The sequence below is a fragment of the Chenopodium album genome, chromosome 25, assembly GCF_948465745.1.
Source record: "Chenopodium album chromosome 25, dcCheAlbu1.1, whole genome shotgun sequence".
NCBI lineage: Eukaryota > Viridiplantae > Streptophyta > Magnoliopsida > Caryophyllales > Amaranthaceae > Chenopodium > Chenopodium album.
Genome location: NC_137858.1, coordinates 11657352 through 11729440, shown reverse-complemented (window position 1 = coordinate 11729440; position 72089 = coordinate 11657352). Strand labels below are relative to the sequence as shown.

The following is a 72089-nucleotide window of genomic DNA, read 5'->3' as shown; positions in this document are numbered from 1 at the left end:
AAAAGTTATTCCAAAAAAAAAATCACCCAAAAAGTTATTCCAAACATCCAATTAACAAAACAATAAAATAAAAAATACTAGTTACCATACGAGAGAGCCGAGGACATAATGCACAATAATATTTGCGGTTGGATGTTTCTATGGTAGTCATCTTCAAACTTATTACCACTATAATCAATTTCAATTGGCTGATTTTTGATTTTTTTATTGGTTAAACTTCCTTTGGTTATTTTAAAAAGAAATTCATTTTTAATTCCCAAAATAATTATTTTATTTATAATTAATTTTCCGCAAAGTAGTATAATTAATTTCGGGAAATGAATTCTTTAAAAAAAAAAAAGAAAAATCATTTTTTATGTAAGTTTTACCAACAATAAATAGTAAGCCAATTAAAATTGTATTGTACATGTATAATGGTAATCATTTTAAGGATGACTAAAATAGAATTTGCAAAACTACAGTTTGAGAAAGTGGGATACGGAGGAGAAAGAATAAAACTACATAAATGTTATGAACCAACAACTCAACAAGGATGCATAGATAAGATCCTAAAATTAAATGTTATGGCTTAAAAACTGATGTTAGTAAGGCCTTGTAGCTTGCCATTAAACTCTTAAAGATAATATATACTTCCTCCGTTTTCTTTTACTTGCAAGTTGCAACACTTTTCTAAAAAAGAAATGTCACAATACTTGTAACACACTATAAAAGGAAAGTTACTTTAAGGAAAAACTATACTATATCCCTTATTTAAAGCACATAGCCCACTAAATTACACTCCTAACAACCACTCATCCTATTTTAAAGTTTATTATATCATGTAAACCCCACCTTTCTTAATTACCGCGCTAAAGGGTGTGTTGCATTTAAAAGAAAACGGAGGAAGTATATATATCTTAGAAACTCTCCTTAATGGCCTTTTGTTGCAATATACATAGATAATCAATTTTTTTTTTCTTTAAAAAAATTTAGGGCTCTACAAGCCTTCACCAAAATTGCAATGTGTGCTTTTACTACAAATGCAAGATAAATAAGCTAAAACTAGAGAGATGAAGAACAAGCTTTGGCTTTTTATTATTATTATTGAAAGAATTATTTTTATGAATAACAAACATTAAAAATTTCAAGAACAAAGCTTTTGTATTGATGTTGCACTTTCTTAATTTCAAACGGCTATATTTTTAGAACAATCAGTAGGAATGATTAATGAAGGGATTGAATTTGTCTAGTTTAATCAAGGCAATAATGAGGGGACTCAATTATTTACAAAGGACTTAATTCTTCTTGGGTTAAAGGTGAGTTAAGTCACCTAAAATTTAACCCCAATCCCCTTTTTCTCTGTAAAATAAATAAAGTCCCCTTTTCCCACATTTTGCAAAAATTGAGTCCCCTATTTTATACTTAACTCAAAAATTGATATTCCAATTATATAAGGTAAATCAAACAATAACTTACAAAGTATTTATTAACATTTCATTTATGTAATATAAAAAAAAAATTAAAAAGTTGAGAAAATGGTCAAGTATGTCAAGTATTTATAGACAAACGAATGAATAAATTGTTACTTGTTGCGAGGTTAACAATTTGACATTTTTTTTTCCGTGTCAAAAAAAAATGTCAAATTGTGTTCATGTTTTCCTAGCAATTATCCTGTTACTTGCCTAATTTGTTTGTATGTAAGCTAAATTTTTATGATCAATTTTTTTAAAAAAAAATCTTCCTCCTTAGCTTCATCCCTTGCTATACGATCTAATGCCTCATCCTCATGCAAATCCATATATTTTATATCCTTTCTAACTCCTTTCAATGAAGTCATTTTTGGTCTCCCTCTTCCTCGTTTAACCCACCATGGTCTCACTCTTCAACTCTTTGCACTAGTGCAACCTCGGGTCTCCGTCTTTCATGCCGAAACCCACGCATGTAGTTTTCCCTTAGTTTGTCTGCAATGTTTTGCACACCTACTTTCTTGCGAATAACCTCATTTCTGATGCTATCTCTTAGAGTGTTCCTGCACATCCACCTTAACATGCGCATTTCCGTATACATTCTTGGAAGTGGAAAAATTAAAGAAGCTTAAAAAAACAGAAGTATTATTTTTGAGCTGAAATTAAAATTTATACATTTTTGCTAGTGAGAAACCGAACACGTATAGGTTTCATAAAATAAAAAAAAAAAATTAAAAAAAAAAAAAAGGAAATCGAATATGTATTGATTTTTCGTGCCAACAATAACATACTCCCTCCGTCTCCTTTTGATAATCCCTTATGGACAAATTTTAGTCCCAAAATGTTCACCCTACTTGCTTTTTCCAACAACCATTAATATTAATTTTTTACCAAAATTCCCTCCAATTTACAACAATATTTGTGCAAATTTAACTAGCCCATGTAAATTTTGTTTTCTCATGTACTTTTATTACTTTTTCTCTCTACTTTTTTGCATACCCAATGTCAATTTATTTCTTCAATATACTTTTACTATTCTTATTTGTATTTATTAATTCCCGTGAAAAATGTCCATAAGGGACTATCAAAAAGGGACGGAGGGAGTATCTTCTAGATCAAGAACCAAACATATAATTCACTCTGGGCAATAGAATTTTCAAATCTAACTCTAAAAACAGAATTTTGATATCTAGAATATTTCCTGGAAGATCTAGCCAAGGCAAACATTTTACACTTACGCTTGCTCTTTAGAAACTTGAACGAAGAGCAGTGGAAATGCCTTTTGAACTGCTACCAATCTACCATTGAAGAACAAACATTTTTCAAATCGCGTTTTATTTTATTTTAATTCCTATCAAGATTTTAGATTTCAAACAAATAAAAAAATAAAATTCACTATGATTCTATACTCGGATTATATCAAATTTCCATGAAATTCCTAAAGCTAAGTAAAATTAAAATTACATTATGTAGAAAAGTAGCGAAATTTCCTGGTAATGTATAGTTTGTATGGACTTTAGTGTCAAAATTAATATGCTACGGAGTATTAGCTAAAATAAATGTTGCAAAATCATGTCAAAAAAAAAAATGATCTAGAAACTTTAATTTATAAAAAATAATTTCAAATTTTGATCAAACATTTACACAAATGTAGTAGGAAAGTTGCTTGAAAATTCAAGTTAACTTACCTGAAAATTTATCTACCTCTTACAATTTCTAATTTTCGATACCCTTATATAAATGTATGAAATCTTCAACTTGAAGCCATCACCAATTCACCATAATAACCAAAGCTTGATACTTCAATCACCAATTTTCACCCAAAACCCGAGTTTAATTTAAGTTAAGCATGGCACGAGCATACAACGCCAAGGATTCAAATGGTTCAGCACCAAAGAGGGGTGGTGTACTCTGGGGGATCATCTGTTGCTTCTGCGGCGAACAAGACTAACACAACACCATCCATGTCTATGCATACTATGTGCAATGTGATGCTCCTAATTATTCTTGAATGTTTGGTTTATCTTTAGAGATACATTATTTGTGGTTCATATAACTAATGTATAAAATGTCTAATAAATATGATGGGTCCAATTTTATGCTATTGTCCTTGTTTCAACAGAGCATATGGGATAATATTGGATCCAATCATATTCTTCTATAGTTTTTTATTTTATTTGTTCATGTGTTTTAATTCATAGTACATTTTGTTTTTATTGTTGTCTTTTTGATTTGATTGTTTAAATAAATGACAGTTGTTTATAATGATTGGCACATATGAATGAAAGTTATTTGTTTTAATCTGTTTTTAAGCTTGATTAATTATTTTATGTTTGTCCATTTATTTTCTTACAACCACTATATTTAAAGGTTTAAATTATGCTAAAATCACTTTTAATTCCTTATTGTGCATTTATCATTTATTTTATACTCTTTTTATGATCAGATTATCTGGGCTTGAAGCTGCAAGTCTGCTGAAGATTCCTCATACTAATTTGAGTAGTGTATTTTTTTTATGTTTGGATCGCGATCATTCTATAATAGTGAACAATAGATTATACATTTACATTTGTAGCTATTGCATACTTAATTAGTAATATTAATTACTCCATAATTTTTTTTTTCTTCACAAGATTTCCTTTTCAACCTTTTCTTTTTTTGTTTTTTGTTTTTTGTTTTTCAACTTTTTCTTTTTTGAAAGACTCCTTTTCAACTTTTAAATACAGTTATATACTAAATATGGAAATAAATTCCAAAAACTGGGTTGATAACCTATCAAACTGGGTGTAATATTAATTTCCACATTATCATGTATAAAACTTTACATCATAGGAATATAGGATGTTCATATTACTTTTGCTTTTTTTTCTTTTTCTTTTTTTTTTCTTTTTTTTTTTTTGTTTTCTTAAGGAATATTACTTTTGCCTTTTTCTCTCTTTTGTTATTTATACAAAATTTCCTCATACATACTAAAATTTTCAGGCACAGAGGTCCAACTGAGGAATTTCTGTGCAAAAGTGTTAACTAATCATTAAAATTCTGTTTTGGCTTTTACTCTTTATTGCTTAAAATAGTAATAATCACACCATCAAAGATGACAAAATCTTTCATTGCATAAGCTTTTTTAATAATTCTAACATGAAACTTCCCACAGTATTATTAACAATCCTATCAAAAAGCTAGCAATATCATCTGAGAAAACCAGTAATAAGCTGCTTATAGCAGAAACATCAACGGTTCGATTCCCATCAAGCATACATGGACCTTTAATGAACATATGTGCACTCGAACATTGTCTAACAGCGAAAATTTAAGCATAAAATCCGAAACTTCATGATTCAGGTTTCCCAAACATAACCTTGCTGCAGGGTGTTAAGAAGTGTTTCCCTTGTTTAAGGGCATTTAAAGTTCCTTACGCCCTTTTCATTTTCTCCTTGGCCTGGACTGACTGAATAGGGTGAAAAGGTAGTTTACTGGCAGGCCAAAGACAAACGCAATTTTGAGCAATAGGCCCCAACCTATGTCTCGTCTCAATGTCTATGGTAATACTTGTCCTACCACAAGTATCAGCCTATGCCTCGTCTCAATGTTTATGGTAATACTTGTCCTACCACAAGTATCAGCCTATGCCTCGTCTCAATGTCTATGGTAATACTTGTCCTACCACAAGTATATCTATTTCTTAATAACCCATATACTACCTCTCAAATGGTAATGGAGGAGGAAAAATATGAAAAAATCACATGGTTGAGGATGAAATTGCATTAGCTTACAATATATATAAGTACTCATAATAAATTCATTACCGTAACAATTACTGCCTACAATTATCTATGACGATTACTCCTTATAACCCCAATTCTTTGCCCCATAGATATATTTCACTTTATTAAGTTCTGGTTGAATGGAATTGATGAGAAAGAAAAGTGGTGGGACCTAAAGTTTTTTTGTGAGAGTAAGTGGTGGTTCTTAGTCACATGAATAGTATGGAGCAATCTTTAACGGGGCGGTTTAAAAAGAAAATTGGGGCAAACAAAAAGGGACAAATGGAGTATCAAACATCAGTAGAAAATCAGGGTCTATGCCTCACGGCTAAGAGTACAGATTGCTGGCAAAAGAGAAACCTTTTACATGTCTTGAACTTCAGCGACTCAGCAGATTTCTTGGCATCCAGTCCGTCTTTCTTTTCTTTTAGGGTCTTCTCTTCCAAGGTGCTGTATCCCAGCCTCTCGCCACTTCTTTCTTTTCCTATTGTCATCCCTTAATCAGAAATCTTTTCTTTTAGGGTCTTCTCTTCCAAGGTGCTGTATCCCAGCCTCTCGCCACTTCTATCTTTTCCTACTGTCATCCCTTAATCAGAAAACAGCTTCATCTCTTACACGCAGAACCATCTAGTTTACATACCTTCCTGAGAGAAATTACTATGCAGGAAGATACATGTTTCTTTGGAATCAAACTTGAACAACAGAAAACCATCACTTGTAAAATAGCAGTAAAAACATAAACAGGTTGCCATTTGATTACAGAAAAAGGTGTCAACAATCTCTTCTTACAACAGCTTTCAGCTAGATGTCAAAAAAAACCTATCGTCTGAATGTTTGAATACATGGATATGGTGTGATACAAATTACAAAAAAAAAAAAAAAAAAAAAAAAAAAAAAAAAAAAAAAAAAATGACAGTTAGATCACCTACATTAATCTCACACTAAAGCCACCAGATCCGTCTCATTTCATCCAATGGCCAAAGTATTTGCCAGTCTTCTACAAGCTACCAGTCAAAAATATACAACCCTTGAAGCAAGGCCATGCCAGATCTTAAAATCAGCTAACTTGCAGTCTTATCACACAATAGCGAAGACAGCTCGCTGAAAGTGTGCAAGCACAGGAAATGGCCAATTTTGCATTTAAGCCCCTAAATTACAACAGGAATCCAAAAAAAAGAAAAAGAAAAATTATCCTCATGCCTTGGACACCTTTCATAGTTTAACACTTTAACTCAATCCCTCTTGCACAGTAGATTCTTCATCATTAAGTGTTCTAGCAGCTGATAAAAGCATATCCATTCCTCCAGATCCACCCGCTGGATCTTCAAATTTCAGTTTTGATTTCGTAGAGGAATCGTCAGTAACCCTTTTCCCTTCATCTTTCATTTGTTTCCGTTCTAGATCCTCATACAACTTTTTGACTTTGCGTACTGCCTTTATCCCTACATCACATTTTCGGCAAAACCACTTGCCCCTGGGTATTGATGTACGCGGAGGATCCATACAATAGATATGGTATCCATGATCACATCCATCACACATCACAATATTATCATCATCCTTGTCAACAAGACAAACCCTACATAGACAAGAAGGGCAATACCAACGAGGACCATACGTTTTTAACTCTTTGTTTGTCAAGCACCTTGTATGATAGTACTTGTATTCACAACCACTATGTTCACACACACGGAACTCTTCACCATTATTTAGTATGCTTCCACATATTTTACAAGGCAAACGTTTGTTTCCTTTGAACACTTGAGGTCCGGTTCCTATGATATCATCTGAACTTTCTTTAACATTGTCCAGTGCTTCTTCAGGCAATGGAATGGCATCAAGTCCACTGATACCAGAATTAGCAATCAATCTCTCACAAACAACACAATCTTCATGAGGAGATGCCATACCATTAGCAGTGCAATTAGCACAATACCAATTTTTGTGTGGAATTTCCTTCACAGCAGGCTTGATACAGGAAACATGGAACATTGCTTCGCATGAATCACACACAAGGCAATCTCTTCCATCTGACCTCTCTCCACACTGTCTACATGTACAAAACACAGAAGCATCTAACTCTTCCTGCTTGATTTGCACATCATAATCCCGGCCATTTAACTGTTCACATAAAGTAGTGTAAGGTATATGCAAAAGACTAATGGATTGACCAACAAAATCACAATTTTTTAAGCAATGTCTTATAAAGCCTCTCAAAATTATTTTTCATTGACAATGGCTAAACAATCTACCAAATCACAAAAACTTGAAGCTATTATCATACAAATTACAAAACAGTCAGAAAGGTTCAATTGCACCAGGATAAATGAAAGTATAGAAGAGTCAATTTATCACCAAGGTTAGAAGACATTCGAACCCCAAATCATTTTGGGACTAATGCTTTGTTGTTGTTAAAAGACATTCGAAATGTAAAATACTACCACTAAAACATATGAATAATTTGTCTTATGATGTTATTTTAACCTTTGTTAAGTGAAGGGATTTTCCCTTCACATATTTATTTAGATAAATGAAATTGCATTTTCTCAACTTCAAAGATTCCTAGTCAGTATATCACATAAGTTATTCTATACATTGAATCATTAACAAACATGTTTACAAGTTTATTAGACAGCAGATATGCAGTTTAGAAGGAGTCGAGGAGGTTACAATACTGAGGGAGGTGGCGGTAAATGATTGTGTTTTTGGCCAGTTAAAGGAAAAATTAAGATAACCAGTGAGTTGGTAGTGTATGGTAGTTACTGCCATAAGCATAACTCAACATTATTTTATAGTTCCCCATGAAATTTCCTGTTTAGTGTTATGCCCACTAGAAAGCAATTATTTCAAACAAAGATTAGATAAATCCTAAACTTAAGTCTTTCAACTAAACAAGTGCCTTCGTAGGACCACGTCATTTTGACATGCTCATCTCAAAACAAAACAGGTATTAATACTCAGGAAAAGCCAAAATGGTTATAAGCTGAATCCACTCAAAAGATTTAGCAGTCAACGTTTAAGCTCTAACAGATACACCAACAAATGCAGAAGTTGAATAAATTATTTACCTCTTGTCCTTTGTAACTTGAGGTATCAAGTACAGCACCTCCTCCCTGTCAAAAAAAAGAAGTATTTGAATGAAGGATGCATGTTTGATGCAATAAGTATGAAACAGTGGACTGTGAAGGGTAGCAAAGATTTATGCCAGATATAGAAATAATTCAAAAGTTAAGACAAGCTCTTACCAGGTCACGACAGCAGGCTCTTGACAGCTCTGACATATTATTTGAAAGGGAAACCATCTCATTGCCAATTGTCCGAAGCTTTTTCCATACCTATGGACAAGTGAGAGTGAGACATGGAATAGTGACACTTTTGCATATAATCAAAACAAATTTAACAATTAAGCCAGATAGCAAAGACACACTAAATAAACTCATATTTCACAAATTATTGAAAGTAGTGGTTTTGAAGATACACAAGAACCACTAAATAGAATAGCAAAACAACATATTAAAGGTCAAAGAGTCTTAAATCATGGTCAGACCTCAAGCAACAATCTAAACAATTCCAGTTCTTCCTTTTCTTATCTGGTATTCAGACAGTATTCTCCAGCCTCCATTACTTATGTACAGAATGTTGATCCTATTCTGTTCTCTAAATTTAATTTTAAAATTAAAAATGACTGAGAAGGAATCAAGTGGCTTTTCAACAATTGGTACTGAACATTTAATGGGATTTGATAGAATAGAAAGTGATTGGAAAAGAGGGTTTAAATTGTTCCACTTTCCACTCCTCCCATAAATGAAAGAATTGGCTTCTTCTTCCTCCAAGAACAATAAAACACCACCAAAAATAAAGTCTATAGTTTCCCAATGCCCCCCCCCCCCCCCCCCCTCCTATAGTCACACCCTACCACCACATCCCATCTTCCCTCTCCTTATCATCACTCACTAGTCATTACTTGTCAATCCCCACATGCCCTAAAGGTCATTAAAAGTCACCCTCAGTCCCTCACTCAACAGAATCCCCCAAGCAGAAGAAAGGAGGAGTCAAAGTCCATTACCTATAATTCATAACATAATATATTAACATAACCTAGAAATCTAGAATGTAGATAATATAAACAAAAAACTTTGTTGGTTAAATACAATTCCAGATAATGTAACTGCTGTTTTAACAAGCTCGATCACAAAAAACATATTGACAGTTAGCTAAAGAAGCCAAGGTAGAGCTCAAAAGTCAAATCACACCAAGCCTAACCAATCCAAAAGTGGTCTCTACTGTAAAGGACACATGAGAAATATGAACTAAGTACAAAACATTAAGAAATATAAAGTTCTCTAACAAAAATTCTTTCCAAGTGAAGCACTAAAGATTATATATAGGGTTTGTCAACGCAACCAAAAACCTTCCTCTTGCTAAATTCGTGAATAAAACAAAACAGGACATTCTATCAGCATCAAATTTCCTCCACACGGAAATAATGGTCCTGTTACTACTATTTTAAAAAAATAAAAAATAGAAAAAAGATAAATTTAAATTAATAAAAAAAATAAAAAATAAAAAATAAAAAAAACAGATTTTCCATCATGTTCCCATATTGTTCAACTCATTGCAAATCCTCAATTTGTGAAAAGTTTGGAACAAGAATGACAATTATAACTCCCATGTTATGCCCCTTCCAGAGAAACTGAGAAAGCAATGAGTTCATCACTGTTTAAAGTAAGGTTTGATGTCTACACTGCAACCAAAGCAAAAACCTATGTCAAAGAATCTAGAAGAAAACTTGCAGAATAAAATACCTGCTGAATATCCGATGAGAACAGCATAGGTGTTTGTTCATATGCACCTTCTCTTATCCTTGAATTAATAAGACCAAAGTCCAAAACTTTTTCAATTTTCAGCCCATGAAGATTTTCAGTAAGCATCTTGCACAGTGAAGCAAACTTCCCTGACATCACAAGTCTGAGGAAAGCACGTTCACACTGCCTAGTCACAGTTAATTGATTGCTATCACTAGGAACTCCATTAGAAATCACAGATGAAAACCCTTTAGCTTCAGTTGAAGCTCCATTAGTTTGCCCAGCTCTCGGTAAATGGGCATGGCTATCATGATGGTCAACTGTTTCCTGCATAAAGAAGAAAAGGAGAACTTGGGGTGATAAAAGGTAACATGTAACAAATAAACTATATAAGCAATGCCAACTACCCAGAGTGGTAAACCATGACCTACTATTTACCCTATGATTATCATCAGACACCTGCCTAGAGAACGTTGAAGGGCTTAAATGTATACATGCATGAGTGAAAAGCCAAAAAGTGAATAAAAAGATAAAGCTAGTAATGAAAAGAAACGATCTGAGGAAAGAAAATGGAGTGTGGCTACATACCTTGGCAATGTTTGCATGACTACTTCCAGGATTACTAAGAAGTGCCTCCCTGATGCAGTTTGGTATTCCACCACCTCCACCCTCAGTGGGACAGAGTGATTGACAGATGTTTTCCAAAGCATTTCTCCAATGTTGATAAGAGCAACCATCTGAACCATTCAGAAGAGATTGACAGTTTATCTTTGGGTCACAGACTTGAGCACAAGATTTTTTTTGTAAATCTATGTCCACTAATTCTTTTACCATCTGCACAAAACAAGATACAGAAGATACATAGTAGTAAGAGGCATATGGGCTAAGTTATACCGGCAATAGATTCATCTATGTCCACTAATTTTTTTACCATCTGAACAGACCAGGTAAAGAAAATACATAGTAGTAAGAGGCATATGGACTAAGTTATAAAAAGCAATAGATTTATTAATGTCAATAAGTGACCAAATGAAAAGGTTGACCTCAATACATGGGATGATGGGAAATGTAAAATTGCTGAAAATAACCACTACTAGAAGTACAAGTCGAGCCTTGAATGGACCCATCAGTAGAAAAAACACAGCACAGAAGCTCCAAGGAGTATCAATGACCAGACTCCTAAGAACATTTGCCCCGATATTAAAATGTCACTTCTAAATACATTGCTTCCCCACACAAAAATATAAGTACACTTTGACAAGACTTCTTGTAGATTTCTTCTCATTAGCTTCTCATGCTATGTTATCATATAACCTCATGCTCTCATGCCTCAACAATTACCAGTAATAAAAACAAGAAAACAAGGGGAAAATGTTTGCATAATTTAAATTACTACTCTCTCTATCCCGATCTGTACACCCTATTTGACTTTTCATGGTCTCAAGACATCTTAAAATGTATATATCTCCATTTCTCTACGCGTAAAAATAATGAAAACTTGATATGAATAAAATATACTTAAATGAATCCAACAAGATCCCACAAGACTGTATTATAACTTATAGATTAACAGGAATTATGGTCAAGGTTTTTAAAGTTTGACCAAAATATTGACAATGGGGCAAACAAATAGAGACGAATAGAGTACTTGTTTAGAGGGAAAAAAAAGGAAAGGAAAAGTGGGAATCAAGAATAAACTTCCTACATTCCAATCTTTGGAAAAGGGAGTAGGTACAAATTAGAGATACAAAGCGGGTACTATGTTGCCATTTCTCCATTTCCTTCCAAGGGGTAAAAATACTCATTAATAACTAGATTAACTTATCCTTTCCATTCTGCGGAGGGCCCTTATCCTTACATCTTCACTTGTCACCTATGCTTCTGTTATCAATTCTCTCAAGAAAAACATTTATTCTAAATGCATGTTTCGTACTATCTTACACGTACTCCCCTATCAATGTCTTTTGTGCTTCCACGCCAAACCATTATCAATCTTCTCATGGGTCAAGTCATTACATAACAGCTTTTTACATTCACTTCATGATTCATTGATATTTGTTTCTTTAGATTCATCCATACTATTATTTTAACTGTATGTGTTATGTTTTTTCCTTACTCTAATGCTCGCTTACCTCATCCCTCTACTCTACTTCTACAACAGGTAAAAAATAACATAGTTTTAGCTTATTTCAGCTTTTGTTTTCCATTTTTCTTTCAATAATTATCTCAAAAAGTATTATTACCACTCCCATGATCTAGACTTCTTGCATCACTGACTCTCTTCGACCTGGCTTCTTTAATATTAGAAGATTTAAAACCACTTTGTTTTTTGTTACTTATCATTAACTTTCTTCTCACCTCCATTTCAATCTTATATCCACTAAACTAATATTTTCTCATTCTACATTTTGTCACTTTTTCCAATGCGGGTTTAACAAGAAAGGAAAAGCAATTATCAATGCCTCAAAACACCATTTAACTCAGTCAACTCTTATCCTAAATATTTTAAAGATTGTGATCAAACAATTAATATGTCTATTCTTATGCAGAAACTCAACAGTAAAACAAACCAAGATTTACGAGTGAGTACATCAATTTATTAGAGATCCTTAATGAAGGATTCAAAATTTCGGATCCGAGTGGCAGAATCTGCTACTCCATCTATCCCTTATTTTTTGCACCATTTGACCCAAAAATTGGGTTCATGGTGCAAATAAAAAGTGGGGGCACAGAGGGAGTATATATCAAGAAAAATAATTGCTAAAGTCAAAATGCAATTAAAAGTGCATAAAAATCTTCACAAATAAATGCAAATTCTGCCATATTTAAATTCTATCCCAAATGCCAGCACATTCCATCTTCCCAGCTAAAGAAGCCACCAGAGGTCAACTTCAGGCCTCCACACTGCCACACTGACAGTAACTACGGGTCCTTCAAAAAATAACGCTTCAAATAAAGAAATTATTTTAGTCCTTATAGAACATGTATGAAAGTTAGGAGTTTCTAATCTGCTGGTTTGGCTGTTTAGTAACCAAACCACTGACAAAGACAATAAAGATAGAAGCTAAACCCAATCAACCATATCCTCCAGTTTTTAAACTTTTCTACACTTAAGGTGTGCCTCACTGCCTCGCCTAAGAAAGGTGTGTCCCCTTGCCTTACACCTCATTTTTTAAAAACTAGGACTGATATACAAAATTAGTACTCCGAACGATAGAATGCTTCTATCCTAACATTACATTTAAAAATCTTATGCAAGAGACACGGATTTAACTGAGCAGATTTCAGGAGTTGAGCTGCTCAATTGCAGCAGATAAGCTGGTGTCCTTGGCACTACTCTAATTCTTGTCCATGGACCAGGGTCCTCAAAAGTTTTGCACAACAAAGTTTTCTCAGCCTGACACTTTTTGCTGTAAGCAATGCAAGAACAGGACCCTGATGGATTCCCATTTTTGCTCAAGTACATACCAACCTTTTAAATTTTCCTGCTCTACAAACAGTGAGCATTGGATAACAACAATTTTTATGGATGGCTTCAAGTACTAAAGAAGTTTTTCTATTTAAACAACGTAATTTCAAGTGGCATTGGCACAAGTCAACAACTAGAATTGTAAACACAATATCACACATAACCTCCAAACCTATCCTCAAAGAAATTTTTTTGACAAGAAAAGAGCATAAAACTGATGACGGATCCAAATAAAGCTTTACTCGAATACCTAGTACAAGTACAAATGAGTGTTTTCATTCTACTCAATTACAAGACCAACTTCCATCCGAGCTTTATGATCCAAAAATCATTACAAATCCAACATACATGCCAACCCAGCTTGATTTGCACGAAATCCCAATTAAAGCAAACTCCGCCTTAGAGAAGTCAAATCAAGACATTTAACAATTCTAATGAAACCTAAATAATTTAGCATTCACTGGACACAACTTCAAAGTCACTGAAATCATCCTAATTAGCTTTAAAATAACACATTACTCAATTCGGCAAAGTTAACCACATCATTCATACTATGCAAATCAATCAAATCTCATCGAAACACGAAAACAGCTTAATGCCAATACAAGAACATAAATCAATGGGTCAGAAAAAAAGAACCTTATCATCCAATTGAGCAGAAGTAGCACAAGGCATCTTCTCCAAATCAACAACCTTGCAATTCGAATTCGATGCCCCACATTTTCGACGCTTATACGTCCGAAGCGAACTCCCATCTCTACTACCACCACTACTACTTGAACAACCATGCAAAAAACCATTCACCTTATTACCACCATTACTATTACCATAAACACTACCATTCCCATTACCATTACCATTACCATTCGCTTCAATCACCATATCTTCAAAACCGCCACAAATTTAGGGTTTACAACAACCCCCAAATTCAATTCAATCCCACCAACTTCAAAAACACTCCACAACCAAATCAAAATCAAAAAACACCCGAAAACTCACCAAGATCTTGCGACATAACCCCTTGAACAATCTTGAAACCCACTTAATTAAAACATTGAAAATTCAATCGATTCAGTGAGTAATTCCAGAAAGAAGCAATTCGAAAGTTGCAGAAGTGAAGTAGGAGAGAGAAAGTAGTGGAGGATAGAGGAGAGAGAAAGTAGAAATCGGCGACGGAACCCTAGAAAGAGGCGGTTGAGAAGGTGGTGGTGGCGCTGAATTGAGGAGAGAGAAAGTAGAGAGAGAAAGGGTGGTTTGGCTTATCTTTTGGTATTTGAATTTTAAAATGTGTTGTGAAAATTATAGAGCGCTTCAAATTCTTTGGTGGTATTGTTGCTATTTTTGGAGGGATTTGGAGTGTTTAATTTTGTGTGATTTTGTTAATTGGTTATAATTAATTGATTGATTATTTGATTGTAGAAAGGTGGCTAGTGAGTAGTGACGAAAGTGAAGAGGAGGGAGACTAGATTATGGTTCAGGTACTTTTCCATTTTGTTAGGGAGATCTATAAAATCATAAGGAGTAAGTAGATTATTGCATCATTTATAATAGGGTTATTCGTGAATTCTGTATTTAACTTACCATATTATGTACTTCACATTGTTGTACTTGTAGCTTAGTGGCTTCATTTTTTACAGCTTTTGGTTATGAGAGATAGGGATAAGGTGGTGGGATAAGAACATAAAGTTATTAAATGTGAAGCTAATAATTACTCCTTATCTGCTATATTTGTTAGTTTGTTTTTTTAAATACTGATCGAGTGGTAGAAGTAAAAAATTACGGAGTATCTTTTACATATATGGGACAACCACCAATATGTCCATAAGCTATAAAAAGTGACACATTTAAATTGAATCACATATCATGCTACACACTTGATTTACAACATTATATGCCCATGTTATATCTATGTACCCTAACGTAACAGACTAAGTCGTCACCAACTTAACTTGTTGTAAGCCTTGTGACCTTTTTTTACATGGATAATCTTTGATACTCAATGTGACCAATTGACCATAATAAAATGTATATCACTTGAACTATCATGTCATTTAATCACCCACGCATATGATTTACAAATAGGAATACCGCCCCACGCTAATGTGACCTACACATGACAGATAACAATTAGCATAAGAACATAACTTACTATATAATAATATCAAACCCTAACGAAGTAAGGCTTATCTTGCATGCGTCTTACACGTGCTTTATCCAAAGATATTGAACTAGGCCACACTCTAGCGATTTCCAACCACTTAATCATGTAACCATGTGAGTAGGGAACACCCCTTAATATATATATCAATCATGCATCATAACTCAGGTAATTGTGCATGCGCACCATTGTACACCTCTCCATCTTAAACATCTTGGAAACTCAAAATGTCGTCAAGCACCAAGATCTTGGAACCAATTGAGTCAAATTAGTGTCCTCTCCAAGTCTAAACCATCATGAGTTGCTAGAGGTTGCAATCGAATCGTTCGAATTGGGTCCATTTAAGTTGTTTCATTTTTAGGGTTACACTCGTTTGACTAGTTTTAGGTTCGGATCAATTCAAGTCAATTTTTTTTTACTTAATTTCCAATATGCATATTTTAATAATAAAAACAATTATTATCAAGTTCATTTGGTTCAAGTCCGGTCAAATCAAATTGGGTCAAAGTCCCTTCAATCCACCTCCTCTCATCATAACCTAAATCACATCTTCCCTAGATGTTTCGCTTGTATGGTGGATTGTTAAGCCATCAAATTGGTATGGACTTTTGTATTACTTAGATACATTTTATAGAAATGACAAACCAATAAAGATATTGAACGTCATTATAAAAAAAAAAAAAAAAAACTTGGACCAACATTGGCCCCTTCGAATATACTTCATATGGCCATGACAACCAAGGTTTCATAGTTGCAATCACCATAGTCCATCGATACTCAAAGTATCATGTCATCCGGTCATCCCCAAGTTCCACACACAAACATAACTAACGCTTTGTTTGGATAGCAAAGAAGGAAGGAAAGGAAGGGGAGGGAAAAAGGAGGAAGGAAAGGGAAAAGAAAGGGAAGGGGAGGTGAGCTCCATTTTCCCTCCAAATTTGAAGGGGATTATGCTTATTAAAGAGAGATTGAAAATGGATCCTTCCCCTTCCTTCCCCCGATTCTTTATACAAATAAGAGAGTTTGTCCTCCTCCCTTTTCTCTTCTCTTCTTTTTCTTTCATTTCTTTATATCTAAACACGGTGTTAAAGACCTAACCGTAATACCATCAAACCTAACACTTCGACACTCGCCAACTCACGAGGTCACGACAAGTAGATTCAAGGGTCCGCTCACATAGTCACATGGGGTTTTTCTCCAAAATACCCTTATTCAATCATACTGAGTCCTCCACAGTCCACACGGACAAATAGGATCATAGTAGCTGTAGGACACTTTGTAGAGAGACGGGCACACAGACTGTACCATGGACGACGAGAGAATGAGCAGGGCACCAATATCAAGGAAGCAGCTCTCATTGCGATGTCTGTCGTGCAGAGAAGAGTACTGCTCAACAGACGCAGGCACCTGCAAAGAGTGCTACGAAGAAGCCAGCGAAACAGAGGAAGAACTCAAGAGTGAGATTGAAGATCTCAAGGCTAAAGTTGCTTTCCTTCGTTTAGGCTCTTCTCCTTTCGACTCCCACAAACGATCTTCCTCCATTGGCTTCTCTGACGTTGTTTTGGTCGCCTCTGATGAGTTTCACTCCAACCCAGTTTCTCTCCTTGCTCATAAAGCTGTTTTGGTTAGTACCCATTTGCTTGTTTTGGGGAATTTTGTTGCTTTTTGTGATTTGCTCAATTGCCCACCAACTGTTTGATGTTTTGCCTCAATGAGTTTGGTATTAGAATTACTTTTGTTCATTTTGGTATTTGTTTGTGTTTGATTGTTAATATTGGATTGAAGCTGTTAGTATAGGCAATACTAGCTTTTTAAGTGTTCAATTATGACTTTGTAAAGATCTTGTTTTAATGGGGTTTGGGGTCTTGGGGAGGTTGAGATTTTGGCAATTAAGGGTTTATAAGTTCTTACACTGTCACTGTTATTGTTGCTGTGTTGTTATTTTTAGGGTTTCTAATGTTGTTAATCGCAATTACACTTGAACTTTTAAGTCAGTTTTGTGGAAGTTGTGGTGGTAGTATACTAGTATATAAAGTATCACTTTGCTTAATTTGAGAAAAAGTCATTGATAAGTTAAAGTTCATGGCTGATAAGCTCAAATAAGTTCAGTTTAGGGCCAATAAGGGCTGCGTAAGTTCAATTTATATCGACAATAAGCGAAGTTTAAGGCCAATAAGTTTAGTTAAGTTCATGACTAATAAGCTTATACAAGTGAAAATGTGTAATTCAATTGAAGAGAACTCGCCCTAAGTTATTATGAGTTTAAGGGATTACACACTACATTACCTGACACCTGTTCAGATGTTTTTTGTTTGATTTTCCTCCCTTCGATTTCTGCATTGCTGGTAAACCTTGTTTATCAACTGAAAATTTATCACCCTCTGAGCCCTGGGGTTACCATTGATACTGTTTGTCAATCTGCTGAAGTTACTGTAACATGAAGTCGGGATTAATGATGTCAATGGCTGGCCAAAACAATAATTGTTGCTTTAGCAGTGTTTTGAGTTTTGTGACTACATATCATTTTGTCAATCAAGGAATGAAAGTTGATATCAATTATTTCCAATCGATCTGACCTCTCTTTTTGTTCTCAAAACAGGCAAGTCGATCCCCAGTGTTCAAAGCCATGCTTGAGATTGAAATGGAAGAGAGCCGTAGTGGCACCATCAGCATCAGTGATGTGTCCTATGATGCCCTGCGAGCTTTTGTCAACTATTTGTACACTGCAGAAGCGTGTCTTGATGAGCAATTAGCATGTGATCTCTTAGTTCTAGCTGAGAAATATGAAGTAAAACATTTGAAGATGTACTGCGAGAAGTTCTTAGTGTCCAAACTGAATGGGGACAATTCAGTTGCAAGCTACAGTTTTGCACATCAGCATAATGCTAATCACTTGCTTCAGTCTGCTTTGTCCATGATCATTGAGGACATGGACAACTTGACCAAATCAGAGGAATACGCTCATCTTGTTGAGAAGGATCCAAGGCTTGTGGTAGAAATATATGAGGCTTACCTATCGAAACAAACTAATACTGCTGCTAGGAGCGATTGATCATGTTTTAGTTGATAACTGACTTGTTGGCGATGTGGATATGGATTAATTGTGTATGTAATTTGTGTAGGAAAGTTTGGATTATGATTAAGCAGTGCACATAAGGCTATGAAGCAGTAGGAACTGCATCCTGCTTTCCATTTGTTGACAGATTCAATTTGTGAGTAACATTGGCAATTTTTTAGCTCAAGTATGAATCTTCTGATAGTAGCTAACATTTTGTTGTCTTTTTAAACCAAATTAAATCACAATTTTCATTCACTTTTTAATAATTTACATTTCCGCCATACACATGAAATTTTTGTTTTTATTTCATCATTATCGGTAATATGAGGATTTTCAAGTTTATTTTGCTAAAATTAGAAAATGACTGGTTATTTTGGAACCTCCTAAAATAGAAATGCAACCCATCTGGTGGTGCATGCTCGGGAGTAAATTTGACAGCTCTGCTGTCTATTTGGTTAGTATTAACTGTAAAAAAAAAAAAAAGAGCATAAAAGTAAGCATCAAGGATTACAGAAAGGCTGATAGTCTAAATGGTGAACATTATAGATCAATAACATAACTACACAACAAACTTTTCTTGGTTGAATGTTTACAAGGTACACTGAATTTATTTTGCCTTGATTAGGGCTACAGTACAGTAAGTTCAATCTTTCTATGCTCCAATTTTTGGAGGTGTATCACAAAATTCGAAGTACTAGTATGATACTATGCCTATTCGAATAAAAACTATGATACATGTATACTACAGTGGGATTAAGCTATGCTATATTGACCCCTAGCTCGTTAACAATTTGTGATAAATGGAGGAGAGAAAAACTTGCAAGATGTTTCAACAATTTTTTGCCAAAAGGGGTTATCGTTTCTTGCTGCATCTCAAGATCTTCCAACTAGCATGAGGACCCTCGCCTGTGTCATGAAGAAAGCATACCCAGCTCATTGCAGCTGCAAGCTCTTGAAGCTCATCCAAGACAGAGATTGAGTCTCGTACATAAATTTTGCCATCTGGTCTTAGTATACGATCCATTTCAAGCATGATGGTGGATATATTGCATCTGCACAAAAGGGAATAGAAAAGGAACAAGAATTATTATTCTGTGTGTTTTTCCTAACTTCACCAACATTTGCCAGAAAGGGGTAAAAATATAAGCCAAAATTCCTTCTTGTAAGTAACACATGCTCTGCTAAAATTCTAACCTTTTCCTCTCAATGGAAAAGAGACCGGATGCATGCAGCAAGTCATATGTCCTTGGGTAAGTATCAAATGCCTCGCACCTGAAACGCACAGCACAAGCAAAAAAAAACACCAATCTGATAAAATCAAGTTGCAGTGACAATCAGAAGATGGAGGGAGTGAAACATTATAGACAACATGAGCATATAACCATGGAATTTCAAGAAGCTCTAAGTGAAGGACTTGGAATATTTAGATTATAATGATACTCTTGGTTAAATCAAAATTCAGGCAACATACCAGTCATGCATAACTCCAAGTAGACCACGATCATAGATTACTGGCAAAGTATTGAACCCACTGACTGGGACCGCATTCATAACCCAGCAATTAAGATCAAATTCGTGTAATGCTGCTGCAAACCTATCAAAAACACATTACACAAGTTGCAAAATCTGCAAACTACAACATTGATCAATTATATGTGCAAGTTAACAAAATTAAATTTGGTGATTTTTAAGCTCTGTTTTAATACTCTGTAGATCACAAAGTGCCATGAAGCTTTAAAAAACAAAAGAAAAGAAAAGAAATACAGAAAGGAAAATATACCCTCCAAATCCAGCCCTCATATCCATTACATTCCGTATCTTCAACTCCCTCCAGCGAAAGGCACTAATATAACTTTGTATAATTTCCTTCCAATATTTTGACTCTGCTTTCATGAGTTCCTTTCTGGCAGCAAAGGCATCCATCTGAATTGTCTGCAGTCTATCTGGGGGGTGATGTAGGCGCTCAGGCCATGTGGACACATTAGCTCCAGATCCATTATTAGGGATCTTTGTAATGCAGGCCTTCAGGCCTACATACCTGTCAATTATTGAGTTGAATTTATTGAGGTAGTTGCAGTCTCAAAGTAGAATAAGATAACATCGACAGTGAACAGTGGAAAAGCAGAAGAAAGGATTAATTAATCAGAATCTTGCCCCATGCAACCTGGACAGCTCTCCTGGTTTGTATAATATGGCACAGGAGAAGTCACAGGTTGCTTCTCCTCCACTTTCATCATATATGCAAAAATGTGAGGGTCGATACAAAGCAAAGTTACCAAACATTGTCTGGATCATCTTTTGGATCACAAAGTGGAGGTTGCACTCCAGCTTCACGATCCAGGTAACAGCTGTTGTTCAAAGGCTTCCTCCATATAGCAATATAACCTTCCTTTTTTATCAGTTCCCAACAAATGCGGGATGTAAGATTCTCCATTTCTGTAGATATAATAAGTAAAAAACAAAGGCATTCTTACCTTGAAAAGTACAGACTTCAAGAAATCTCAACTAACAACTCAAATAATGACCCAACTGAAATTTTGTTTTAAAATGAAGGGTTTCAATCACACTCAGCCTTAACAGCAGAGAGGGGAGGGGGCACAACTTCGAGATAAGATAAACACTGACTTATAAGGCATAAAATGTAGGTGCAAATACATGTACTGGTACCTTTCCACTGTTCTTGCAATTTAGCTTCATGCTTATAGACTGGCTGTGCTGCCCAAGCAAAATATCCTCCAGCTCTCAGCATTCTATTAACTTCAAGAAGTAAGATTCCATCTGCCAAGTAATTAATAATAAGCAGATTAAAACTTAAATAATAAAAATAAATAAATAAATAAAAAAGGCACAACTACAGGCATCCAAATTATCCCTTAAAAAAAAAAAAGCATCAAAAGGCATCCAATTATCAGTTCATTACACTACGAAACAAATACAACTGTAAACCTATTTAGCATCAAGGACAGCTTGTCATGGTCACAAATCTCACAATTATTCATTCCAAATTTAGAAACTAAATCAGAGAGCATAAAATGAGAGTGGCACACAGCTTATATAAGTAAAAAAAAAAAAAAAAAAAAAAAAAACTCATATGCCGCAAGAGAGAGTGTCATGTCAATGAAGGTTTGAATAAAAACCAAGTTTAGATGACAAAAAATACCATCATGTGTCCAATTTATTCTGCACCTTGAACAGTGAATCAAATCAAAAGCTTGACTTGGATACAACAGACGGTGTGTTGCAAAAACTGATATCATAGCTGGCACACCACGCTCAAGTGCAAATTGAATCTGGTTCTCATGAACATCTTTTGGAGCTATAGAAAGAGTGCTAACATTACGCTGCAGCAAAAATGCACCAAAACTAGCCACCCCGCAACCAATATCCAAGACAACTCTGGTATTATGGCCAAATTTTATGTCAGGAATCATCTGCAAATCCAGCACCCACCAGACAGGGTCAACAGCAGATAGTTCCATATGAGTAAGAAAAAAAGCTTTACTACATATTGACAAAACGTCCAACCTGTGAAATTTGATCCAAGTACTGATCAGCACCATGAATAAATTGTGTGCCACCACCAGGAAACACAAATTTCTCTCCCTTAATTGATATCCAATTCTGGCCTCCTTTATCTTCAACCAGCCGTGTGTGAGGTATATTATCAAACCATACCTACTTTAGAATAATGTTAGATGGAAGATATCCCTCGGGCCAAGAAAAAGAAACAAAAATTTAAAAGAACTTCCTCTGTTATTTTAATCGCAAATTCGCAGTGTATTCCTTTATGAAAAGTTTCAATTATTTTGCAACATTGCTTTACTCAGCTAATGGTTCTCTCTATCTACTTATCACATGGGTCCCTCTATCACTCTCCTCACCTTCACGTTGAAGTTAAAAGGGAATGCATTAAGTATTAAGTACATAATTGTATCCCTTGGTGATGCTTTGTATGCTTTGGTCCCTACCTATTTCAGAATCTATTGTTGTAAAAAGGAGTATTTAGTGTGTTTACAAGGGGACATAAGAAAGTTGTGTTGATGTAACTGGGCATATAGTGAAATGGAAAAGAGTATATTAGAGAATAAGGGATTCCCTTGAATGGTTCTGCTCAATGATAAATTCTCTCGAAAGAACATCTTCCAATAATTTTGTATTCCAAATTTTTAATGACTACACCTTCTATTATACTCTCCTTCCTAATCTTACTGAAGTGGGTCAAGCATAATGTTACTAAAGCTGCAATGCAGCCAACAACGTAAAACTTAAAGCACAGATTATTTGACAGCAACAACTACACGGCATTGTAACCAATGGTGCCATCAAAGGCTCTGGAATCTAATACTTCGTATATGCATTCTGTTGGTCTGACAGAGTATAAGGAAATTGACATAGCATTGTATGAAAGCAGGAAAAACACACAGACTGAACCACTCCGTACAACAGAAATGTTTGGTACAACGGCAGAGCTAGTTATTGAAATTATTCAAGATTGTAATGTTAAACTAAAGGACATGTTTAGTTAAATTGATAATACTAATCAGATTGTCAATTTTGGATGTTAAATTCTTATCAGATTAAATACTACGTAGTATACTTTAGTTAGCTCATCATTATACATTCATTTCAGCACCTCGCCAAACAGCTCTAAAATATATCCTCAATTCGACAAAACACAACGTCATCAATGCAACAATCAAATAAGAGTTTAGACTAGCAACAAACTAACTCAAATTGATCATTCTTTTCTTTTGGAGCATCAGGAGCCACTAAGGATAATGATGTAACCTAGACAACTAATAACACACGGACCACAGGATACAATCCGAGTACCTCCCGCATAGACTTTAACCAACTAAGCTAATTTACATTCGCAACCAAATTGATCACTCAAACACCCAAGCATTATAATCAAAATTCAAGAACACGAAAGCAAATCATGAATTCAATATACCTCATCACGGCTTTGAGGCCACGGAATCGGAGACCGGTACTTGGGAGGAGCAGGAACCAAACAATCCAAACCTTTCTCAATCTCAGGACAATGCCGCTCAAATCTCTCCCCTCTTTCCGTCGAATTCAAATTTCGAATCGCATCAACATTATCCAAACAAGGGATAAACTCCCTCATACTCTCATTACACAACTTATACTTCTCCAAAACCCTAACCCTAATTTCCTTCTTCGCATTTTCTCTCTCCTCGTACTTCCGAGTGATATTAGCGAGCATTTCGTCGGCAGATAAAGGGTCGAGAACGATATCACCGACATTGAAGGTATCAACCATGGCGCCATTTTCGTCGACAATGCCTGTTCTCTCGAGCACCGGCAATGGCGGTGAAGGAGTGAGAGTTTTGAGGGGAAAAGGGGAGGAAGAGAAGGAGGAGAAGAGGAAGAAGAGGGAGATTGAGAGGAGAGAGAAAAGAGTGATTTTGATGAAGGTTGGAGATTTGAGAAGGTCCTTCAATGGCGGTGGGTTGGAGATGTTCGTCATCATAATTCATAAGTGGACAGTGGTTTCGTTATCAATCAGGTGGTGAAGGTGAAGGTGAAGTAGATTTAGCAGGTGGGTCCGGGTCAATGATATTTTTATCATGGAGGCAGATGCACCATGCTTGGTGCTTGGTGCATCCGGATTTCCTTAAAAAAAGGCGGAATGAACATATTGTTGTTCAGTAAAGAACATATAGCTGTTTTGTAAAGAACATATCATTATTTAATAAAGAACATCACATGTGGTTGTTTTGTAATGAACATGTATTTGTTTTGTAAAGAACATATAACTATTTTGTAAAAAAAAAATCCACTTTTATGTTCTTTGTATATATTTAAAGAACATCCGTAATATTAATAAAGAACATGATATATAATGTAATGAATATTATTTGTATTCAAAAAAAAAACACATAAAGAACATAATACCAGTAGTATTTTTTAAAGAACATCTAGCTTTTCAATCTTTAAATGAATTATTTGTTCCATAATTGAAGAGTTTTAGTAATTATTTCCCAATCTCAATAGAAATTTATATATTTCTTCATGTTTAATTTCACTTGTTTGAATATTTTAGAGAGAGGAATAAAAATCTTAGAGAGAGAATTAGAAAATTTTTAGAGAAAAAGAAATTCTTCTAATAGAAGACAATGGATGTGCATTTAGATCGAGTTTCGTGGTGCTTTTGATCATTGTTTGTTAATGGAGTGATTTTTCATGAAGGTGAATATGTGGATTTGTTAATCAAAGATTGAAGGTATTTTGAATGAAGTCTTGAATTTATTTTTCTTTAATTGTGTTACTTTAGATTTGTGTTAGAATATTTTGTGATCATAAAATTCATTGTTTATTTTTCTTTTTTAAATTTGATGAATCTGGATAAATGTTGAATTTGAGAATAATGTGACAAAGGTTGAAGATGATCTAATGTTCTTTATAAGATAGTGTTATGTTCATTTCTTTAATCTTTACAATTCTATAACATGTTCTTTTCACTTTAACTAAATGTTCTTTTCATTTTAGCTAAAATGTTCTTTACATTTCTATATAATGTTCTTTCCGCTTTTTTTTGGGAACGGATGTACCATGCGCATGGTACATCCGCCTCCATGAACCACTAATTGCCGGGTCAATACCAAATTGTAGGGTCCAAATTAATCATATGGGTGCTAATCGAGACCTCATGGTTGCTCGACTGGACGACTTGTGCTCGTTAATTTATGAGTTGAGCTGAGTGGATCACGAGTTGCTCATTTAGGTCTCTTGAATTTCAAATGCTTGTTGATTATATTTTATTCTCTTTATATAAATTCTTCCTAATTAAGTTTTTTATTTTAAATTTATTAAGTGTTAAAGTAAATTTTTGTTTTTGAAGATAGAAGAATAGAAAAATAAAAAAAGTAATTAATTTCTTGTATACTTATCGAGTTTCAAGCTGATTCGAATGAGCACGAGCAAACTCGAGTTGAGTTTTGATCGAATATTGACCGAGTCGAGTTCGAGCTGCTCGCGAGTTGTTCTGCTCAATTAGCACCCCTAATTAATCAAATGCTCCCTCCATATTTTGTCACTTGCTCAATTTTCCAGGTGTGGAGTTTAAGAATAAATACTCTGTTGTACTCCCGTATAATGTATTCCTTAATACTAGTAAAATACTTCGTATGAAGGAAGAGGAGTTGGTGGAAAAATAAGGCGTTTAGTTATGGGTTTGGAATGAATGAGGTTAAGGTGATATCGGGTTGAAAATTAATGCTTAATACCATGTGTTTGGTTCAATTCTGAAATGAAATCTAATCCCTTAACACCATGTACGAAGTATTTGATACCTAAGGGGGAATGAGCCAAAAACCCAGCTCCGTCAAGGTTTCTAAACCCCATACCTCATGTGTTTGAGATATGAGTTTAAAATTCATACTTTTGATTACCAAACATATAGAGTATGTTCACTTTAGCTTAAGTTCAGTTCAGCTTCAATCTGTTCAGTACAGTTCAGTTCAGCTCCCAATTTCTTTCTCCAATAAGATATTTATTTTAGCTCTATTCAGTTCAGTTTAGCTCCAAACAGTTCAGTTCAGTAAATATGAATAGACCCATAGTATGTGTCAAAAACTAGTCTATTTATACATTTATACTATATACTAAAGTAATATATATAGGAGACACTTAGCATGGTTTTGTTAATAATTTTCCCTCCAAAATTTTATATTCAATTAAAAAAACTAGTGTGTGGCCCGGGGACGCCCCGGATTGCTAGTTTGTATTTGTTGGTTTCAAGTTTAAGTGTTGCTATAAACATTGTTTAGTTGCCAAACTCAATCATTACATAATGTTAACAAATAATATAATTAAAACACCAATTAACTTATCTAAGTTAACTATAATTTTGTTGGATAAAAAACACAATTAATAAATGGCTAAGATGGTAAGACTTATATCTTAAGACTTGTTGGTCATGCTGCACATATTACTGACATGTCGAACTTATAAAAGCTGACACCTGAAACATATTATGTTTAAGGAACGCTTTTTAATTATATAACTAGTGTGTGGCTCGGGCGATGCTCCGAGTTGCTAGTTTGTAATTAACATTCGATTAATTTTTGCTTAATATATTGAAAATCATTTTCAAATTTTAATATTTTGGAAAAAGATTTGTCTTAGGAGAACCATATTTAATATTTGTAACAAAATTAATAGAAGTTGTTAAATTATCCTATGATATGTAACGAATAGTACAATTAAGGACTAATCATCTTATCCAAGTTAATTATAATTTTGTTGGATAAATTTATACAAATATGGATAGCTAAGGCGGTAAGACTTGCATAGTAACACTTGTTAGTCTCAAGTTCAAGTCTTGCTATAGACATTTTTTAGATTTCAAATCTAATTCTTGTTGTGGAGGTGACGTTGCATATATTGATGACTTGGCACGTTTATAGAGCTTAAAAGGGTGACACGTGATACAGATTCTGTTTTAGGAACGCTTTTTAATATATAATAATAATAATAATAAAGTATAGAAGTATAGATATAGATATAGATTATAGATATAAATGATAGACATAAATAAATTCATTTTTTTAAAAAAAAAGTGTTGCATAAATCATTTAATTTCAATTGACTAGTATTATATCATACTTTATAAATCCATGCACTGCACGGGTAAAACTAGTCTATACTTATTATTAAAAACTCAAACCAAAAAACACACAATCCAAAGCCATCAACAAAACACACAATCCAAAGCCATCAACAAAACACCAATCTTCTTAATTGAACATGGTTACTCCACTCGTGTAATTAATTGGTTCCGCCATGGTTGAATCAATTTTATAAAGTATAAGATAGCTCTAGCACTTCAATTTTACAAAAATGAAAAAAAATAGTACAGTTTTTTTTTTTTGAATAAAGAGTCAAGTTGTCCAGGCCATTCAATACTCGCCTTAAATCATTATTTAGTACAGACAACGCCTACCTGATGTTTTTTTTTTTTATTTATTTGAATGAATGTGTGTGTGTGTGTTTTTTTTTAATAATTAAACTATGTGATTTATAATTATGTACTACCTCCGTTACATATTAGTTGCAACTTTAGGCAATATTTGTGAGAGATAAAATATTCCAAAGTTGCAACTAATATGTAATGGAGGTAGTATATTTCTTTTTCATATTTGTATCATGTTTGATAATTGGCTTAAATGGCCGAGTAGTTAATTTTGTTATAAGTGGTTTGAGGTTCGAATCTCCTTATCTTCAAAATTACATGAAGTGATGATGTGGCATGATGAGATGCTGGGAAAGGACGTTATATAAATGGAGGGTTGTGAAACAATAAAGTCATGTCTCACAAGGGTAATATAGGCTTTTCAGGCGTCATTTTAAAGTTGTCTCATTGAGTTATCAAATAATATCACTAGAGTGGTATAAAATACACTTTCAATGGTACAAAATATAGTCCCAGTGGCCCCAAAAATTTTTATCCGTTTTTGCACATGATACATGTTTTAAAAAGTTTTAGTGGGGCCTACACCATCTTTTTCACTCTTCCTATCTCTCTCCTCCTTTCTCTCTCTTCCTTATACTTCTATGTTATTTTAATAGTTATGAGACACTTTTCATCTGTCTCACAACCCTGGATTTATACTTCCTCCTTGGGTAAGTGATGTAAGTGACATGACATAGTCTGGAGGAGTCTATGTGGCGCATTGATATTTTTATAAACACCTTTTAATATACTTCCTCCGTTCATTTTTTATTGCTCCATAAGGGGTTTCATGATTGCCAATGCGTTACTTTGGCTATTAATTTAATATCTTTAATTATACTTTTGTAAAAATTATAAAAAAAATTTATTTGAAAAGTAGATTATTAGACGAATCTAACTAGATCCCACATGACTATGTTTTTCCTAATGGATAAATCAAAGAAGATTAAGTGAAGTATTAGTATAGATGCTCGCCTTGTTTCTCTTTCTGCAAATATTACAATATTATGGTCGCCTTATTTCTCTTACTGCAAATATTACAATAACTACATACATGCGGAATAAAGCTTAAAATTGCAATATTTGTCATTGATTTAAATTTTTTTTGCTTATCATAAATGAAAATGTTTACAAACCATAAACTAGATGGAGTAATTAACTATTTATGCATGATTTCATGTATTATATTTACCAAAGAGGTGTATGTGCCAGATACTAGAATCAATATACTAGAGCATACAATCCCCCAAATAAAAAAACGCTCAACTAATTTTTTGTTAATCTTTGCATTACTCGAAATTCTTAAATAGCATAAGCATGGAATTGTAAGAGAACCTGTAGCACCTAGTAATGCTCCAGCAAGAGCCATAAGATATCCAAAGTATGGAAGAGACAAGGCTACAATAACTTGTGTAGCAACCAGGATTGCTCTAATCACAATCTTGAAGAACACATTCTTTATGTATTTGCTTGGAAGCCAACTTTCAGTAGTAATAATCACAGGTTTCAATAATAGTGCGTATTTTACAAGAGGAGTGATCACAGTGATATAAATAGCAATTTTCGAGCCTATTTTGTGTGTTGGAAGGTTCAATGTTATTTGTGACTCAACTCTTGATCCAAACATTAAGTATCCTAGGATTGCCATTGAAACATATATGAAGGTGGAGAAGGCAAAGGATAGCAACAATGCCTTAAAGAAATGATGCTTCTTTTCCATGGAGGTATATAAAGTAGGGAAAACAGGATGTGATGTATAACATAGCATGTATAAGCTAATACTTGTTGGTATTCCCTTCCAATTGAAAAGTGTTGTATTTTGAGTTTGGTGGAATCCAACACCATCAAATGCCCCTACCCATAATATTGATCCAAGTACCAAGAGACTAGCTACACAACCAGTAGCAGAGATATACGCAAATATACTTAAATTGTCCAACAACACCGTGGGGAGAAGAATTACAGCGACGATTATTATCAAACTTGATTTTCCATCGATCGATATCCCAAGTGCATGAATTGCCACCTTAGGGAACAAATTATGTAGATTGTCTCCTTCTAGGATTAGGAAACCTGTGGTGGCCATATAGAGGTCTGCATATAGGATTATTGATACCAGTATTTTACCAATTTTACCAAAAGCATGCTCCCCTATATCTGAATACTGTTTGATACTTTGATCGACCTCCATGCACCTTTTTATCAGAAGGCTCGTGTAGGTCACGAAAATGAATATGATTAAAAGCAGAATTAAGCTCAACCAACCTCCCGAGGCTAATGCATATGAAACTAACAAAACGCCATTTCCTGAACATGTAAATGCAAAGCCAGAAAAAGAAATAAATAAAATATTTGTGAGAAAGAAAGAAATTTGATAAACTAATATATCATCATTTATTATATACATCATGAAATTGCTTTACATTTAATTACTACCTCCGTTAACTATTATTTGCAACAAAGGAATACTTTATATCTCACAAATAATACCCCTTTTGTTGCAAATAATAGTTAATGGAGGTAATAAATAAAATTTAGGAAATTTTGTATAAAACCACCCGTCAAAATCTTGTTTTTGTCAAAAACCACCCGAAAAAAAAATGTTGCCTAAGGCCACCCAAAATCAAATTTTTGTTGTTGAAGACCACCTGATCTCATTTTCCGGCCTTGACTTGCATCTCCGGCGTTGACCCAAGTCACGTGACCAAACACGTGACTTTTTGATGATCGTTGGGGAGGAGATCGAGAGAAAGGGAAGCCAAATTTTTTTTGGAAAACTCAAATAGCAACAATGGTGTCTGATGATAACAGAGAGAAGAGTGAGGAGAGAGAATAAAGAGAGGAGAGAGAGGGAAGCCAAAAAATTGGAAGAGGAAAAAGAATGGGGAGGGGGGGGTCATTAAAAGTCACGTGTTTGGTCACGTGACTTGGGTCAACGCCGGAGATTCAAGTCAAGGCCGGAAAATGAGATCAGGTGGTCTTCAACAACAAAAATTTGATTTTGGGTGGCCTTAGGCAATATATTTTTTTTCCGGGTGGTTTTTGACAAAAACAAGATTTTGACGGGTGGTTTTAGACAAAATTTTCTAAAATTTATATCTTAAGAAAATACATACATCGATCAAAGTTAACAAGTTAGATCAAAATCACATGCGAATTTATTGTTATTCTCTCTAGGTTTTCAAATAAAAAAAAAATGTTATTCGCTCTATAGACTATAGAATTTGTGATCATATTTCTTTTAATAATTTTTTTTTTCTTAAAGAAAAAAAAAGGAAAAAAAAAAGGAGAAATAACATCGATCAAGAGATTCAGGAGGTCTAAGAATATTAAATATCACATCATCACGTGTATGCATTACATAAGTTACATTGTATTGCTTCGTATGATATATAATAGACACAAAGAGGATTAAAACGGACACAATATTATAAGATGGTAAAGAACTAACCGAGGATGGTGTTGGCACCATTGAAGAAGGTCTTGAAGAAAGAGGTGTTACCCTCTACAAGGGACAGCTCGTTGTTCGCCTCAAAAATTTCAAGTGCTGGCGTAGGTGGAGAAGTATTCCCTCTGTGTTCACCCTCCATTGCCATAACCTAAGGAGGTTTAAAGTGAGGGCAAAGGAAATGAGATTTATTAAACTAAAATGGTCGAATATTATAGCGTAAGTTTAGAGTAGATTTTTGTATCTCCTCAAAAAAAAAAAAGAGTAGATTTTTGTATGTATGATAATAAAAAGTGTCAGATAATATAAACTCCTTGATTAGAGTGATTTCCATTGATCAATATTTATAGGGTTACAATGAGAAACCTAATCATATTAGGTAACTATAAGATATGTACAGATATAAAGATAATCTTATACAAAATATATCCTAAACCTAAGATGAGAATATTCTATGGATATTCTCTATCACACCCCCGCAGTCAGAGCGGGAGAAAATCGGATGCTCAGACTGGATCTGAATCACGCATCGAGCGGTAAGGATAGTATGGTAACCCATGATCAAAAGAGAAGTAGTAGACATGTGCCGGTGATGACGATGAGAAGCAACAGCCACGACCTACATAGAGTAGAGATAAGCACTGCTAGGCCGGAGGAGAAGGAGAAGAGCCGCACACAGACTTGGGCTAAGTTGCAGATCCAGAGAAGAAGAAGCTAAGGGATCAAACCATCATCGGGGAGAAGACACTACACTACTACGTGAAATCACAGTTGAATAAAAACAAATAAAATAGCGCAAGAAAAGATTAAATTCCACTGCTTGAAATTAATCTCAAAAGAGAAACCCAGGTAGCAAGAATCAATACTCCACAAAGATTCTAAGTGCTGCAACAATAAGAGGAGCCAACTTGATAGCAAAAGAAATGTGCAAAAGTAGTTGACCTTATTCTCATATACGACCACCAAAACAAAATCCATGTGATTATGTGTAGAAAAACCAATGGGACAATGTAAGAATCATTGTTGGTCATAAGGAGGTGGAAATAGAGTGCGGCACATGGAGAAGGTTGGCGAATGTGGTTACTGCCAGTAGTGGGAGGCGGTAGTGTATGCGATTGCCACCAATGATGGAGGCGGCTTTCGCGGTTGCTACTGTCGGTGGGAGGCGCAAGGTTACATAAAGATTCTAAAAAAAAAAAACTTTGAGAAAAGGAAAAAAAAATCTATATGTGTGTGTGTTTGCGGAAGCATAAAAAGTTTGTGTATATCCCGCCGGTGGGTTTAATTTTTCAACCCACCGGCAGGGTGGGAATTTTTATATATGATCCCAAGATCTCACCTAAGTTGTGATACCATGTCAGATAATATAAACTCCTTGATTAGAGTGATTTCCATTGATCAATATTTATAGGGTTACAATGAGGATCCTAATCATATTAGGTAACTATAAAATATGTACAGATATAAAGATAATCTTATATAAAATATATCCTAAACCTAAGATGAGAATATTTTATGAATATTCTCTATCAAAAAGTAATCACTTCTAAAGTTTTATTTACTACGCATTTAATTTGAGGGACATTTACTGAAGTTAAATACTACAGTAGTAGAGACGTTGAGATGTAGAGTGTAGTATTATTTCCTTGATCGTAAAATGAACGTGATAGCGTATAATCTGGGGAATATTCTGGTTGTGAAAAAGATATTCTATTGTTGACCTTAATATAACATGAAATATAAAAAAGTAAACGTGTTTGATTGATACTTGAGCTCTTAATCTTAAGTCGTGCTTCAAAGTTGACGCCCACCAAATTGATCGAACTTTTGTTTGATTGAAATGAGTTTATGGGTTTAAATATTAATCACTACCTCCTTATGCAGTAGATTATTATGCGATGGATATAAAAAGACCTATGTGATGGAGCATGGTGCAATTGAAGTTTTAATTAGGAAAAATTGTAAATAACCACCCCTCAAATCACCTAAAATTGATTTTTACCAACCTTTTTTGTTTATTTTAAATAAGCATTATTTAAAGTAAAAAAATTTGAAAACATCACCCCTTAATAAATTTTAAATCCAAAATAATAGTCCCTTTTTTTTTTTTTTTTTAAAACAAAGCTGCGAATTATCATTAAAGGAGATCAATTTCCGTCAAAGTTGTCAAACTTTGGGGGAAAGGACCAAGAGAAACACGTTCATTACATCCCATAGTATCCCATCGTGCAACACTAGAGGCTAGAGTATTACCAGCACGCTTGATATGAGAGAAACAAAAGGAACTAAAACAAGAAGCCAAATTAGAGATATCATCATACCAAAAGATAGGAGAGAAGCCCTTAGCTTTCGACTTTACAGCAGACACCACACTTGCTGCATCAGACTCGAGGTGCACATTGTTAAAACCCAACCTCCTCGCCACTTGCAAACCGTACCTGCAGGCTGCTGCCTCAGCAACATCCACGTCCCAGCCAGCTCCTATTACATGAACAATAGCAGCCAAAATCACACCCTGCTCACTCCGAATCACCATGCCCAACCCTGTCCTCACTCCCAAATGTGCATCACAGTTCACCTTGACCATCCCAGCAGCAGGGCAACGCCAAGAACTCGTAGCATTGTTAGCAATTGGAGCTGAACCATGAGCAGTCTTTACAGCATATTCGACACTCTCCTTCACATAATTCACCCAACCACGCGTAACATCAACAACACTAAAATTAACTTGCTCGAAAATGGTCTTGTTTCTACAATGCCAAGATGCCTACGCAAGGTTAGAAATAGAGAGTAACTCCTCCTTCGAAACATTCTTCGAGCACCATACAAACCGCTCAACAAAGCTATTTGCAGGGGCAACACTTACCTTGGATGCAAGCGGGCTTGCAGCCCATATTTCTTCTGCTGCCTTACACTCGAATGTGGCGTGAAATGTTAGACTCCTCAGGGGCATTGCAAATGCTGCAGCTCTTATCAGTTACAACGTGGCGATAGAACAATATTTCTTTAACAGTGAGAAATCCCTTACATGCCCTCCACAAGAAGTGATGCAATTTCGAGGGACATTTCATAGACCAAATCAGCTTCCATACCTCATTCATATCCGCTCCCTACATTACAGCCGGAACCTTCTTGCAAAGCCAATACCCCGACCTCACCGAGTAAGCGCCATCCTTAGATGGCCACCAAAACATCGGGGCAGCTTGGGGACAAAGGAATCTTGAGAATTTTCGCCGCATCCTCACTGTTATAATTACTTGAGATAATGCTCATATATATCCATTCGCCACAATTGTGATCAATTAGATCACTCACTCTTAGCCCCATATCACTGTTTGCACTTGGAGTCAGTCCCACAAATACCATTAATATTTGTTTTTTACCAAAATTCCCTCCAATTTACAACAATATTTGTGCAAATTAACTTTTTCATGTAAATTTTGCCTTTCCATATACTTTTATTACTTTTTTTCTCTACTTTTATGCATACCTGTTAGGATATTAGGAAAATATTATCATACTAGGTTAGAACCCGTGCGATGCACGGTTTATATAAAGCCTATTTTAATTTGTATACTTTAAAAATAAATCGCTATTATTATACATGAATATAAATAAGAATTACGTATATTTTGTATTTTTAAATTTTTTAATTTTAATCAAAATTATGATATAATATCGGTTCAACGTTTTCTAATTCATAGTCAATGTCGGAGGTCTTTTATTAGTTTGCTATTTAAAATTATTTCAATTTCCTACGATAAATTGATAGATTTTAGTTGTAATGCAGATAGGGCTAGCAATCGGATCAGGTCGGGTCGGTTTCGTGTTCGGGTCAGCTAATTTCGGGTCAGCTACCCCCTGACCTGAACCTGATCCATTTAATGTTTCGGGTTGAAAACCTCAACCTGAACCTGATTTTTTCGGGTTCGGGTCAACCCGAAAATGACCTGATTTGACCCAAAACTTTTTTAGGTCTTAAAAAAGGTTGATTTATTTGGTTTGGGTCAACCCAGCCTATCTGATTTTATTCATTCAAAAGGTTTTTTTTTTTGCAGTTCATTCAATTGCATTTCAAAACAGCGATTCAAACCCAAACAAAATTGTCTAACAAAACTACTTAATAGATTACAAACCAAGTAGTCTACTTAATAAATTACAAATTGAATTTCAAAAACTATAGTGATTTAAATAAAATCTTCAAATCTCTTTGTTATGCCCACCCTCCATAGTGAATGAATCTTCTCCTCTCTGAAAGAAAGATGGATTTGAGTGGCCGCAACTTGCTGCCATTAAAAATAACACAAACAATAATTAAGAACATAATTTCAGTATGTAAAACCGTATAAATACAACTATTAATATTAATTAGCATGATAAATTCGTATAATTACATAAACTAGCATAAATTCGCATAGATCCATAAATCAATTCGTATAAATACATAAACCAACATTGATTCGCATAAATTTACATAAATCAATTCATACAATTACATAAACTAGCATAGTAGCATAAATTCGCAAAAATCCATAAGTCAATTCGTATAATTACATAAACCATCATAAATTCGCATAAATTTGCATAAATTAATTCATATAATTACATAAACTAGCATGAATTCGTATAGATCCATAAATCAATTCATATAATTACATAAACCAACATAAATTCGCATAAATCAATTTGTATATACTTGTAAAATAACAAAATCAATTCGTATAAACTCACAAATTAAGAACAATAAACAAAAAAAGTACCGTATGGGAGTGAGAAGATAAGAATTGTAGTCGAAATCAACAATTGTGAAGACTTGAAGAACTTTGATTGAACAATGGTGAAGCCGTGAAGAGATTTAGGGTTTTGAGGAGAGAGAAGAGAGAGAAGTGGGAAAAAGTAGTGAAAACGGCTGAAGAAATGATTGTAGGATGAGAGAGGTTTAGGGTTTTCATTTTATATTAAGAAGCCTCTATGGAATTTGGGCTGGGCTTATTTACTTATTTAGAGTTAGGGCTTTTTACGTTTTTTTTTTTTTTTTTTTTTCACTTAAAATACTTCGGGTTATCAAGTCGGGTTCGGGTTGACCCGACCTGATTTTGACCTGAAATTTATTTCGGGTTAAGTGGGTCGTTTTCGGGTTGAGATTTTCAACCTTAACCTGACCCATTTAATTTCGGGTTCGGGTTCGTGTCGACCCATTTAAGTTTTCGGGTCGAAAATCTCAACCCTAACCCGCTTTTTTCGGGTCGGGTTCGGGTCGGGTTTTCGGGTCGGGTCAGTTTTTGCCAGCCCTAAATGCAGAAGCTTCCAATATTTAAATTTCAAAAATGTTAAATATGGCAACTTTCCCAAAAAAAAAGAAAAAAAAAGATGACATCATCATTGCATTTAGGCGGGAAAATTTTTATTGAGAAAGCGACACGTGGGCAATGATGATCTCAGCAACTTCTGTTTTAGTAATACATCGTAGTTAACTTCTGTGCGATGCACGGAAATATAGAGTATATATATTTTATGTATTATAACGTATCAGAAAAATTATTGAGATATAACCATTAGTTGTAAATGCTAATTTTATAAAATTAATTTTGAAGAAGAACAAACCGAATATGAAAATTTAAGCACATACATAAAAGTTAGATTTTTAATATGCGAATTTAATTAAACAAATAAATAATGATTTTAAACTTGTTATATATACAGGAAAATAGAAAAAATGTATACATCAAAGTATTTTGTTCGATGAAGCATAAGGGAAAGATGTATTAATTAGATACCAATAGTTGGTGATAGAAGAAAAATAAATAAATTAAAGAGTATAGATAAATTGAGAGGATGAGTAATTAAATTTGAAATTTGAAACCAAAGAAAATATAATGACGTCAGATTTTTATTTAGGCTGGAAAATTTTTCTTATAAAGCTGCCACGTGGACAACATGATGTCAGCGGTTGTTCTTTTAGTTTATTTATAGATAGATGCAAAAGCTTCCAATATTTAAATTTCAAAAATGTTAAATGTGATAGCTTTCCCAAAAAAAAAGAAAAAAAAAAGATGACATCATCAAAGAATTTAGGCGGGAAAATTTTTATTGAGAAAGCGACACGTGAGCAATGATGATGTCAGCAACTTCTGTTTTAGTAATAGTTAATAGATTATTATTATCATAATTATCATATATTTACTTTCCTAGTTTGTAGGTTGTGATATCTTCAATATCTTTTGATATATTTTAGGGAAACAAATGTAATTTATAATTTATATATATGATTGAATAAATGAATGAGGGCAAGTTTTGAGCCTTTATCAAATTCTACATGGTATCAGTCTCTCAGGTTAATTATAAATACTAACAATGGCTGATGATCAAGAAAACTCATGTAACACCCCAATAATTCTCTCTTTAAAACCTGTGAGAAACCAAACCAAAACAGTTATAAATAAACCTCAAAACAAAGGAATTAAATGAAAATAAGTATTACAAGTTGGAACCATTAAGGCCCTGTATCAAAACCCAACAAAAAGTAGTAAGGAATTAAATCCAGTGTTTGAACAAATTCAAACTAAAAGAAATTGTGTCAAATAAAAATCGAGTTAAAATAAATTCAACTTGTGAAAGACATAAACTGCAGTCAACCAACTCTCTACTCAAATCCCACAACCCTGATGAATGTTGCATGTGTAAGAACTTGTGGTTATTCTGCTCCCCATTATTACAAGTGCAAAATTTGGATCGTCACAGGGTCATTGAAAGGCGAAGGCCATGACCAAAGAAGGACACACACAAAAGCACGCAATCAGCAAAGCTGAGTACATACAAGCTGCGAAGTAAATTAAGAAATACCTAACATGTTACTAACAATCAACCATATGCATCATTAAATAATAAACTCAACACATGACTCAACTATCCAATTTATTAAGACTTCACTAGTTAATAGTAGCTAACTCATTTCAATTTACTCACACTACTAGAAAACAATCGAATAACGATGGAAAATTTCCGTCGGAAAACAATTTTCCGACGGAATTCCGTCGGAATTGGTTGTCGCAATACACCTTGTCGCAAAAAGGGCCTTTCCGATGGAATTTCCGTCGGAAACATGTTTTCCGACGGAATTCTGTCCGCCGGAAGTGAATTTTAGGTTCGGGAAAGTCCGTCGGAAATTTCCGACAGATATTATTCCGCTGGAAAACTCCAACGGAAATTCCGTCGGAAAATTTAATTAAAAAAACAAAAAAAAAACTGCACCCCAACCAGAACCACCAGCCCCCACCCCAGAACCACCATCCCCCACCCCATTCTTATCCCACCACCACCAACACTACCACTCCAATAATGAACCCCAAAAAATGAAAATAAATCCCGAAAACACCAAAAACAACGAAAATTAAACACTGAAAAACGAAAATTAAACCCAACGAAATGAAAATCAACCCCAACGAAATGAAATCCACCCCCAAAAAATCGAAAATTAACACCACAAAACGAAAATTAGCCCAAAAATCTTAAAATAACAATGAAATCGAAAAAAAATCCACACAATTATCTAATAAAATTCATAAATTAACATAACAATTACAAAAATATACAATTATCCAATAAAATTCATAAATTAAAATAACAATTACAAAGAAATTAACTAGATCTACAATCTAACCTAAAATAAAACTAGATCTACAAAACAAAAACCTTGAAAGTTGTTGGATGTTGTTGTTGTTGCGTCGTGGTTGTTATTGCTGCGTCGTTGTTGTTGCTGTTGCGTTGTTGTTGCCGACGTTGGTGGTGGTTGACGTTGCGGTCGATGCTGGTGGTGGCTGGAGAAAGAAGAGTATGACGGTGAGAGAATAAATAAAGATAAGAGACGGAGAGGAGGAGAAGATGGAGGATTGGAGAAGAAGAAGAGGAGCAGAATGAACCGCAGAAAAATGGAGGAAAAATGGAAAGAAAGGAAAAAAGGAAAAGAGGCGGAGAAGAAAAGTGGAGGAGGGAGAAGGAGAATAGGAAGAATAAGGGGAGGAGAGAGAACTAGAGAGAGGACAGTGAGAAGGAGGTTGAAAGAAGGAGAAGGGGGAAAAAGAAAGATAAGCGGTGCACAGAAGGGGTAGTTTTAGGGTTTTGTCCACTTTTAAAAAAGTTTTATTTTTTAAAAACAATATGTTCCGACGGAAATTCCGACGGATTTTAATTCCGTCGGAAATGTTACTTTTCGACGGAAAAATCCGTCGAAAAGTACATATATTCCGACAGATTTATATTCCGTCGGAAATTTCCGAGGATTTCCGACGGAATTGTTAAATTCGTCGGAAATATCCGACGGAATAAAAATCCGTCGGAAATTTAGAATTTTCCGACGGAATTATGGGTCCGTCGGAACCCGTCCGTCGGAATTAGGCTGTTTTCTAGTAGTGTCATTGGATTTAGCAATAGACAAGGTTGTCCAACCAATGTCCCATTTGGAACATCAATAAAGAAAAACCCCATGCCTCCTTTCGGAAACATCAATAAACATCCAACGACCACGGGCGCGACACCGTGACCGTAGTTAGTATGAGATCTCACCTAACTCCTAGTTTTAAGAAAAAAATATTTGAAATAAGAGACTCGTAGATCAGACGGCCTCGAGAAAAGTACACGGCTAATACCCCATGTACCCCAACCCCTGATTGTCATTACTCCAGATGTGCACCAATCCAGAGTTTTATTGCTCATCCATCTTGCACTTTACGTGATTTACAGGTTTAAACTTGGTGATGACTCATATGCATAACAATACAAACATTCCAAACACAATTAAATCAAGCAAGGCAAGTTTCCGATTTCAATTCTTGATTTATTAGTGACAAAACAACATTTATTATTTATTCCTTTACTACCTCGGTGTATAAACATCTTGAGTGCATAAGGCACCCCAAACTCTTAACCTTGTCTTATAAGACTTAAATCTTTCCTTTACTCATCCTATTTCATTAATCATGAATGAGTAATAAATAAATCATTTCACCAATCACATACCTTTGCCTCTAAGCGCACCTTGCATAATTAGAGCATAACCAATAATTACAATAAGGAATAGTGCACATCAAATGAAATTCACAATGTATAACCAAACAATTTAACCCAGTCATCCCTAGACATGATACTAAGTTCTCGATCCGTCCTTAAATATGCACCTAAAAGCAAGGTTTTACAACTTGTACGTACCTTGAGTAAACAATTCAGTTGGCCACTTTAGAAACTAGAAGTCGCTTTCTACAAAGTCCTCTCCTAAACCAAACAATTAGAAATAAATCAATACCAAAGCAATTAAAATTACAGCAATACTAAAGCATTTTAAAACCTCTCAAACCATTAAAATAAAGCCTTTAAATTGCTCGCATTGGTCAAAATTAGTAGTACAACATCCCAACTACAAGTTTATGTGTTAGAATTATGAAAATATAGTGTTTTATATCAAATATAATTACAGCAACTTTAAAGTGGGTAAATAAATCTTGAAATTTGTTTTAAGTATATAAAATAACCCCATAAGCATAATTACTTGAAATAGTCATTATATAGCAAGTAAATGTGTTAAAAACCCAAGAATATAACAATTCAATGCAATTGGAGGCTTCAAAATAAAAGGTATGAAATCTGAAAATTATTTTTAATGTTAGAATATAAAGTTCAAAGCTTTTTCAATCACAAAATACTCACAATAATTATTTTATAGGTTTAGAATCATAAAAACATGAAATTAACACTACTTGTTCATAAAAATTGAAACTTTAATAAATCTGAAAATCATATATGATTAAAATAATTATATTTTAATGTAATTTAAACATAGTATGATTAGATAGTTTGATTAACACGTTATCAAGCCCTAAAACATGAAAAATTAATGCTTTAAGCCCTAAATATGCAAAATACATAATCTAAAATTTTATTAATAATTTAGACATACAAAACCCATAAATTTATAATCTTTTGTAATTTATACATACTATTAAAGCCTAATAACAATAATTTTATAATTGAAATCAAATAAAAATTGAATCTTTAATTAAAATAACAAGAAATAAGAGGAAGAAATATAAGAGGAAGGAGAAGAGAGGAAGGCGAACTGCAGGGAGGGTGGACGGCTGATGGGCGGTGCGGCGGTCAGAGGGGTGGCGGTCCGGCAGTGGCGCAGCGGCAGGGGCGGCAGCAAGGGGTTGCAGTTTTTTTTTTCTGTTGGAACCGTGAAGAGGGAAGAAGAAGAAAGTGAGTTTTCTCTTCTTTTTTTTATGTGAGGAGGAGGAGAAGTATGGGGGTTTTTGAGGGTTTTATTTGGGCTTTGGGTTTCCTAATTAGATTAGGAATAATATTTGGGTTTTGGGCTATAATGTTAAAATTGTTTGTAAATTAGTAAAAACACATTAGTTTACTTAAATCTTTTCATAAAAATAATTTATTTAATGAAACTGACATAAAAATAATTGTAAGAATAATATATAAATAAATTATGATTAAGTTAAAAATACGGGGGATTACAACTCATCACCATCTAAAGATATTTTAGCTACAGCAGACCATGGAGCAAGGACTGAGAGCATTGATTTTGATAGATACTCTCGTGCTTTTTCGGCCGATCCGTGGATGGCTCCTACAAGTCTTATCGGTAACACCAATTTTCAAAGTGATCGATTGGCCGATAAGTTCAATACCAAGAAGTGGATTGTTGGTACTAGACTACCAGGGCATCTAGACATGTCATATTTCATGATTCATGGCTGTTTGATACTCATGAAGTAACGGAGCCGTTGGGCTTCCAAACAGTAAATCAGTGATGGCAACTATGGAGGCCGGGTTCGGTCCAATTGTCATTGAAAATCACTTTTAAACATGTCCTTTTTGTTCCAGGAGTTGTTATTTTCGTTTCCCAATTGATTGATGAAATGCAATGTATGTACTGTCCAATTTAATTCTCCTATGTGTGCTATACAGGTACAGTCGAATGAGCTAATTGGAACGAGTGTTAGGCAAGATAGTTTATTCTATTTCGATGACTCTGCTTCGGTGCAACATGTGTCGGCACATGGATCTTCTTCTACTTTAGAATTGTGGCATAAAAGAATGGGTCATCCATCAGAAAAAGTGGTAAAACTCCTTCCTCCAATTGGTAACTGTAAGGGTAGTTTAAATAAAGCAAATGAAGTTTGTTTTCGAGCTAAACACCTTGGAGAAAAATTTCCTTTAAGTGAGAATAAGGCGTCTCATATTTAAGAAATTACATTGTGATTTATGGGGTTCAAATAGGCATCCTTCTTCTTGTGGGGCTTGGTATTTTTTTACTATTGTAGATAATTTTTCTCATGCCGTCTGGATTTATTTGTTCATCGATAAAACTGAAGTGTTTTGTATGTTTATGTCTTTTGTGGCAATGGTTGATCGACACTTTTCTTAGACTATTAAAGTAGTTCAAAGTGATAATGGCACTCAGTTTTATTGTTTGCGTGATTTTTTTTTCTGCCACGGGCATATTATTTCAAACCTCTTGTGTGGGGACTCCACAACAAAATGGTAGAGTTGAGAGAAAACACAAACACATCTTAAATGTAGGGAGAGCTTTGAGATTTCAAGCTAATTTACCTATTTATTTTTGGGGAGAGAGTGTTCTTGCAGCCGCTCATTTAATTGATCGTACTTCATCTCCTTTGTTGTTGAATAATAAGACTCCGATCCGTATGAAATTTTGTTTGACACATCTCCTTCATATACCTTTATTCACACCTTTGGCTGTCTTTGTTTTGCTCATAACCAAAAAGTACGAAGGGATAAATTTTCAAGTAGAAGACGAAAATGTATTTTTTTTGGGATATCCTTTTGGGAGGAAAGGGTGGAATTTATTTGACCTTGACACAAAAGAATTTTTTATCTCTCGTGATGTCAAATATTGTGCCTATGAATGTTGAGGTGGACTGTGATTTTGATGAGCTTCGTATTGACAATCAAGCGTATCAACAAGCTACTGTGGTTGACCATAATAATGGAGAAGACGATGTGGGTGTGGGAGTAGATGCCGGGAGTGGCGCCACTCCCCGGCTCGCAGGGGATAGGTTGCCTACTGAGCAGCCAAGCTGTGACCAAGCAGAAGGCACCGCAAGTATCCCACGGCACATAGCTGTTGGCCGTAGGGAGGGTGCGGACCAGACTGCATCTCCGTTCTCCTCTACTATTGTAAATGTCGAACAACCCTAAGTTTCTCAAGAAGAGGAATTGAGCCGTGGCTTGAGGGGAAAAGTTTCCATCGATTTTGTTACCGACTATGTGACACACAATACTCTCACAAAAGATTCATCTAATACATTCCCTTATACTTCGTCTCCAACGCATCCCTCATGTACGCCTTACCCTATAGCACATTATACAAATTGTTTTGCATAATTATTGGAAGTTTATTGCAGCTATTACTTCCAATAAAGAGCCTCGGTCCTTTAAGGAGGCTATGAAAGATGTAGGTTGGAGAGACTCTATGAAAAAGGAAATAGAAGCGCTTGAAAATAATGGCACTTGGACTATGGAAGATCTTCCTCCCGGAAAACGTGCTCTTGGTAGTCAATGGGTGTATCAGATCAAATACAAATCTAACGGAACTATCGAACGATTAAAATCCAGATAAATTGTTTTTGGAAACCATCAACAAGAGGGCGTTGATTATACAAAAACTTTTTCTCCGATTGATAAGATGGTTAATGTTCGTGTTTTTCTTGCCATTGCAGCTTTTAAAATTGGGAGCTTTATCAAATACACATTCACAATGCTATCCTACATGGAGACCTAGACGAGAAAGTATACATGAAACTTCCCCCGGGTTTTAAATCATCACACCCTAATAAGGTGTTGCCTTAGAAAATCTCTATATGGTCTCAAACAAGCACCTAGATGTTGGTTTGCCAAACTTGTGTCTGCTTTGAAAAAGTACGGGTTCTTGCAATCGTACTCTGATTATTCCTTGTTCACCTATACAAAGGGTAACATACAAATTAATGTGCTTGCGTATGTTGATGATCAAATAATTTCTAGGAATAATTCCGCTGCTTAAAGGGCTTTCAAAGCATATCTTAGTTGTTACTGCTTTCATATGAAAGACCTTGGCCCTTTGAAATATCATTTGGGTATTGAGGTTGCTCGCAGTTCTTCGGGCTTATTTCTTTCTCAAAGGAAATACACTCTTGACATCATCTCCAAAGTAGGTTTATTAGATTCTAAGCTTGTCGGCTTTCTTATGGAACAAAGTCACAAGCTTGACCTAGCTAGTGGCTCCATTGTTACAACCCTGAACAATACCGTAGGCTTGTTGGGCGGTTAATATACCTAGTAGTCACTAGGCAGGATTTGGCCTATTCTGTCCATATTCTATCTTAGTTCATGCATGAACCAAGAACAGAATACCGGGAGGCAGCACCTGCGACTCGTAAGATATTTGAAGGATACTTCAGGTCAAGGTATTCTGTCACGATAGATCTGATAGTGACTTAACCTTGCAAGACTGGTGTGATTCAGATTGGGCCGCATGTCCCATGATGCGTAGATCTAGCTTTGATAGGATGGCTAGTATTTCTTGGTAAGTCACCTATGTCTTGAAAAACCAAAAGCATATCGAATGTAAATCTACATTTCCAATATACTTTTACTACTACTTATTAATTTCGGTGTTTTTGCCCATAAGGGACTATCATTAAGAGACAGAGGAAGTATATCAATTTTATAGAATTAATGAAAAAAAAAACAAACAAACTTCGTAAAGTCAATATTGACCCCCACCCCTTATAATGTACAATTGAACATCCACCCTCAGAAGCTTCTCAGCAAAATTTGACTATTTTTGATTTCAGCAGAGTTGCGCCAATCATACTCCTTGAACTTTTCTACACTTTAAGAGTGAGAGGGGAAAGGTTAAGAAATCTCCACCCTCAAAGTGTCTCTAACAGGGATTAAACGGTTAAATCCCCAAACTCAAGGTTGAAAGACACAATCCTTATCAATAAACCAAAATCAAATTAGTATACAAGTACTTACTACTTGAACATAACTAGTTTTTGTTTAGTTGTGGAGTCGCTGACCACTATCCTACTACTTGATATCATCCATACATGACTAGTTTTTGTTAGTCGTGGAGTTGCGGACCTCTATTATACTAGTTGACTACTTGATAGTTTTTGTGTCCTCGGACCTATCACACAACTTGACTAGTTTTCTATCATAATGTAATGCAACTTGGGTAGTTTATGTTTGGCCATGGAAGTCGCGGACCACTATCATACTAGTTGACTAATTTTTGTTTAGTTGTGGAGTTGCAGACCACTATCACACTACTTGTAGTACTCCTGTATTAATTAGTCTACTACTTCCTCCGTTATGCTTTTATTGCACCATAAAAACTTTTATTCACTTAGGCCTTGTTTGGCAAGTGGCTGTTGGCTGGTTTATTTGGCTTATTTGACCAGCTGGTATGTTTGGCTATTTATAATGGCTTTTGAAATTGGTTGTTTAAGCTGACTGTTTATAAAAGTGTTTGGTAAATTAATTGTTGGTTGTTGGTTGTTTATTAGATAATCTATGGACCAACAAGCCAAAAGCCAACAAAAAAAAAGCTACTCAAAGCAGCTTTTTCATTTTGGCTTAAAAACTAGCTTTTTCACGGGCTAAAAAGCCAATTACCAAACACATTTTTTGGATGTTTGACCACATAAAAAAGCCAAAAGCTAACCAAAAATCCACCAAAAAGCCATTTACCAAACATGGCCTTAATCTTCTTTGACTATATTTTGTGATTTATCCATTAGGAAAAATATAGTCTTAAGAGATCTTGTTAGTTTCGTTTCGAAATCTACTTTTCAAATATCAGTTTTAAAGATATTAATAGCTTGAATCCCTCATAGTGCAATAAAAAAAAGAACAAAAGAAGTATTAAGAATAAAACTATTTTTTTACGAGCGTAGTACTAATTACTAATACTCCTTTCATAGCTTATTGATCTACCCTTGTGTAATTTTTACTATCCGGAACTGGAATCTCTTATACAAATTCAGAAACCTGCGCAATGCAAGGTACCCTGAATTTTTGCTCACCCTTAATAATTAAGGAGAATAGAGAGAATAAAGGAATGTTCTATGAAAAATATAATTAAAAATCACTTATAGTATTTAAATTTACTCATAACTATTAAAAATCACTCTTATTACTTCTTCAAAAAAAAAAAAAAAGAAAAAAAAAAACTCTTCGCGGAGTATTAAAATATTAGTATCAATTACTCGTAGTACACTTATTATATATGGCTTTACTCATTTGAGTTCGTTATTTTAAATTTAGAAGTGCAAGGTATTCTTTCAAAAAAAGGAAGTGCAAGGGGGTATACACAAGTATGTTGGAAATATCATAATTTGATTTTGTATGTACAGTTTTCTTTTCTTATGTACTACGTATTTTATTTTGCAGGGAGTAAATTCAAGCAATAAGGAAAATGGTTGGATTAAAAGCATCCTTAAAATACTTTGTGGTACATATTTTTCTCTATCTTAATTTTTTCTTAATCAATGATGTTTTTAAATAGATTTTTAAAGTGATACATATATACTTCCTCCGTTTTCTTTTACTTACAACACACCTTTTAGGCACGCAATTTTAGGAGATGATTAGTGAGGGTAAACGAGCGATTTTATCAATATAATTTTTACACGAAGATTAGAATAGGGTTAAGTATCATTTGTAAAAATTATAATGAATAATATATCCGTTTACATTAAATAAACCCGACCTCAAAACACGTGCCATAAGACTGTGTTGCAAGTAAAAAGAAACGGAGGAAGTATTTAATTTATCCGTTTCATAGCAATAGCTCTTAAGCCTCTAAACCACTGTATCTATGACCATAAGTTTTCCTATTGACAAAATTGGTCCATAGTCAGATACTCAGATATAACCTCTATTGGGCTAATAAGTGGTGCAAACTATCCTCCTATTCATTCATACATTATATTAATGCATGACAATCATCATATACTTTACATTTTTATGAAACACGACATAAGGCAACGAGTGCAAAGAGGCATTGTTCAATATTCCTATTACAAAACGTGATGACCAAATCAGCAATAATATTTTTATATAATCATTTTAAAGCAAAGCCTATATTTATGATAAAAGAGAAACAAGCATGTAGTATACTATTTGACCCCTTTTCATCTACTAGCTAAATAGTAATGAATTAATAACTAATACAGTATATAACATATTCATGTGCCTCAACCATCAACTTAAAGTCTTAAACTATTGGTTGAGATGGTCCTATAACATGGATAAGGGCCAACGTGACATAGTGGTCATGGGGTTGAAAATCCACCCCTCCTTCAAAATGAAATTAATTCGCGCTAGGTATGGATGGGCATGTGTTGCATCCACATTTCAAGCCCAAAGGGCCTTTATGTGAAGGGGAGTGATAGTATAGAGCAATTAGTCTAAGGTGCACCTTAGATAGGTGCAACAACGTAAAAAAAAATCAACACTACGCTCTAAAAAATGAACATTTAGTAAACAAATATGAATATTTAATAAAAAAAAAATACGAACATGAAAAAAATGAACATTTAATAATAAAAAATGAATACGTAAAAAAAATGAACATTTAATACTTATAATGCATATGTTTCATAATCATATTATTTTTTATTTCTTTAAATTTTGATGTTCATAATTAAATGCATTATATTCATAATAATATTTTATATGTTCATACATAATTTCACATATTCATAAATCATAATGTAAATATGTAGTGTTGTTCATGAAATATTGATTAAATCTGTTTATGCATATGTTGTCTTTCTTAAATGTTTATGTTCATATTTTTTTTACATATATGTTCACCTTTTAATTGCTTATATTCACTTTAAGAAAATCAATGCTTACGTTCATATTTTGAAATGTTATGTTCACTTTCTGAAATGCATAAGTTCATATTTTTTATGTCTATGTTCACTTTCTGAAAAGCTAATGTTCACATTTAAGGGAACCTATGCATATGTTCATATTTTGCATGATTATATTCATTGATAAAAAAAAAGGCAGAAAATCAGATAAAATTCAATTCGTTAGAATTAAGAAAATCATATACTACCTCCGTTATCATTTAGTTGCAACTTTGGAATATTTTATGTCTCTCAAATAATACCCCAAAGTTGCAACTAAATGTTAACGAAGGTAGTATAGCCTAATCAATCGAAGTTAATCACAAAGTCACCACATAAGAAATCGAAAATCATACATTTTTATGCTTATGTTCACTTTCTGAAAAGTTAATGTTCATATATTTTATACCTATGGTCACTTTCTGAAAAACTAATGTTCATATTGTGCTGTTGTTACACCTATTTCTAGGTGCATGAGTGTGCACCTAAGAATATGCGAGTGACAGAGTTATAACATATTTATGGGCCTCAACCATCAGCTTAAACTTTTGGTTGAGATGGTCCTATAGCAATTATTAATACTATACCCCTTGTTCCGACCCTTAAATACATACAGGTCGATGCATTTACGAGCTCGCCTTTAAAGGGAAATCCTGCAGTGGTAATATTGTTAGATGAAGAGAAAGATCAAGAACGCTTACAAGCAATGGCTCAAGAATTCAATCTGTTAACTTGTTATGTGACAAAGGTGACAACTTTGAAAGCATCAAAGACTCCTAGATATAACCTTAGATGGTTTGCCCCTGCTTCAGAGGTACAGTACATTCTAAATGATCCTATCTTAATCCATTATTTATATATAATACTTTGTATGAAACAATTTAAAGAATATCGTTTTTTTCTTTTTTGTAATGATTACTAGGTGAAAATTTGCGGCCATGGAACTATAGCATGCACGCATGCAATATTTTCAATGGGGGCAGTCCAGGGCGATGAGATCGAATTTGATACCCTCTCTGGAATTTTCTTGGCAAAGAGGATTATAGAGAATAATGATGGGAGTCAAATAAATGGTCATAATGATGAAAATTTTCAAAATGGACACAAGCTCTTAATTCAGTTGCGTTTTCCTCTATATCCAACCGTTCAACTTAAATCAAATGAGATGAAGTTAGTGCCTCCATCGCTCAAAAGTCCTTCCACATTGAATATAATGAAAATGTCTCAGGAGAACGATCTCATTGTAAGTTCTAAATCACTTTCAAACTTAAGACTAATTCACCAAAAACTTAAATTAATAGTCGAAGCGGCCCATAATTGATTTATATACTTTATCACATAATATAAAAAGTTTGTCTACTACAGTACTATCCTAAGAAGTCCCATGATGATATTAACTCTAATTTAAGGTTTTATTTCAGCAAACTTTGTTTTTAGTATACGTAATCATTATTATTGGCTCTTTGAACAACTTGCTAGAGCTACAAAAATCAAAATTTAAATCATTTAAGTATTTATTTTTTTCTCCCGTTATTTATGTATACAGGTTGAGTTGATGTCTAGCAAAGATGTAACAGATTATAAACCAAAAATGGATGAAATTAAAAAATGGCCTGGAAGAGGAGTCGCTATAACAGGATTAGCGCCACCCAAATCTGAATTTGATTTTTTTACACGTTTATTTAGTCCCAATTTTGGAATTGATGAGGTATACATAATTATTTCTCCCTTTTCCAATTACAAATTTACTATCCCTCATATGTTTGCATTACACATTCGTTTTTTACTTATGAACAACAAATTTAGGTATTAAAAAAAATGTGTGCAAAATATTGAGCAGGATCAGGTATGCGGGAGTATTCACTGTGCAGTGGCGCCATATTGGAGCAAAAAACTTGGAAAATCTCAGCTGAAAGCATACATGGTATTTAAATTGAACTAGTTTGGGTCACGGGCGATGCTCCGAGTTATGTTTATACAAAATGAAAAAATTACCTTGAGTGTAAATAATATTTTGGAACCAATACCTTAAGTTTAAATAATAAAATAAAAATGGTAAAATTAGTTGGGGATAGAAAGAGAGTTGCAGTAGTATTTATTTTACAATTAAGTAGGAAATTACATCTAATGCTTATAATAAAAAGTTACAATTCATATTTGAATATTAGGGCCTGTTCACATTTATTGAATTAAGCTGAACTGAACTAAACTGATTGGAGCTGAACTGAACTGAATTGAACTGATTGGAGCTGAACTGAACTGAATTGAGCTGAAATGAATATTTTATGAGAGAGGGAAATTAGGAGCTGAACTGAACTGAACTGATTAGAGCTAAACAGAACTGAACTGAACTGATTGGAGCTGAACTGAACTGAAATTAAGTAAATCTGAACAGGCCCTTAATCTATATCTATACTCTATACTTATTAGTATTTAAAAACACAAATCAAAACTTTTTTATATGACACATGGCTTCACAAGTCACTCATTACCCCACATTTCACCTCCCTTAATATTTATATTTAAGTCTTTATGCATTCTACAACTTGCCAATTCAATTAAGAAAACGAATTCTACAACTTGCAAATTCAATTAAGAAAATGAAGTGTTTCATTTCCACCATAATAAAATAAAATTATTAATTAGTACACAACTACACATTACATCTATTCAAAAAAAAAAAAAAAAAAAAAAAAAAAAAAAAAGAAAAACAAACAAACAAAAAAAAAAAAACTACTCATTACATAAATATATGAATTATAAAAAAAATTGTCTTTTCATCTCATAGACTTTAAATATAGTTTAAATTAGTATGTCATTTCATATCCCACAATCTTTATGTATATATATATCTAAGTAATCTAAGTAAATTTCTTCATCTTCTTTCACAGTTTTATCCTCATTTTTTTTTCCTTTTAAGTTATAGAAATAAAGCATACCTACATATGAAAATAATTAACCCAAGTAATAATCCGTGCATTGAACAGGCTAAAAAGCTAGTTAATTTAAGAATAATGTGACTTTAATTGCGGAATAGTAGTAATGAAAAGTTGAGAATTAGAAGAGATGTATTGGTTCAAATCTAATCCAAATATTAATGTTTTATCATGTCATCATCTATGTGGTGTTATCTCATAAATGTTATGATTACAAAGTATGGCACATGTCATTAACATGTTATTAATTAATTACAAAGTATTATAGATTTGCTACATAGCAACTAAATCTGTCGTCGAACTTCAATAGTGATATTGACATAGTGTCATAGTGTACTATGCAATTAAATCAACAACATTCACTGATTCACAAACAAAATTGTTAGATTTCGGGAAAACTTCTCAGTCTATAATGTGTACCATAACCTACCATTGATCAATATATATACGTAGTATATAGAGTTTTACAAGACTCGTAATCCTAGTACGATCAATATACAAATATATTATTCTAACTTGCGACAAGTATTTTACTTTAATTGACTTTTTTCATTTATTGTGTGGGTGACAGGCCTCTCCAAGAGGAGGAATTTTAAGGCTAACTGTGGATACAAAAACACAAAGTGTGCTCATTGCTGGTGAAGCGGTTACCGTTATGGAAGGCTCATTTGTTGCATAGACTATTTCATTATCTTATTTTTACCATTGAGTTTTTTATCCTATGAATTTTATATATTGATGCGATTTCTTTGAGTAGTAGACTATATGATTTTTATATAATTCAGAATTGATGGATGTAAAATGGAGTTTGCATTTTTCAGATTTTATTAATCTTGCAAACTGTCCAATGTCAATTAATTTTTTTTTTTTTGAGGCAAATGTCAATTAATTATTCAATTCATTTAAAAAAATGAGTCAATATTTTTATTTTCATTATTTAAAAAAAAAGAGATCAACTATAAAAATAAAAAATAAAAACCTGGATTTACATATTTATTTCAAAATTTTTATACAATCATCCATGTATGTCCCAACACCTTCTAAAAGTTCTAATTATAACAAAAATGCCTATCTACATGCATATTATTGCATCATTGCTCTCAATCACAATTATGAGAATGGTGATTACTTAATTTTTGATTTCCGATAATATATCTGTCACTGAAGTGTATGTGCCAAATGTTATCATCAATAAACTTAAGCATACAAATATACTCCCTCCGTCCCTAAAATACATTCTTGTTTGTAAAATTACATGGGAATTAAGGAGGAAAGAATAAGACAAATAACAATAATGAAATATTTCAATGGGAAATACAAAACATTAAATGATGTCTTTGAGTAAAACAAAGATAGATTAATGATTAATGATGCCATGTCATCAATCCGTTGAAAAAAAAAGACCAATAACATGCTTCTAATTGAAAATTAAGAACCAATCATATTCATTAGGTTAGTTATGGGAAGTACAAACTTGAGAAAAACGATGGAGATAGAAAATAAGAGTGAAATTAGGATAGTAAGAGTGAGAAAGCATTAAATATACAACAGAAAAAGAGAGTAGATTTGGGATATTTGAAAAAAAAAAATTACTTAAAATGAAAAGGAGGAATGTAATTTTTGAATACCCAAAATAGAAACCATGAATGTAATTTAAGGACGAAGGGAGTACTATAATGCTTCAAATAATGACAGTTATGTTACTTTTTGCTAATTTCGGGCTCAATTCGGATCCTTAAGGACTAAAATAATCCCTAAAATGGCTATTTACAATATACTAACATTAAATAACTGTAATTTGCAAATTTTTCATAAGCCAATGAAAAAGTGAAATTGGATTGCAATTTATGAGTACAATTTATCATAACTTTTGAGATACAATTTATACTCCCTCTGTCCCCTTTTGATAGTCCCTTATGGGCATTTTTTGTAATACCCCGTATTTTCATACGTATTTTCCTAATTAATTAATTATGAATTATTTTATAAAAAGGGTATTTTAGTAAATTTATTATTATGAACCAAAATAATATTTGAATTTTGGCGCCAAAAGTATTTTGAAAACTAATAATTATTTTGGATAAGATTTATTATCCATTTATCCAATTTTAAAATCCGGATTATTTATATATTTCGGGTATTTTAATTAAGGCAAAAGCTATATTTTATTATTATTTTAATAAGTCCAAAAATCCTATTTATTTGACTAATAAATTTTGGATTTTCCTATGTGAAAATCTGATTTTATTAGTTAAATTATTTGGTGAACATTTGGTATTTTATTATTTAATTATTTATTACAATAAATATAAATTACACAATTATTTTTAATTCCTTAAAACTAGCAAAATATATTCCTAAATACTAAATAGGAGGGCCGAAAATATGAGCTTAGGAAAGCTCAAAAATTTCGGCCATCCCATGAAGATTTTGGGAAAAATATTTTGGTAATTTGTATTTTTAATTATCTCCCAAAATCTCCTATTTTCCTTAATTCTAATTCTCCGTCTTTTTAATAACTAATCATCATATTTTCTTGCCATTCATTCTTCTTCATTATTCCCCAAGTAATTCCAATTTCCTTAATATTTTTTCATGACATACATACCTTCCATATTCAATTATACACAATCCCTTCAAATATCAAAACTTTCTTTAAATCTTTGCTTAATTCTCCAATTAATCTCTTAAACCCTAATTGTTTAGGGTAAAAATACCCCAGGTACGTGGCCCAATCTCATATTGACACGTGGCCCAATAAGAAGGCGACACGTGGCCCTATGAGAGTGTGACACGTGTCCACCTGACAGGGTGACACATGTCAGCTATCTTTAAATACACAATATAACATCAGAAAGAGAAAAAGGCCCTGATTACATCAGGCCCAAATCCCGAGAAAACCTTGAAAGCCGTAAAACGGCGCCCCTCATGACACGGGGCGACCTCTGATTGCGCAGCCAATCATGTCACGAAATTCTAGGTTATAAACCCTAGAGGGGCACATGTTCCCACCCCTATAAATACCCCAATCATTTATGATGGGAGGGGGGATTTCGACGTAACATAAATATAGAGCACTAAAAGCTCCAACTTCTCTCTACTTTCTCTCTCTAGCCTTTTCCGGTTTCCGATCACTAACTTGATCGTCGGAGGCGAATATTCCGGTCACCGGAATATTCGTTGTTTTGCAGGTGTCCAAGTCTCATTGTCGGCAGAACGTGACCAGTATCCGAGGGAATCACAAAAAACCCCGAAACATTTGGCGCCGTCTGTGGGGATACTCGTCCGTTATGGCAATAGATGGTCAGACACCCAATTCTGGTCCTCGTCCAGGCAAGGACGGATATGTAGAAGACATACGTACTACCATACATTCAAGCAATCCTTTGACTGCCTCATTTGAAGAGGCCGAACAACCTCCTGTTACCCCAGCTACCCTAATGTCCGAGCTGACTAAGCTCCGCAAGGAGTTGGCGGCTACCCAGCGAAAGGGGGGAGGAGGCACTTCCAAGAAAGCCAACAACAAGACCAACGCAACTGATGCTGGTAACACCCCATTCCGTCGTCCGTATGGAAGGTCTCCCCGAGTCCCAGGGACCAACCTCTCTAGCCTATTGGCGAAAACACAGTCGGCTGGGGGGAGGGGCAGACAGCCGACAAGAGTTGAGACTAAGCCGTCACAGCGTTTCAAAGACGCAAGGGATTACATTCGGCACAGGCAAAGGGAGAGGGCCGCATATTCTGACACGGCCTCTACCCCAACCATGCCGGATGAAGCCTCCAACCAATCTTTCTCTCAATACACCAACACGACCGTCTCCAGCAGAAGTCAAGCCGTTCATACCATTACTCCCGTTCCAGTTCAGCCATCACAATATCAGCCCCCTCAAGTACTCAATGGGTTGATACAGCCAACTCCCCAAGTCTTTGGGCAATATGGGCCGTACGGTCAGATGTTCGGCCAAGCTCCCTACCTGGCTGGAACGTCCGCTCAGCCTCAGCCTATCGATTGGCAAATGCGTTTGTTGAATTTGGGAGATAAGCCGCCTCCGTTTTCGCAAGGCATACTAGCGTCCCCTCAGCCAGCAAAAGTGAAGAGTGTACTAGTGGGTGCCTATGATGGTACGGGTAACCCAGAGGAGCACATTACCTCGTACAGGAACTTGATGTACTTGCAAAGTGTAGATGATGCTACATGGTGTAGATGCTTCCCGGCCACTCTCAAAGGGGTGGCCCAAGATTGGTTTAACAGCCTTCCAGCCGGATGCATCAATTGTTTTACCACCCTCAGTTTGTTGTTTGTGGGAAACTTCTCATACAACATCCCACCAAGAAAGACAAGTCTCAACTTGGCCACAATTGTCCAAGGAAAGAATGAAGGACTGCGCTCGTACGTCTAAAGATTTAACCAAGAAAAAGCCCAAATTCATAATCTTCCGGACGAAATGGCTTACTCAGAATTTCTCCGGGGATTAAGGCATAATGGTTTTAAGTTTGATTTGGTAAGAAAAAAGATTCGGTCATACGCAGGTGTATTGCGGGAAGCCGAAGCCTATATTGAGGCCGCGGACTTTTGTTCGCTCACCAAATCAGAACAGCCGGCCAAGGGGGCTGAGAAGAAGCAATCTTCTCAGCAAGACTCGGTCGGCCGAAAGAGAGAAGGAAACAAAAGAAAAGAAATCTGGGTGGCTGATGACAAGCAACCCAAGTCAAAGAAAAGCAAGACGTACGAACCTCAGTATGAGTTCAACAAGGATGGGTACTCCATTTTGATGGAGATAAAAGACAAGTTTGAGTTTGAGAAGCCTCAGCCTTTGAGAGGCTCGGCCCAATACAGAAACAAGAACAAGTATTGTCATTACCACAAGGATGTAGGTCATGACACGAACGATTGTATCAATCTGAAGAGGTTGTTGGATAAGTTGGCCGACAAGGGTCTGCTGAAACCCTATGTGACCAAGTCCAAATTCACCTTCAAACGGACAGACAACACGTCCGAGAAAAAGCAACAAAGCGATAAGAAAAATGACAAGGAAGATGATGGGAATAGCACTGATTCAGGCTTTGTGGCCGTGATATCAGCAGGCTTTGCTTCAGGCGGCCCTGCCATGAAAGGGATCAAGCGGGATGCTCGAAATTTGTCAAATGTGATGCAAACGAACGCCGTTAAGGCCGAGCCATTTCCTGAAGTGATCATAAGTGAGGTTGACCGTGGAGAGGTCAGGGCTTTGCACAATGATCCCATGGTCTTTGTCATGAAGATAGCAAATTTGAAGGTGGGACGAATATTGATTGATACGGGCAGTTCGGCCGACATCATCAGCCTGTCTGCCCTAAGGAATTTAAGCTTCCCAGAAGATGCTCTCCAGGATATCACTCACCCCTTGGTAGGATTTGGGGGGAATGTCATTCATCCGGTCGGACGGATTGATCTTCCAATCCGTTTCGGGCAGAAGGGAGAGGGGGGAGACATGGTCGTCCGCTTCCTTGTTGTTAAAGAGTTGACCGGATACAACGTCATCCTTGGCCGCCCCACTCTAAATGCAGCCAAGGCGGTTATAGTGCCTCACTTGATGTTGATGAAGTTTGAAAGGTCGGACGGAAAAATTGGAACAATTCAAGGAAGTCAGAAAATGGCTAAGGAATGTAATCAGCTGGCCGTGAAGCCGACAGCGCGCGACCCAAAACTGTCCGAGCCAAAGGAAGAAGGAACCTCACTCCCAGCATACCAGGTCGGCCAGAAGCGTAAGGCGGCCAGGGCAGAAGAAGCCTAGCAATTAATGACTGTCGGCCGGCCAGATGAGTTGAGGCCCCAGTCGGCCGGCAGCCACCAGGATATAGTGCTTGACTCCAACCACCCAGAACGGACAGTTAGTGTTGGCACTATAGCCTTGGGATTGCTTGGGGATGAGTTAGTCCAGCTGTTAAGAGAATTCAAAGATGTGTTTGCATTTGAAGTTGGTGAAATGCCAGGAATAAGTCCTGACCTGGCCGTGCACAAGTTGGCCGTGAACCCTCTGATAAAGCCTGTCCACAAGAAGAAGAGGAATCACGGAGAAGAGAGGAATCAGGCGGCCGCAGCCGAGGTGAAAAAGTTGCTGGACGCCGGTTTCATTCGGCAATGCTTCTACCCAGATTGGGTGGCCAATGTAGTTCTTGTGAAAAAGCCGAATGGGACTTGGAGAATGTGTGTGGACTACACGGACTTGAACAAGGCGTGTCCTAAGGACAGCTTCCCTTTGCCTAAGATTGACCGTTTGGTTGACTCTACGGCCGGACACGCCCTAATGAGTTTTATGGACGCATACTCCGGATTCCACCAAATTCCTTTGTGGGAAGAAGATCAAGAAAAGACAGCGTTTGTGACCGAGCAGGGGTTGTATTGTTACAAAGTTATGCCATTCGGCCTCAAGAACGCCCCTGCTACATTTCAGAGGCTTGTTAATACAGTCTTTAGAGACCAGCTCGGCCGGAACATGGAGGCATACATTGATGACATGATTGTCAAGTCAAAAGAGCCGGCCGACCATCTCAAGGATCTACGAGAAACGTTCACCGAACTCAGGCGGCATAAGATGATGTTAAATCCAAAGAAGTGTGTATTTGGTGTTGAGTCCGGCAAGTTTCTCGGATTTTTGATTGATCAACGTGGAATTGAGGCCAACCCTGAAAAAATTCAAGCCGTCCTTGACATGAAGTCTCCGAGAACAATCAAGGAAGTGCAAAGACTGACCGGCTGTTTAGCAGCCCTTGGAAGATTTTTGTCAAGGTCAGGGGATAAGTGCCGTTACTTTTTTCAAACCATTAAGAAGAAAGCCCTGTTCGAGTGGACAGAGGAGGCCGAGGAAGCATTCGTACAGTTGAAGAGTCACTTGCATACATTGCCTCGCCTCGTCAGTCCGCTCAGGAATGAGAAGCTATACATCTATCTTGCCATCTCTGAACACTCTCTAAGTGTCGTCCTTCTTGCTGAGAGGGACGACCATCAGGTCCCAGTGTATTTTATCAGCCATGTACTTCATAATGCTGAGCTTAAGTACCCCCCAATTGAAAAATTTGGCCTGGCCTTATACATGGCATCAAAGAAGCTGCGGCCGTATTTTTTGGCACATTCAATTGTGGTCTATACAAACCAACCCTTGAAGAAGCCGTTCTCAACATTAGAGGCAAGTGGCCGCATGCTCAAGTGGGCCTTGGAGCTCAGAGGTTTTGACCTTGTGTTTGAACCAAGGAAGGCAATCAAGGGGCAAGCTTTTGCGGATTTTTTGGCTGAAATGACACGGCCTGATCTTCAGCCGGCCGGGGACCAAGTCTGGAAAGTGTTTGTGGATGGTAGTGCAACAGCGACCGGATGTTGAGCTGGTATTATATGTGAATCTCTTGAGGGAGACAAGTATGAGTACGCATTGAGATTTCAGTTCCAAGCGTCAAACAATGAAGCTGAGTACGAAGCATTGTTGGCCGGCCTAAGGATGTGTAAAGCGGCCGGGGCAACCAAAGTTGAAGTATGCTCGGACTCCCGGCTAATAGTTCACCAAGTCAATGGTGGCTTCGAAGCCAGGGAGCCGGCTATGATGAAGTACATGCAGCTAGTAAAAGATGAGGCCGAGAGCCTAGAACATTTCTCTCTCAGACAAGTTCCTCGATCAGAAAATCATCAAGCGGACGCGCTCTCCAAATTGGCTTCCTCGGCATCATGTGATACTCCAAGATCAGTGTTTTGGGAAGTAAAGGAGAAAAGGAGCATTGATGCCGAGCCCGTTCAGATAATAGATAGAAGTTCAACCTGGATGGATGGAATTATTTCCTACTTAAGGGATGGAATACTTCCGGACGATCCAAAAGAGAGTTGGCTAATGAAGAGGAGAGCGGCCTGGTTCGAGATGAAGGATGGGGAACTATTCAAAAGAGCCTTTGTGAAGCCTTACCTTAAGTGTATAACTCCTGAAAGAGGGCATGAAGTGTTGGACGACCTTCATCGGGGACATTGTGGCTCACATATTGGAGGACGAGCCTTAGCTGAAAAAGCGACACATTTGGGTTATTACTGGCCGATCTTGAATTCGGACGCCATGAAAATGGTGAAAAAATGTGACAAGTGCCAGAGATTTTCAACCCTTATTCATCATCCAGCAAATAGTCTATCAGCCATCATTAGTCCGCTTCCTTTTGCTAAATGGGGCATGGACATTTTGGGGCCGTATACTTCTGCATCCGGCCAGAGACGATATGTACTAGTGGCAGTGGACTACTTTACTAAATGGGTTGAAGCTGAGGCCGTCCGGGGCATCAAATGGACGGATGTGTCAGCCTTCATTTGGAAGAGCATAATCACTCGGTATGGGGTACCTCAGTCAATGGTGTTCGACAATGGACCTCAGTTTGAGACGCGCCAACTCAAGGAATGGTTGGGGGACCAGGGCATAACTCATTGTTTTGCCTCAGTCGGCCGACCACAAGCCAATGGTCAAGTTGAGGCCTATAACAAGTTGATTTCAAATGGGATCAAGCGCAAGCTTGAAAAGGCAGGCGGCCTATGGGTAGACGAGTTGGTCAATGTGCTATGGTCCATACGGACAACAGCAAAGAGTTCTACAGGGGAGACTCCATTCTTTTTGGTCTATGGAGCTGAGGCTGTACTCCCAATTGAAATGTACGAGCCCACTTTGCGGGTAATGCTTTATGATGAGTCGGCCAATTGGGAGGCCATGAAGACCGCCCTAGACTTTCTTCCAGAAGCTAGGGGCAATGTGGCGCTTAGGCATGAAATTTATCGCTTAAGGATGACAAGGACATATAACCGCCGAGTGTCTAAGCGGCCGCTCAAAATGGGGGATCTAGTGTTGAGAAAAATGGAAGCTGTTGGCCGTGCCAATGAGGACGGCAAGTTGACCCCAAATTGGGAGGGGCCGTACCGAATTAGGGAAGAAGTCCGAGACGACACATATCGCCTTGAGGCAATTGATGGCCGTCAGATCCCACGGACATGGAACACTGACAACCTGAAGAAATATCATGTTTAAGTTTTATTTCTTTAAGCACTTAGCCAAAAAGCTGTGTATACAGCTAGGTCTACTGACCGAGCCTTGTAATTAAAGCCATACGGCCACAACAATGTGCCTTTGACAAAATTAATGAAAAGTCAGGCATTGTTGAACTATTTGTTGTTTTACTTGTGTTTATTTGCATATTATTATTTGTGATTAAAGGCCGAATGAAATAATTTACTAAGTTGCTTCTAATATAGCAACACGGCTTATCATTCTTTCTAAATGGCCGAAGTGAAAAGGAAGCAAGGTTGCTCCCAATATAGCAATTTCGCCACACAAAAAAAAAAAAAAACAAAAAAAAAAACAAAAAAAACTGATTTAATTCAGAGATCAATGCGTCCGCCCAATTCTAGGCGGACGATTGAGGCAAGGTATTCCGAACTTGTGTAGAAAACAAGTGTCCTTTACAAATAGGGCAAGGGCATACTTAGGCATTTAGCCCGGCCGAGCAAGGAATCTCTAAGTTGAGATAATACTTGGGATTTCTAGGGTGCGTCCGAGCGATAGATTCAACGGACTACTCGTACAATGATAGCCGAACGGCCAATTAAATTGATTCGGTGCTTCACCTAGTCCAAGGGCAATCATTACTATGATTTGATTAACTTGCTAGTCGTCATACCCTTTAAGGTATAAAAACTACCAAGTTAATCAAACCACTTAGAGAATGGACTAGGCGAACACCGAATAAAGGGGCATACCCCTAGGAACGTACGAAAAGGCCTAATGTTGAGACGTACGAAAATCATTCAAAAAAAACAAAATTGCAAAAAATTGCTAAGTATGAAACAGAGTTGAAAAACCGCTCAAAAGGCGGACAAAATTCTCATTGATTAGACCGCTCAAAAGGCGGCCGGAAATGTTTACAATACCGCTCCAACAGGCGGCTTCAAATTAAAAACAGAAAAGAAAAGTACAAGCTAAGTACAAAGAAAGATGAACAAAGAAAAGCTTGGAAGCTGAGCAGACGGCTGCTGGAGGACCTGAGCTCTACTTAGCCGTATTGTCTTTGGCAGGCTCCTCCGTATTTTTGGCGTCCGTGACCTTGGCAGCCCCGTCGTCCGCCTCCTCCTCCTCATCTCCTTCTTCCGCGTCCTCTCCGGACTCGGGCGAAGTAACTACTAGCTCGGGAGGAGGCTGGCCGGCCCTCTTTGCCTCTTCCCTGAGGCAGACATAGTTCAGCCGCTTCTTGAAGCGTTCTTCATAGTAGGCGGCCTCACCATCATCCACCATCAGCTCGAAGGCATCGAAGAAGTATGCCCTAAGCCTGTCTTCGGCATTCTGCTCAATGCGGACGATTTCCTCCGCGCCGGGCGGCCGAGTAGCTTTTAGCTGCTCAGCATAGTTCGAAACGGACTTCTTCAAGGCCTCAACCTCGACCCTCAGCGCGTCCGCTTCGTCCAAAGCAGTCTTAAGGTTGGCTTGGGCCAACTTCAGCTCACTCTTCAAGGCCTCAGATGCCTCGAAGCCCAGCCTCCACTTCTCTTTCTCCAGGACGGCCTCGTCCCTCTCAACCCGCATGGCCTCCCTGGCCAAGGACTCCTCTTCGAGTGCCTTGCCCAGTTTGACCAGGTCTTCAGTTTGCCGCGCCGCCTTGTCGGCCAGCGCGGTTATTTGGGTCTCAAAATGCACCCGTTGGACGGCGGCCGTCCCCGTAACAGCGTCCTCGGCCTTCCTGATCTCGAGCCAAGCCTGCTTCAGCCGCTCGTTCTCTTTATCCTTCCATTCAAGGAAGGCATTCAGGCGGAGGAAGAGTTGCGGACAGAAGAAGGAAACTTAGTCAAATATAGAAAAATTTGCGAAGTGTTAGAAAGAAAAAGTATAAAGAAAAAGAGACGTACCTCAGCAGAACAGTTGAGCATAGGGCCGAGGAAGCCCTCATTAATTCCCCGCAGCTTATCACGCTGCGCTTGGGGAACCGCGTGAACCATGGCCTCGCGCATGGCCTTCCTGTCCGCCCCAGTCAGTGACTGGCCGGGCAGCCTCATTTGCAACTCCTCTGAGATGTCTGCGGACGACCGAATAAGAAGAGTTAGCTAAAATTTACAAGTAAATCAAATGGTACAAAAATAAAGAAAGAAGGCTAACCAGTGGAGAAGCTTGGAGGAGAGAGATTGGTGGGAGGAGGCGGCAAAGAGGCCTCCCCCTCGTTTTCTGGACGACCAGCATCAGCATCGCTGGCCGACTGACTAGCATGTAGCCAGTCAGATTTTTTGACTCTCTCGACTCCCGGAATCGTGAAGGAGCCGGTCATTTTTTCTGGGGTTGACTTATCCCCACCGTCCGAAGGGACGGACTCATCGTGAACCTGATCAGCAACAGGTTCCACGGGGTTGGAGACCCCGCTTTGTGCCAGCCGGGGCTGTTCTCCTTTGGACTGCGTTGTAGCAGTCTGCGACTTTGCCTTGGCCGCTGTTTGGGAAGGAGTCTTGGTGGCGACCGTCTTCCTTCTCTTGGATGCGTTCGCATCCGGAGTTGGAGAAGCCGACTGCTTCCTTCGTGCCCTTAGGGTGGAGGAGGCCTGTTAGACACAAGAAAAATTGTTAGAGAAAATGGGACAAGGCAATGAATGCCCCCTGCGTCCGAATGAAAGTTGGGAGGGAGCTCCCTTCCAATACATTTGAACGGACGAAATGCGTCCGCGCAAACTCAGGAAGCAAGCTCCTCCCAATACAGCAGGACGGACAATGAGAAAAGAAGAGTTTAAAAGACTAAGGACAGGTACTCACCTCCTTGGCTTGCTCGTACATCTTTTGACGAGCTTTGTACCTGGCCAAGTCGATCTCCGACATCACCACTTCACCCTTTTGCTCTGGGTCAAGTATAGCGTACGCCTCCGCTGCAAAAAGAAGAAAAAGTGTTAGAATAATTCTCTAATGGAAATTCATATGCGTACAAAAAGTTATATCTAGACGTCCACCTTGGGACAAGTTCTGGTACAGGCCGTACGCGGACATAAAAGTAGAATCCCTAAGCCAACTGGATAGAGGAACCCAGTTGTGGGGAACGCGTACAGTCTTGTTACCCTGCTTGACCCTATTCACTCGGAAATACTCGAGCTGGTACTCTTGGCTTGGATGGACGGGTGGCTTGTCAGGTTTGTGATCCCCGCGTCCGAGCTGGATAGGCTCGGGGTTGCACTTATTCATCCGCAAGTTGAACTCTGTATCTTTAGTCTTAATGCGGTAGAAACGGTGCTTCCAATCCCTCCATTTACTGACACGGTCGACCACCACCATATAATCTCTGGTCGAACTCAAGATGAGCCAACCGTCCGTGTCCTTCTCCAGCCTGGTAAGTGAGTGAATCTCGCAGAAGACGGCAAAGTTTGGTTTAAAGCCTTTGCAGATGCACGTCACTAAGTATCCGAAAATGTTCAACCAACTGTTTGGCGTCAGTTGGAAGAGAGCAATGTCATATTCGTCCAGCAGAGTCCGAACGAAGGGGTGAAGGGGGAAGCGAAGGCCCACATCTAGGGCGGCCCTATATACGCAGAATGCCCTTTTGCGCGGCCTCTCCTCTTCCCAGGAAACCACGGCAATGGCCTTCCGAATGGGGTTGTATTTCAAATCCCTCCCCAAGATGGAGGGATTCCTTGAACTTATCAAATTTATCGTTCAGGAACTTCAGGGCCGTCTCCCCAACCGTACAGGCGTACGGGTCCCTGAAGTTGTCAATGTTGGCGACGTTTTCTTCGGCCGCCGCCTCACCTTCGGCCGTCTCACCCACGGCCTCTTTCTCAACTTCTTCTTCTTCCACTTGGTGAGAAGGGGCACTCCCAAACTCTGAAGACAGCACCCTGTCCAGGTCTGCTGCCTCGGCCGAGCTTCGGCCTCTTGAGCTATGTACGCCCATGGAAGAAGGAACGCCCTCCTCAACTGATGGACGCTTGCCTTTGTCTTTTGCAGCGTCCGCCTGATTTCCCGAAGGAAGGGCGTTGCGAATAGGCAGGTCGGACGGTTCCCTAATTGAGATTCCCGTCATGGGTCTGTCCGCCCCGCCCAGTTGAAGAAGAGGTTGAGAGGAAGAGGGGACGGACGAACCAGCAGCGTCCGCCCCAAGATCGGTAGGATGGTCTTTGCAGGCTACCAGTTCGGCCCCATCCATGACTGAACTGGCAAATTGAGGGAACCTAAGTCCCGGAGCAAGAGTGGACGAGGCGTCTTGAGCTTGTTGGCGTTCCTCGAAAGAAGAAGTGACCTCCACGGCCAAGTGATGAGAGCCAGTGGAGGCGGTCGTTGTTTGGGTGGTGGAGGTAGTCTCCACCTCCATGGTACTTGGGTTGTTAGGGTCATAAGGGACCCTAGGGTGAACCAGACTACCGTTTGGATTCTTTGCCGCATGAAGATCGCGCGTACGCATTGTTCTTGCCATTGCCTGAGGGGACAGAGAAGAATAAGTGGGGGTGAGTATGTACGCACCAGACATGGACTCACTCCAAGGAGGAGACAACTCTTCTCCGTCCACTCTAAACTCCTCAGTCCCAGGCGAACGGCCGGCCTCATGAGGAGAGTCGGACGAAGCCGAGTATGGATCCAGAATTGAAGTAAAAGAAAAAGAAAACAAGTCAAAGTAAAAGAGAAAATGTAGACGGCCTACCTTTGTACGTTCTGAAAACTTTGAAGGTGGTGGTGAAGTTCTTGAATTTGACCGGAAAACTCAAAAAATGCCCGGAAAACTCAAACTCACGGCGGCGCTCTTGAAGATTAAGGGAAAAAATAACTTTCTCTCACTAGAATGCTCTGACTTCTCTCTAGAATTCACAATTGGGTAAAGTGTGAAAATGAGAATTCACCTCCCATATTTATAGAATGAATTCATGGGGGCAAAATGGTAAAACCATCTTTCCCGCCTAAACATTCAAACGGTCATTTCTTGAGAAATTACTCGAAGAAAGGGACAGAATAACGTTAGGGTTCTGTTAACTTGTGGAAAAATCAGACGGACCATTGACGGCACGTCAAAGTGAGTTGAAATGGGTTAAGTCGCAAATTCAAGAGTTTTACACCTTCAACACTTAGTCTCCAAAACTTGAGAATATCTAAGAGAAGAATGCGTCCGCCCAGTTCTCGGACGATTCAAACGTACGCAGCATGATTAAAGAGCCGGAGAGTACGTTTGAAATCATGGAAGCCCCATTGCTGTGGCCGCTCTGGGTAGTTAGGAGATAAGCTCCTCCCAGAGTATCAGAACGTCCAGCCCCATTGCTGTGGCCGCTCTGGGTAGTTAGGAGATAAGCTCCTCCCAGAATATCAGAACGTCCAGCCCCATCGCTGTGGCCGCTCTGGGTAGTTAGGAGGTAAGCTCCTCCCAGAGTATCAGAACGTCCAGCCCCATTGCTGTGGCCGCCCTGGGTAGTTAGGAGATAAGCTCCTCCCAGAGTATGAGGACGTCCAGTCCAGAAAATGCGGACGTCCCGATGAGCTAGGAGATAAGCTCCTCCCAGAGTATGAGGACGTCTAAATGAACCAGGGGTTAAGCCTCTCTCAGAGTACGAGAACGTCCAGTACAAAGTATGGACGTCCAAATAAGCAAGAAGACAAGCTCACTCCAGACTACGAGGACGTCCAGAACAAAATATACGGACGTCCAGGTAGCAAAGGGAGCTTTGAATCCAAAGTATATGGACGTCCAAGGCAGATGGGAGGTAAACCCAACCCAGAGTACCAGGACGTCCAGAATGTAAGATCAGAGGAGGCGGCCAGTAAGTGTACGAGCCACCCCCTCTGAGGGGCAAATGTTTAGGGTAAAAATACCCCAGGTACGTGGCCCAATCTCATATTGACACGTGGCCCAATAAGAAGGCGACACGTGGCCCTATGAGAGTGTGACACGTGTCCACCTGACAGGGTGACACATGTCAGCTATCTTTAAATACACAATATAACATCAGAAAGAGAAAAAGGCCATGATTACATCAGGCCCAAATCCCGAGAAAACCTTGAAAGCCGTAAAACGGCGCCCCTCATGACACGGGGCGACCTCTGATTGCGCAGCCAATCATGTCACGAAATTCTAGGTTATAAACCCTAGAGGGGCACATGTTCCCACCCCTATAAATACCCCAATCATTTATGATGGGAGGGGGGATTTCGACGTAACATAAATATAGAGCACTAAAAGCTCCAACTTCTCTCTACTTTCTCTCTCTAGCCTTTTCCGGTTTCCGATCACTAACTTGATCGTCGGAGGCGAATATTCCGGTCACCGGAATATTCGTTGTTTTGCAGGTGTCCAAGTCTCATTGTCGGCAGAACGTGACCAGTATCCGAGGGAATCACAAAAAACCCCGAAACACTAATCACCATAATTCTTCCTACATTTTCCTACCATAATTCATGCTCATACTAGCCTATAAATACCCCTTCATACCTCTCACATTCTTCACACCGATTCTCTTCTTTTCTTCTCCTCAATTTTACACAAATCATCCCGTTCATCTTTGAAGCCAATTTTCGGACACTTCTGGTCAGTTTTTGGGGGTATTGATGTTTCACAAAAAGTTGTTCGTCTCAAAAAATCCTTGAGGTTAGGCTCCAGAATCACCCAATTCGGAGCTATATCAAAGGAGTTATAGCCTCTGCAAGTTCTGACTATTATTTCCTACGCAAATCCAATTCTTCTCTTCTCCTTGATTTCTCATCTTTCTTCTCCTTTTCTCTTATTCAATTATTATTATTGTTATGGGAGATTTATATAAAATTATTATGAGTAGTTTTAATTATATAAAATCAGATTTTAATAATGTTCATGTTGAATTATTTAAAAGGTTGATGTACATATAGTTGGGGGTTTTTAATTATTTGTTAACCTTATATTGATTAAGGTTATATTTATTTGTAGGGTGTGTTCGATCAAGATCCATGAGGTTCTTTTGGTGTGTTTTGCTAAGCAAGGATCAAGGTACGTTTAGGTGGCTAGATACCTTCGAAAGTGATTGGTTTGAATATCATGTTTTTACATGATTTGATTAGTGATTGAATTGAATTGAATTATGATTTATGAAATAAAGTATGTTTGGAAGTATTGATTTTAATATTTGTTTTAATAAAAGTATTTTTAAACGATTGATTTTTAAATCATGTTTTGAATGGTTTGATCGAATTACTTATCGTGTTTAAAGGAATTGATTTGAAAAGTTTATTGAATTAAATAGAAGGTTTTTCGATCAAGGAAGAGTTATTGATTTTAAAAAGTATTAATATGAGGCTTTATTCTCAAGTATTTATTTAAAAGGTTTTGATTTTAAAAGTATGTGGAATTATTAAAAAAGAGTTTGAATTATATTGGAATTATTGGATTTGAAAAGGATTTATTGAACCATTAAATTATTATTAATGCTTTATAAGCATGTTGGTAATCCCACTATGCGGATTTGGTTTATTGATAAGGCCTTGGACTTTGTATGACCGGGTCTTTCCTCAAGAATAACCTTGTAATATAAGGAGACTAGCTTGGGGGTGTGCACACTTGGGTGAGGAATTGGATTTAAAGAAATTGGTTCAAAAAGGAATTGGATTTTTAAAGGAATTGGTTAATCAATTATTTTGAATGTTGAATCATTGGAATTGGTTTTGAATGAGCATATGGGAGTCCCGGGATTTGCTTCACCTAGTTTAGGAATGTTGGTCTTGTCTTTATTTTTGAGCACTCATAACAATGTTACTATTTTTATAAGTATTAATAAAAGAAAGTTGAGTTTCCGCTGCAAAGTATTGGTTTTATTTAGTAAGTTTGAGTAGCCTTGCGTAATCACGCGGCGGTAATACGCCCAAGACTATCTCTATGGTATAATTATACGTATTATACTGGTATTTCCGTAGAGGGAGATTTGGGGGTGTTACATTTTTCACGGAAATTAATAAACACAAATAAGATAGTTAGAGTACATTGAAAAAGTAAATTGACATTGGGTATGCAAAAAAGTAGAGAGAGAAAGTAATAAAAGTACATGGGAAAAAAAAATTTACATGGAAAATATAACTTTGCACAAGTATTGTTGCAAATTGGAGGGAATTTTAGTAAAAAAATTAATATTAATGGTTGTTGTAAAAAGCAAATGGGGTGAACATTTTGGGACTTAAATTTGCCCATAAGGAACTATTAAAAGGGGACGAAGGGAGTAATATTTTAGGAAAACGTTATACATAGTCCTTAGGGCTACATATAAGCATTAAATTTACGCTTGAAAATTGTAAAAACTTCAGAAATCATAAAAATATAAACACTAATTACACTGATTTACGCGTGTTTTTGTCATGAATTTCTAATTTTGGTCAACGCCGGGAAAATAAAGTCAAACTTGACTTTCCGGTGGGAGGTAGTCAATTACAACATTTTGTGTTTTAAAAGGTAGTTAATTACAGCATTTTATTTTCAGGGTAGTTTTTCGCAAAAAAATGAATTATAAAAGGTAGTTTTTTACAAAAAAAATCCTTCTAATTTTATAGAATTTCCAAGAGTGAATTTAATGCTTATATATAGCCCTTAGCAGTACCCTTTTTTAAATGACTACAATTTGCAATATATTAAGGGTCTGTTCTCTTACGTTGAAATTCAGTTCAGTTCAGTTCAGTTCAGCTGAGTTCAGTTCAGTTCAGTTCAGCTCAATTCAGTTCAGTTCAGTTCAGCTCCTAATTTCCTTCTATTATAAAATATTTATTTCAGTTCAGTTCAGTTCAGCTGAGTTCAATTCAGTTCAATTCAGTTCAGCTGAGTTCAGTTCAGTTTAGTTGAGTTCAATCAATGAAAACAGACCCTAATATTAAATGACTACAATTTGCAATATACTAGTAATATTAAATCACTGTAATTTACAAATTTGTCAAATGATTCATAAGCCCGTACATACACAACCGTACAAGGTTAAATTATGCTTTTTGCTCATGCATAAACCAATAATAGATAAACACGTGTCCATGCATTGTAAAAACTGAAAAGTCATGGTTCAATTTCCTCATTTTTAATTTTCACGGAAATTGCTCCTTAACTACTTGGAACTACTCCGTTACTCCGTACCTTGGAATTTAGTGCATGGCTTGACCAAGATAAACTACAAACATCAATTGTTCAAAGGTATGTACCCTAAACGTGTTGATTTTATATATTCGCGCCTATAGTTTAATAGTTATGGTAATGCCATTAGATGGAACACCATTACACAAATCTTGCAAAATGTCAACGACTATTTTTTTTAAAGACAATGTCAACTACTCTCTCCGTCCTCGAAAGAACGACCTATTTGGCCTAATTTTAATCCCAAAAAGAACGACCCATTTGCATTAAAACACCCACCAATTTGCAACAATATTTGTGCAAAATTAGCTTCCCCATATAAAAAAAAAATTGGTTTTCATGTAATTTTATTACTTTCTCTATCTATTTTTTTCAAACCCCATGTAAATTTATCTTTCCAATATACTTTTACTTCTTTTTATTTAACTTTCTTAATACCCGCGTAATCAACTCAGATGGGTCGTTCTTTCATGGACGGAGGGAGTACTATTATTTATTTTTGACACAAAGCGAAAACGCATCATATCATTCAGAAATACTTGCGTGGACCTGGTCCACAATAATATTATTGTGGACCCGAGATTTATACACACGCAACTGACATTATATTGAACATAGTGACCCTTATTTTTAACACAGTAACCTTATTTTTAACATAGTAACCTTTATTAAAAGTTGTATAATGTTTAATACTATTGTGAACTTGAAGTATAACGTTATGACCCTAATTTGAACATAGTGACCTTTATTATTTATATTGACCTTATAAATATTTCATTAAAAAAATTAACCTCTTATAGCCTATATATTACCAAAATGACTTTTATTTTCAACATAGTGACCTTCATTTTATTATAGTGACAATTTTTTGATTAATAAAACAACCATTGTTTCTCTAATGTTAGTGGTCTACAATAAATTAGTGTGAACTGGGTCCATTTATGAATTTGTACATATCATTACTCCATCAAAACTGCATTGTCTTTACAAATGGACTTGTGTATCTCAAATGGATACTCTTCAAGCCATATACGGCATTTATCAAAATTACAACTCAAATTGGCTAAGCCATGCACTACACCGTTTCCCGACATCTTGACAAAAGAGAATGACAAATGCTGACAGCCTGAAATAATTTGAAGGATATCATTCACCATGCTTCCAAATTAAAGGTTACGTTGTTGGAGGGGTGATTTCTTTATTTAGTGGCAGATCTAAAAACCTTTTCTTTCGAGGACCAATTATATCTAACATAAGTGTACGTCTAAAACAATAACAAGGATTATAAGAATATAACTAAATATAATAAATATTAATAGAGAAATAAGGAACGACATACCGAAGGCAAAACGTGATCTATACTTTGAACTAAGTAATTTATTGACTTTGGTAATGTCTTGTCACCTAAAATTATCAATTTGTTTATTAATGCTCCAATTAATCAATAGTACATAGTATAACATAAAAAAAAAAAAAAAAAAATTGCAAAAAAAAAAAAAAAAATTGAAAACAAAAACTTGTTAAAAACAAAAAATTGAGAAAGTAGTCGACCTGATAATTTGTAATTTGTTCTTTGAAGTTGAAATTGAAATTGAATTGGAACCAAAAAAAAATGTACTCGTAATACGGAGTAGAGGGAAGGGAAAGGCTAAAAGGTTAGGTTTTACAATGAATTAATTTGTCAGGTACTTTTTTTTGGGAATTGGGAAGCTAAGGAATCTTTTCCTTTTCCTAAATTTCCTCTTAGTTAGCCGCATCCCCGCATAAAGCCATTAGTTTTAGATTTTTTTTTTTTTTTTTTTTTTAATTGGACTTTAAAAATTTTTCCCCAAAAGCCATCAGGGGCCAAGCTCAGGGGAGCCCCTCTTGTGGTCCGCCCCTGCCTTTCTTCATGTGATAAAAAAAATTCAGGTTGTCCGTCTCGAGGACCAGCTTGTTGTAGCCTGCTTCTCTAGCAAACAAAACATTATGCCGCATTGTATTATTAGGGAAATTCTCAATGGTAACCACATACTATTGCTTATTTCCAATGGTAGCCAATATTTTTTTTCGATTATCAAAGGTAGCCTTCAACTTTTTTAAAGTTTCAACCGTAACCTCATTATATATATACTTCGTATTAGATTGTAAATTAAATCCTACGTGGCTCTCTAAAAACTTGGGAAAAAACTCCCCTTTAAATAAATAAATATATATATATATATATATATATATATATATATATATATATATATATATATATATATATATATATATATATATATATATATATATATTATATTGTAAATTAAATTAAATCTTAGCCCTTTAAATATCTAATACCAATTTTATCCGTTCATTATATTTGACTTTTAAATTATTTATATATATAAATATTCAAAAACTGTTTTCAATTCCTTTTTTTATCTGTAGGAAAAACTACTGATGGCCATACATACGAATATACAATTCATAGTTTTTTGTCACTGTTTTTTCAAACAATTGAAATTTCAATTCCCTTTTATAGTTGTCAACATATAGTCATGATGAAATTAGATCAATTCTTTCAGTTTTGCTCTTTATGGAGTTATGGATCAATATGGCTAGAGGCCAGATAAGTGATTAGTTCTTTCATTAAAATGATTGAACAAGTAGAAGAATATTGATAGCATGCTATTTTGTATGATTATAGAGTGGTTTTTAGCATTGAATATGTGAGGAATTGATGCCTTAATTCATTATTCACTCTATTTTTATGCAATTTTTGTGTATCCTATGCTTCACGGGTTGTTAGTGTTTTTGTTAAGATTTTAGGTCCAAATATGACCAATGAAGCCTATGGATGATGAACCAAGGTTAGAAGCAAGAAGATGATGGAAAGAAGCCAAGGAAAAGGAGTCAAGTCAAGAAGAAAGAGAGATGTGCAGTGGAGAGGCCTCTCCATAGAGTGGCGCGACCTCTCCCTAGGAGTGGCCTCTCCAGCTCAGTGGAGAGGCCTCTCCACCTCGCTGCTGTAGCTACTGCCAAACTTGGCAGTTTCAAGGATTT

General features: G+C 36.3%; 4 protein-coding genes, 1 long non-coding RNA gene and 1 pseudogene across 5 annotated transcripts; 2 read left to right on the top strand and 4 right to left on the bottom strand.

Annotated features, from left to right (window-relative positions):
• Positions 1-5940: 5940 nt before the first annotated feature.
• LOC145614488 (PHD finger protein EHD3-like) lies at positions 5941-14713 on the bottom strand. Its single transcript, XM_081669542.1, has 6 exons — positions 14123-14713; positions 10603-10848; positions 10015-10341; positions 8455-8544; positions 8278-8322; positions 5941-7330 (listed from the first exon to the last, which is right to left on the bottom strand). Exons 1-6 carry the CDS (start codon positions 14363-14365, stop codon positions 6437-6439), a joined length of 1845 nt encoding a protein of 614 aa, XP_081525668.1. The 5' UTR covers positions 14366-14713; the 3' UTR covers positions 5941-6436.
• A 2198-nt stretch (positions 14714-16911) lies between these two features.
• LOC145614853 (BTB/POZ domain-containing protein At4g08455-like) lies at positions 16912-18839 on the top strand. Its single transcript, XM_081669916.1, has 2 exons — positions 16912-17265; positions 18241-18839. The coding sequence occupies exons 1-2, from the start codon at positions 16948-16950 to the stop codon at positions 18691-18693; spliced, it is 771 nt and encodes a 256-aa protein (XP_081526042.1). The 5' UTR covers positions 16912-16947; the 3' UTR covers positions 18694-18839.
• A 425-nt stretch (positions 18840-19264) lies between these two features.
• On the bottom strand, positions 19265-24193 carry LOC145613684 (putative methyltransferase PMT10). The gene is made up of 9 exons (XM_081668765.1): positions 23654-24193; positions 22225-22374; positions 21860-22130; positions 21367-21477; positions 20976-21135; positions 20480-20737; positions 20171-20293; positions 19894-19971; positions 19265-19751 (listed from the first exon to the last, which is right to left on the bottom strand). The coding sequence occupies exons 1-9, from the start codon at positions 24191-24193 to the stop codon at positions 19553-19555; spliced, it is 1890 nt and encodes a 629-aa protein (XP_081524891.1). The 3' UTR covers positions 19265-19552.
• Positions 24194-28838: 4645 nt separating this feature from the next.
• LOC145613683 (amino acid transporter AVT1I pseudogene) lies at positions 28839-31275 on the bottom strand (annotated as a pseudogene).
• A 3955-nt stretch (positions 31276-35230) lies between these two features.
• On the bottom strand, positions 35231-36044 carry LOC145615629 (uncharacterized). The gene is made up of 2 exons (XR_014107306.1): positions 35888-36044; positions 35231-35413 (listed from the first exon to the last, which is right to left on the bottom strand). It is a non-coding gene; the product is annotated as an uncharacterized LOC145615629 (long non-coding RNA).
• Positions 36045-46617: 10573 nt separating this feature from the next.
• On the top strand, positions 46618-51676 carry LOC145615552 (uncharacterized). Its single transcript, XM_081670625.1, has 6 exons — positions 46618-46653; positions 48678-48875; positions 48984-49304; positions 49608-49769; positions 49902-49985; positions 51569-51676. The coding sequence occupies exons 1-6, from the start codon at positions 46618-46620 to the stop codon at positions 51674-51676; spliced, it is 909 nt and encodes a 302-aa protein (XP_081526751.1).
• Positions 51677-72089: the final 20413 nt, after the last annotated feature.

Bases quoted from the DNA above. Each gene is read 5' to 3' on its own strand.
- LOC145613684 (XM_081668765.1), bottom strand. From the start codon at position 24,193: ATGACGAACATCTCCAACCCACCGCCATTGAAGGACCTTCTCAAATCT. The intron at 22,131-22,224 runs GTTGGACGTTTT...CTGGATTTGCAG, and splicing joins ACTTGGATCAAATTTCACAG to ATGATTCCTGACATAAAATT. The intron at 19,752-19,893 runs GTTAGAATTTTA...CCTTTTGTGCAG, and splicing joins TTTTCCATTGAGAGGAAAAG to ATGCAATATATCCACCATCA.
- LOC145614853 (XM_081669916.1), top strand. From the start codon at position 16,948: ATGGACGACGAGAGAATGAGCAGGGCACCAATATCAAGGAAGCAGCTC. The intron at 17,266-18,240 runs GTTAGTACCCAT...TTCTCAAAACAG, and splicing joins TTGCTCATAAAGCTGTTTTG to GCAAGTCGATCCCCAGTGTT.
- LOC145614488 (XM_081669542.1), bottom strand. From the start codon at position 14,365: ATGGTGATTGAAGCGAATGGTAATGGTAATGGTAATGGGAATGGTAGT. The intron at 10,849-14,122 runs GTTCTTTTTTTC...TGTTTTGTGCAG, and splicing joins CTGCTCAATTGGATGATAAG to ATGGTAAAAGAATTAGTGGA. The intron at 8,323-8,454 runs GTAAGAGCTTGT...TTTTTTTGACAG, and splicing joins GAGCCTGCTGTCGTGACCTG to GGAGGAGGTGCTGTACTTGA.
- LOC145615552 (XM_081670625.1), top strand. From the start codon at position 46,618: ATGGTTGGATTAAAAGCATCCTTAAAATACTTTGTG. The intron at 49,305-49,607 runs GTAAGTTCTAAA...TTATGTATACAG, and splicing joins CTCAGGAGAACGATCTCATT to GTTGAGTTGATGTCTAGCAA. The intron at 49,770-49,901 runs GTATACATAATT...AATATTGAGCAG, and splicing joins CCAATTTTGGAATTGATGAG to GATCAGGTATGCGGGAGTAT.